At 35.4% G+C, this 72,089-nt stretch overlaps 3 protein-coding genes and 3 non-coding genes across 6 annotated transcripts; 4 read left to right on the forward strand and 2 right to left on the reverse strand.

The window, feature by feature from the left end:
* The first annotated feature begins 31,186 nt into the window (after positions 1-31,186).
* Positions 31,187-33,431, forward strand: LOC139892403 (vesicle transport v-SNARE 12-like). Its single transcript, XM_071875466.1, has 6 exons — positions 31,187-31,275; positions 31,415-31,542; positions 31,910-31,968; positions 32,059-32,247; positions 32,506-32,676; positions 33,145-33,431. Exons 2-6 carry the CDS (start codon positions 31,449-31,451, stop codon positions 33,214-33,216), a joined length of 585 nt encoding a protein of 194 aa, XP_071731567.1. The 5' UTR covers positions 31,187-31,275; positions 31,415-31,448; the 3' UTR covers positions 33,217-33,431.
* Positions 33,205-35,243, reverse strand: LOC139892402 (pentatricopeptide repeat-containing protein At5g47360-like). The gene has a single exon (XM_071875465.1). The coding sequence runs from the start codon at positions 35,206-35,208 to the stop codon at positions 33,751-33,753; it is 1,458 nt and encodes a 485-aa protein (XP_071731566.1). The 5' UTR covers positions 35,209-35,243; the 3' UTR covers positions 33,205-33,750.
* A 296-nt stretch (positions 35,244-35,539) lies between these two features.
* On the reverse strand, positions 35,540-50,830 carry LOC139892404 (protein NEN1-like). The gene is made up of 6 exons (XM_071875467.1): positions 50,526-50,830; positions 49,218-49,375; positions 49,061-49,107; positions 48,703-48,766; positions 36,305-36,990; positions 35,540-35,887 (listed from the first exon to the last, which is right to left on the reverse strand). The coding sequence occupies exons 1-6, from the start codon at positions 50,803-50,805 to the stop codon at positions 35,656-35,658; spliced, it is 1,467 nt and encodes a 488-aa protein (XP_071731568.1). The 5' UTR covers positions 50,806-50,830; the 3' UTR covers positions 35,540-35,655.
* TRNAT-AGU (transfer RNA threonine (anticodon AGU)) lies at positions 45,969-46,042 on the forward strand. The gene has a single exon. It is a non-coding gene; the product is annotated as a tRNA-Thr (tRNA).
* TRNAT-AGU (transfer RNA threonine (anticodon AGU)) lies at positions 47,668-47,741 on the forward strand. The gene has a single exon. It is a non-coding gene; the product is annotated as a tRNA-Thr (tRNA).
* Positions 48,039-48,112, forward strand: TRNAT-AGU (transfer RNA threonine (anticodon AGU)). The gene has a single exon. It is a non-coding gene; the product is annotated as a tRNA-Thr (tRNA).
* Positions 50,831-72,089: the final 21,259 nt, after the last annotated feature.

Here is a 72,089-nt window from a genome sequence, read left to right on the forward strand (position 1 = left end):
TAATAATCCCCCCGACTTATATCCACACCGAGATATTCAGCAATCAAAGTAATAAATATACCACCTCCTATTATGCTATGCGGTCTCATCCCCCTAACCATAGCTGATAAATAATAACCCACACAATAAGGTATACTTACAGCGCTTTGTGGATCTCGAATACACATGTGGTAAAACAAATCCTGTTCATTTACCTTTTCCTTATTCTTACCTCGTTGTGTAATCGAATTGGCTAAAAACCTATGAATTACTCTTAACTCTGCTCTATCTATATCCAAATAAGAGTAATTTCCCCCTTTAAATCGGTGATGGCTAGTCATTTGACTCCATACACCATGCGTATCAAAATTTTCATCAATTTTCCTACCGTTCAATATCAACCCTCTACAATCGGCAGATGCTAACTCCTCAGACGTATATATACGTAAGGCCTGAGCCATGTCTAGTAGAGACATGTGGCGCATCGAACCTCCTAACAAAAATCTAATAAAAGATCGATCGGTTAAACTAGCTACCCGATCATTTATTTCTATACTACACAATAATTCTTCACACCATACTTTATATACAGGTCTACGCATGTTGAATAAACGTACCCAATCGTTAAAAGTAGAATTACCATACCTCTGTGTAAGTAATTCCCTAATTGGCCCGGCTAATTCTACCGCTTCTAACGGTGCCCATTCTATTACCCTAGGTACTTCAACAGCTTTAGAATGAAGAGTATGCAAGCCCCTTTGGTATTTTGGATAATCTATCCAACGTCTGTCAAATCTCAAGTTCGGGTGCAAATATTCCAAGTGCATATCTGAAAATGTCATAACTGGATGAGGTATATCTTGTTTATAATAGCTATCAACATCCTGTTGTTCCGCATTCTCAGGAGGAGCATTGCGAGCTTGGGATGAAGATTCACCCCTTTCAGTAGTTTTTCTTGAGTAATTCCTTGATAGCATCCTTCTCAACATGATTTTAGTAAGAGATTTGATGAAAAACGGTCAAAAATTGCGAATTTGGTGTGTGTTTTTTGGTATTTTCGGGTGTATTTTCGCAGTTTGGAGTGTGGTTGTGGGTGGATTGATCTGTTTCTTTACGTTTTATTTTTTTTCTGGGTTTTTGGTCCTCTGCGAGTCGCGGCATTTGGACCTTACAAACTCCACAACTCGCGGCGTTTGGTTTTTTTTTTTTTTTTTATTTATAAAATCTTATACTTTATAAAACTTATAATTAATTAAATTTTAAAAATTTGTTTTTCCTTTAGGAGCGAGGGTGTTTCGGATCGATGTCCTAGTCTGTCCCTCGACAAAATTTTAAAATTTGTCAATTCAAAGCGCGGTTTTAAAAGTAAAGATTTTTGGGTTTTTTAATGTTTTTGGCATACTTTAGTTTAATAAGATTAAAAATAATGATAATAAAAGTTCTCGTCCCTCCCTCGGGTAAAGCAATTTCGGTTCAAAGACCTAGTCTTCAACTTACGACGAATTTTAAAAATCATATTTTTAACTTAACGAAATAAAGTAAAATTTTGTTTTTAAATTCACACCAAACTTAAATTTAAAATGCATAAAATTAAATATTCACACCAAACTTAATTAAAAATTCATATTATAAATTCACACCAAACTTATATTTAATTTTGTTGTTATACGTACAAACTTATATTAAAAATATTAAAATTTTTCAAATATTGACAAACTTAAATATATTGATCTTACAAAGTTCACAATATTAATTTAAGATTTATATATTAATTTTAAAAACATGGTAAAAATAAAATTAAAAATCTTTTTGGCTTTTATCCCACTTTAATCAATCAAATATTATCAAAAATATGCGCCCCTCTTTTCGGTAAAGTAATATCGGTTCCATGACCTAATTTAACTCATGACGAATTTTTGAAATATTTTGGGTTGATTGATTAAAGATATTTATACCTTAAGAATAAACGTTAAATTTCGCAGTGATGTAATAAATTTTTGTATGATATCAATAATTTCGGTCGCCAAACTTAATTTTATTCAATACCAATTTAATACTTTATAGCGAACAATTTAGCGTTTATTATCAAAAGGTTAAAAATGAAAATAAAAAAAAAATAAAAACTGTACAGACTTACCTGTGAGATAGTATTCTTAGTGATATGATCTATCCCACTCATAAGATAGTCGGTTTAATTGGTTTTTGATAATGCTAAAAACGAACATATATTTCATAGCATTATTCCTTAAGAAAGACAAGCTTTTAGTTGCAATTATTCTATTTACAAGTGATATTCGTTTAAATAATAAAAGGTGAAGACAAAAGACAGATTCGACGAATTGAAGACGCAAATGACCAAAAAGCTCAAAAGTACAAAAGACAATCAAAGAGGTTCCAATTATTGATAAGAAACGTCTCGAAATTACAAGAGTACAAGATTCAAAACGCAAAGTACAAAATATAAAATTGTACGCAAGGACGTTCGAAAATTCGGAACCGGGACCGGAGTCAACTCTCAACGCTCGACGCAACGGACTAAAAATTACAAGTCAACTATGCACATAAATATAATATAATATTTAAATAATTCTTATAATTATTTAATATATTATATTATTTATAAAACCGTCGGCAGAAGAAAACAACCAAAATGAGCCTCCCCAGCTGGCCATGCGATCGCATGGCCTGGAAGGCATAAATCCATGCGATCGCATGAGCCCCAGTTCCAGCCCACATGCCTATAAAAATCGAGCTTTGGTGAACCAAAAACATATCCATCTTTCTCTCTTCTCTCATATATACGATATATTTATATTTATAATTTATATTTTAATTTTAATTTTAATTATAATTCTAATAATAAGGGTATGTTAGCGAATATTGTAAGGGTGTAAGTCGAAATTCTGTCCGTGTAACGCTACGCTATTTTTAATCATTGTAAGTTATGTTCAACCTTTTTATATTAATGTCTCGTAGCTAAGTTATTATTATGCTTATTTAATCCGAAGTAATCATGATGTTGGGCTAATTACTAAAATTGGGTAATTGGGCTTTGTACCATAATTGGGGTTTGAACAAAAGAACGACACTTGTGGAAATTAGACTATGAGCTATTAATGGGCTTTATATTTGTTTAACTAAATGATAGTTTGTTAATGTTAATATAAAGATTTACAATTGGGCGTCCCTATAAATTACCATATACACTCGATCGAACACGATGGGCGGGGTATTTATATGTACGAATAATCGTTCATTTTACCGGACACGGGAATAGATTAATAGCCACTAGAATAATTAAAACAGGGGTGAAATTATGTAAAAGGACACTTGGTATAATTGATAACAAAATATTAAAACCTTGGGTTACACTCAGTCGACATCCTGGTGTAATTATTAAACAAAGTATTAAAATCTTGTTACAGTTTAAGTCCTCAATTAGTTGGAATATTTAACTTCGGGTATAAGGATAATTTGACGAGGACACTCGCACTTTATATTTATGACTGATGGACTGTTATGGACAAAAACCAGACGGACATATTAAATAATCCAGGACAAAGGACAATTAACCCATGGGCATAAAACTAAAATCAATACGTCAAACATCATGATTACGAAAGTTTAAATAAGCATAATTCTTTTATTTCATATTTAATTTCTTTTATTTTATATTTAATTGCACTTCTAATTATCGCATTTTTATTGTTATTTTATTTAATTGCACTTTTAATTATCGTACTCTTTAATTATCGCAAGTTTATTTTATCGCACTTTTATTATTCGTAATTTCATTATCGTTATTTACTTTACGCTTTAATTTAAGTCTTGTATTTATTTTACATTTGGTTTTAACTGCGACTAAAGTTTTAAAATCGACAAACCGGTCATTAAACGGTAAAAACCCCCCTTTATAATAATAATATTACTTATATATATATATATATTTGTATTTTTATAAAAGTAAACTAATATAGCGTTAAGCTTTGTTTAAAGATTTCCCTGTGGAACGAACCGGACTTACTAAAAACTACACTACTTTACGATTAGGTACACTGCCTATAAGTGTTGTAGCAAGGTTTAAGTATATCCATTCTATAAATAAATAAATATCTTGTGTAAAATTGTATCGTATTTAATAGTATTTCCGGCTAAAATTAATAACTATTTTGTATACACCCCCTACGACATCAAGTATTTTTGGCGCCGCTGCCGGGGAAACGAATTAAAAGCCGGAAGCGCAACGCTAATATAAAAAAAAAAAGATTTTTAGTTTACTTTTATTCATTTTTATAAAAAAAATACGTTTTAAATATTCAAAAAAAAAAGAAAAAACAAAAATATAAATATTTTTTAGGAGTTTGATAAATATTTAAGTTTTATAAAGTTTCTTTATTTCCATTTTTTTTTAGTTTGTAAAAATATAAGTTTTATTTAATTAATAAATATATTTTATACAGCAAAAACAGGAAAAAAAAAATATAATTAATTCGGCCTGTACTGTAGCAGCCCACTCTATGGCCCGAAACCCTAGCCCATGCAATCGCATGGCTGGGCAAATGAGGACTCATGCGATCGCATGAGCCCATCTGACACGCCAGGTTTGACTCTGCAACTGCATTAATTACGGAGTATATTTTAATTATTATTATTAAAACCCTAATTAGGGTTTATTAGTTAATTAATATTAATTAGTTTAGTTTTATTTATTTAATTTGTATTTTTAAGTTTAATTAGTTTTATAAATTATAAAATTAATACATTTATAAAAATAAATAATATAAAAATAATATTTTTATAAAAATTGTACTTTTTACAACTTTTTGTATATTTTTATATTTTGTCCCTTTTTAATCGTTTTAGCGTAACTTTTGTATTTTTCGCTCCTATTTAGTTTTAATTCATAGTTTTTGCCATAGTTATTTTTACTTCTAGATTTTTAGGCTTTGCCGTAGAATTCCTTAAGTGCTTTTTCTTTAGACTAAGATTTAGGTACTTTAGAATTTTGCGACGCCTTTTTAAGTCTTTAGTTTCTTTTTAAGTTATTTCCATTTGGGATTTAGTTTTTCTTGTAAGCTTTAATATTTTTAGACGACTTTTACCTATGTATCAATTATCATTCCAATTAGTAATTTCAATTTGCGATTATAATTTTAAGTTAGTTGTAGTAATAAGGTTAGGTTAGTCAAGTATTTTTAAGTTTTATAAGTTTCTTTTATTTTTCCGTCACCTTTTATTTTTTCAACCATTTTTCTTTTTCTACCTTTTTCGACGAACTCTTTTTCTTTCTTATTTCTCGCTATTCTAGTTTTAGGACATAGATTTTTATTCTACTACTTATCTAAATTTCTTAAAATTACGAAAATTTATTTTGAGTGGTTAAATTGATAGACATCAAAATTTTCTGGTTCGTAGTAATAGTTGGATTTGTACGTGGACCGGGTTATTGGAGCCAAACAGTCCTCAATTATATTGAGACCAAACGAATCCTGCCCCTCTGCTGCATCTTTTAGCTATTCGAAACGTGGGCAAAATCAGAAAAGTCTATTGATTGGATAACTTATTATAATTTTTCTTTCCTTTTTAAAACTAATAGGATATTCAGTGAATGCACCGAGCAAGACGTTCACCACCTTTTGTACGTTCACCACCTGTAACTAGATCAAGACATTTAGCAAATATAACCGCCGTTGATTTTTCTTTGGAATCGTCATCCAGTCAACCAAGTACTTCAGTTCAAATTTCCGATAATCCATTTTTTGAACCCGACCTCACAATTGAGAATCCGGAGAATATTCAGGAACGGTTCGTAGATCCTGAACCACTAAATTTTCCTCCGGAACCACCAATCATTCAAACAGAGATTGTTGAGGAACGAACCATTAAATCAGAATCCTCTAGTGATTCCGATTCAACAAATTCAATTATGGAGAATCTGGAACCTTTAAGTATGGAAGACCGAATGAGAGCTAAACGCACTGGCCAAGGTCACGCAATTACTCATCCTGACATTAATGCGCCAGATTATGAAATCAAAAGACAAATTCTACACATGGTGACTAATCAATGCCAATTTAGTGGTGCGCCGAAGGAAGATCCTAATGAACATCTACGTACCTTTAATAGGATCTGCACACTATTTAAAATCCGAGAAGTGGAGGATGAACAGATATATCTCATGTTATTTCCCTGGACTTTAAAGGGAGAAGCCAAAGATTGGTTGGAATCGTTACCTGAAGGGGCGATTGATACATGGGATGTTTTAGTTGACAAATTTCTTAAACAATTCTTTCCGGCATCTAAAGCCGTAAGACTTCAAGCAGAAATTGTTACGTTTACACAGAAGCCAAATGAAACTCTATATGAGGCATGGACAAGATATGGAAAGTTGTTAAGAGGATGTCCGCAACATGGTTTAGACACCTGTCAAATAATACAAATATTCTACCAAGGATGCGACATCACTACAAGGAAAGACATAGATATAGCAGCTGGTGGTTCTATTATGAAGAAAACCGAAACTGATGCTTACAAAATTATTGATAACACTGCTTCCCACTCACATGAGTGGCACCAAGAAAAAGATATCATTAGATCATCTAAAGCAGCTAGAGCCGATTCTAGCCATGACTTAGATTCCATTTCCTCAAAGATAGATGCTGTGGAGAGACGAATGGAAAAGATGACTAAGGATATTCACTCAATACGAATTAGTTGTGAGCAGTGTGGAGGACCACATTTGACAAAAGATTGTCTCAGTATTGAATTAACAATGGAACAAAGAGAGAATATTTCATACATAAACCAAAGGCCTGGAAATAATTATCAGAATAATTATCAACCGCCAAGACCGATTTACAATCAAAACCAGAATTATAACCGAAATATTCCATATAACAACCAACAAGGTCCTAGCAATCAACAAGTATCCAATAATACTTACAATCAGCAAAGACCTAATTTTCAAAACAAACCACCACAACAAACCGATGATAAAAAGCCGAATTTAGAAGATATGATGACGAAGCTAGTTGAAACTCAAACGCAGTTTTTCACATCTCAAAAACAAACCAATGAACAAAATGCTCAAGCATTTAGAAATCAACAAGCTTCTATTTAAAATCTGGAACAAGAAGTGAGTAACCTAGCAAGGTTAATAAGTGAAAGAAAACCGGGAAGTCTACCTAGTGATACAAATGCTAACCCCCGGAATGAAACAGCTAAAGCCATTACCACAAGAAGTGGTACAACACTTAAACCACCTGAAATACCCGTAACTTCTGATGAAGCTATTCCTACTCCACAAGAACCACAACCTGATCAAGATAAGGAAAAAGAACCGGTAGTTGAAAAGGTTAATGAAGATAACACAGTTAAGGCTAAACCTTATGTTAAACCATACCAACCACCACTTCCTTACCCAAGTAAAATGAAGAAAGAGAAACTTGAAGCCGAGCAATCTAAATTCTTGGATATGTTTAAACAGATAAATGTAAATCTTCCTTTCATTGATGTGATTTCAGGAATGCCTAGATATGCTAAATTCTTGAAAGATCTAATCTCAAATAGAAAGAAAATGGAAGAACTCTCGGCTGTTACTATGAATGCTAATTGTTCAGCAGTGCTGTTGAATAAGATACCAGAAAAATTATCTGATCCAGGAAGTTTCACAATTCCATGTTTTCTGGGTAGTCTTAGTTCAATAGAAGCATTGGCAGACTTAGGTGCTAGTATAAATCTAATGCCGTATTCACTATACGCTAAACTAGACCTTGGAGAATTGAAACCAACCAGAATAAGCATACAACTAGCCGATAGATCAATAAAATATCCTAGAGGGATAATGGAGAACATGCTAGTTAAAGTTGGTACTTTAGTATTTCCAGTAGATTTTGTTGTTTTGGACATGGAAGAAGATTCTCAAGTTCCTCTCATATTAGGAAGACCATTTTTAAACACGGCTAAAGCAATGATAGACGTGTTCGGTAAGAAATTGACCCTAAGTATAGAAGATGAGAGTGTTACCTTTTCAGTTGATAGAGCAATGCAACAACCACAATCTGCAGATGATACATGTTATTATATTCAAACTATAGATGCACATGCAGAATTATTAGAAGAATTTCCAGAATTACAAGGAACAGGAGAATGTTCTTTAGGAGAAGGTAATGAACCAATTGATGAAGCTGAAATGTTAGCTACACTTATAGCTAATGGATATGAACCAACAACAGAAGAAATTCAAATGCTAAAAGAAGAAGACAGATATCGATACAAATCATCGATAGAAGAACCTCCGAAATTAGAGTTAAAGCCACTTCCAAACCATTTGGAATACGCTTATTTACATGGTGAATCTGAATTACCTGTAATAATATCGTCTTCTCTTACTGAAAATGAGAAATCACAACTCATTTCTGTGTTGAAAGCTCATAAACCAACCATTGCATGGAAGATTCATGATATTAAAGGAATAAGTCCTTCGTATTGCACATATAAAATCCTTATGGAAGAAGGTCATAAAACGTATGTGCAACGCCAACGAAGACTAAATCCTAATATGCAAGATGTAGTTAAGAAAGAGATTATTAAACTGCTAGATGCAGGTCTAATTTATCCAATCTCTGATAGTCCATGGGTAAGCCCAGTTCAATGCGTACCTAAGAAGGGTGGCATGACTGTCATTACAAATGAGAAAAATGAGCTTATTCCTACTAGGACTGTAACAGGATGGCGTGTATGTATTGATTATAGAAAATTAAATGACGCCACCAGAAAAGATCACTTTCCCTTACCTTTCATAGATCAAATGTTGGAAAGATTAGCCGGAAATAGTTACTATTGTTTTCTAGATGGATTTTCCGGATATTTTCAAATTCCAATAGCACCCGAAGATCAAGAGAAAACCACATTCACGTGCCCTTATGGTACTTTTGCTTACAAACGCATGCCATTTGGACTTTGCAACGCCCCTGCAACGCCCCTGCAACCAGGTGTATATAGGCGTAACCTCGAGCATTCAGTGTTTTTTCTTCTAAACATATGAACGGTCCGTCTCTGCATAAAGTAATAAATTCGGTGTTTGAATAAGTTTGATTATTTGAACATTTACCTCCATGTGACCATTTTCCGCATTTGTGACATCTTTCTAGGTGTCGTGCTCTTCTTTTCGCTGCGGATTTTGATTTTCCTTTACCAAATTGTAACTTATTATCTTCGCATCTGGATTCTTTTCTTACTCCGTCCAATCTTTCTCTGATTACTGATACTATTTCACTCGGAAGTGTGTCATTATTACGTTTAGTAATCAAAGCGTGTAGCATTAGACCATGGTTTAGTTCACAGGCAGTCTTCATTTCGTAAAAACCTAAAAAAAATAAAAATTCAGAATGGGGGGAGAAGACTAGTTCTTTAGGGTCTGCTAGGGAAAGACCATTCGGGTTCCATTTTCGAGAACTACACGAAAACAGAAAATCTAACTCTAACAGAAATACATATTATCCTTTAAAAGACTTGATTCTCCCCACACTTAGTTAGCTGTGGTATCGAAATTGTGATTAACTTCATTGTCAACTTCCATTGGACTACCTATGTAATGTTTAACTCTGTGACCATTAACCTTAAATTCAATCCCATTTGAATTTATTAATTCTATCGTTCCGTATGGGAAAACTCTTTTGACTATGAATGGTCCAGACCATCTTGATTTAAATTTTCCAGGAAATAGCTTGAATCGTGAATTGAAAAGAAGAACTCTGTCTCCTTCTTTAAATTCTTTTGAACTTCTGATTCTTTTATCATGCCATTTCTTCGTTCTTTCCTTATAGATTAACGAATTTTCGTATGCTTCATGTCTTAATTCTTCTAATTCGTTTAGTTAACTTAACCGTAGATGTCCAGCTTCATGTAAGTCGAGATTACATGTCTTCAAAGCCCAAAATGCTTTGTGTTCAATTTCTACTGAAAGATGACATGCTTTTCCATAAACGAGTCTAAAAGGTGTGGTTCCAATTGGAGTTTTGTAGGCTGTTCTAAAAGCCCAGAGTGCATCCTCCAATTTAATGGACCATTCCTTCGGATTTGATCCTACGGTTTTTTCTAGAATACGTTTTAAAGCTCGGTTGGTATTTTCAACTTGTCCACTTGTTTGTGGATGATATGCGGTGGAGATTTTATGAGTTACTCCATATCTTTTGAGAACTTTCTCAAGTTGATTATTACAGAAATGAGTACCCCGATCACTTATTAAAGCTTTCGGTGTTCCAAACCTTGCAAAAAGACGTTTTAAAAAGTTGACTACAACTCGTGCATCGTTAGTTGGAAGAGCTTGTGCTTCCGCCCATTTAGATACATAATCAATGGCTACGAGAATATAGAGATTATTATGAGATTTTGGAAATGGACCCATAAAGTCAATACCCCAAATGTCAAATACTTCACATACTTGAATGACATTTTGTGGCATTTCATCACGTTGACTTATTTTTTCGGCTCTTTGACATGCATCACAGGATTTGCAAAGAAGGTGTGCGTCTTTGTAAATTGTAGGCCAATAGAATCCAGCATCATAAACTTTTCTTGCTGTTAGTTGAGGCCCATAATGCCCTCCTGTTGGTCCTGTGTGACAATGGTTTAAAATTTTACTAGCTTCATCTCCGAATACACATCGGCGTATTATTTCATCTGGACAACTTTTAAACAGATGTGGATCTTCCCAGAAATAGTGTTTTATATCACTGAAGAATTTCTTTCGTTTTTGGTACGATAATCCTTTTTCAAGGAATCCACATACTAAATAGTTTGCATAGTCTGCAAACCATGGAATTTCATTATAATCTATCTTCAATAGATATTCATCAGGAAAGTTGTCTTGTATGGCCGATTCATTTAGAACTTCTAATTCGGGATTTTCAAGACGAGAAAGATGATCAGCGGCGAGATTTTCTGCTCCTCTTTTATCTCGGATTTCAATATCGAACTCTTGTAAGAGTAAGATCCAACGGATTAATCTTGGTTTGGCATCTTGTTTCGAAAATAGGTATCTAAGAGCAGAATGGTCGGTATAGACCACCGTTTTTGCTAGAACGAGATATGAACGAAATTTGTCAAAAGCAAAGACAATAGCAAGGAGTTCTTTTTCAGTAGTTGTATAGTTCGTTTGTGCTCCTTGTAACGTCTTACTAGCATAATATATAGGTTGAAATCGTTTTTCAATCCTTTGTCCTAAAATAGCTCCCATTGCAAAATCACTTGCATCGCACATTAGTTCAAACGGTAGATTCCAATTTGGTGTTATCATGATCGGTGCATTAGTAAGTTTCTCTTTAATAATATTAAAAGATTTGATACATTCATCTGAAAAGATGAATGGAGCATCCTTTTCTAGGAGTTTATTCATAGGAGTGGCAATTTTAGAAAAATCTTTTATGAAACGTCGGTAAAAACCGGCATGCCCTAGAAAACTCCTAACTCCTCTAACATTGGTGGGATGTGGAAGTTTAGCAATTACATCTACTTTAGCTCTATCCACTTCAATTCCTTCTTTTGAAATTTTATGTCCAAGAACGAGGCCTTCTTTAACCATGAAATGGCATTTCTCCCAATTAAGTACTAGATTTGATTGTTCGCATCTAATAAGCATTCGTTCCAGATTAACTAGACATGATTCAAATGTATCACCGAAGACTGAAAAGTCATCCATGAAAACTTCCATGCATTCTTCTATCATGTCGTGAAAAATCGCCATCATACACCTTTGAAAGGTTGCAGGGGCGTTACAAAGTCCAAATGGTATGCGTTTGTAAGCAAAAGTACCATAAGGGCACGTGAATGTGGTTTTCTCTTGATCTTCGGGTGCTATTGGAATTTGAAAATATCCGGAAAAACCATCTAGAAAAAAATAGTAACTATTTCCGGCTAGCCTTTCCAACATTTGATCAATGAAAGGTAAGGGAAAGTGATCTTTTCTGGTGGCGTCATTTAATTTTCTATAATCAATACATACACGCCATCCTGTTACAGTCCTAGTAGGAATAAGCTCATTTTTCTCATTTGTGATAACAGTCATGCCACCCTTCTTAGGCACGCATTGAACTGGGCTTACCCATGGACTATCAGAAATTGGATAAATTAGACCTGCATCTAGCAGTTTAATAATTTCTTTTTTAACAACATCTTGCATATTAGGATTTAGTCTTCGTTGGCGTTGCACATACGTTTTATGACCTTCTTCCATAAGGATTTTATGTGTGCAATACGAAGGACTTATTCCTTTAATATCATGAATCTTCCATGCAATGGCTGGTTTATGAGCTTTCAACACATAAATGAGTTGAGATTTTTCATTTTCAGTAAGAGAAGACGATATTATTACAGGTAATTCAGATTCACCATGTAAATAAGCGTATTCTAAATGGTTTGGAAGTGGCTTTAACTCTAATTTCGGTGGTTCTTCTATCGATGATTTATATCGATATCTGTCTTCTTCTTTTAGCATTTGAATTTCTTCTGTTGTTGGTTCATATCCATTAGCTATTAGTGTAGCTAACATTTCAGCTTCATCAATTGGTTCATTACCTTCTCCTAAAGAACATTCTCCTGTTCCTTGTAATTCTGGAAATTCTTCTAACAATTCTGCATGTGAATCTATAGTTTGAATATAATAACATGTATCATCTACAGATTGCGGTTGTTGCATTGCTCTATCAACTAAAAAGGTAACACTCTCGTCCTCTATACTTAGGGTCAATTTCTTACCGAACACGTCTATCATTGCTTTAGCCGTGTTTAAGAATGGTCTTCCTATTATGAGAGGAACTTGAGAATCTTCTTCCATGTCCAGAACAACAAAATCTACTGGAAATACTAAAGTACCAACTTTAACTAGCATGTTTTCCATTATCCCTCTAGGATATTTTATTGATCTATCGGCTAGTTGTATACTTATTCTTGTTGGTTTCAATTCTCTAAGGTCTAGTTTAGTGTATAGTGAATACGGCATTAAATTTATACTAGCACCTAAGTCTGCCAATGCTTCTATTGAACTAAGACTACCCAAAAAACATGGAATTGTGAAACTTCCTGGATCAGATAGTTTTTCTGGTATCTTATTCAACAGCACTGCTGAACAATTCGCAATCATAGTAACGGCCGAGAGTTCTTCCATTTTCTTTCTATTTAAGATTAGATCTTTCAAGAATTTAGCATATCTAGGCATTCCTGAAATCACATCAATGAAAGGAAGATTTACATTTATCTGTTTAAACATATCCAAGAATTTGGATTGCTCGGCTTCAAGTTTCTCTTTCTTCATTTTACTCGGGTAAAGAAGTGGTGGTTGGTATGGTTTAACATAAGGTTTATCCTTAGCTGTGTTATCTTCATTAACCTTTTCAACTATCGGTTCTTTTTCCTTATCTTGATCAGGTTGTGGTTCTTGTGGAGTAGGAATAGCTTCATCAGAAGTTACAGGTATTTCAGGTGGTTTAAGTGTTGTACCACTTCTTGTGGTAATGGCTTTAGCTGTTTCATTCCGAGGGTTAGCATTTGTATCACTAGGTAAACTTCCCGGTTTTCTTTCACCTATTAACCTTGCTAGGTTACTTACTTCTTGTTCCAAGTTTTGAATAGAAGCTTGTTGATTTCTAAATGCTTGAGCATTTTGTTCATTAGTTTATTTTTGAGATGTGAAAAACTGCGTTTGAGTTTCAACTAGCTTCGTCATCATATCTTCTAAATTCGGCTTTTTATCATCGGTTTGTGGTGGTTTGTTTTGAAAATTAGGTCTTTGCTGATTGTAAGTATTATTGGATACTTTTTGATTGCTAGGACCTTGTTGGTTGTTGTATGGAATATTTCGATTATAATTCTGGTTTTGATTGTATATCGGTCTTGGCGGTTGATAATTATTCTGATAATTATTTCCAGGCCTTTGGTTTATATATGAAACATTCTCTATTTGTTCCATTGTTAGTTCAATACTAAGACAATCTTTTGTCAAATGTGGTCCTCCACACTGCTCACAACTAATTCGTATTGAGTGAATATCCTTAGTCATCTTTTCCATTCGTCTCTCGACAGCATCTATCTTTGCGGAAATGGAATATAAGTCATGGCTAGAATCGGCTCTAGCTGCTTTAGATGATCTAACGATATCTTTTTCTTGGTGCCACTCATGTGAGTGGGAAGCAGTGTTATCAATAATTTTATAAGCATCAGTTTCGGTTTTCTTCATAATAGAACCACCAGCTGCTATATCTATGTCTTTTCTTGTAGTGATGTCGCATCCTTGGTAGAATATTTGTACTATTTGACAGGTGTCTAAACCATGTTGCGGACATCCTCTTAATAACTTTCCAAATCTTGTCCACGCCTCATATAGAGTTTCATTTGGCTTCTGTGTGAACGTAACAATTTCTCCTTGAAGTCTTACGGCTTTAGATGCCGGAAAGAATTGTTTAAGAAATTTTTCAACTAAAACGTCTCATGTATCAATCGCCCCTTCAGGTAACGATTCCAACCAATCTTTGGCTTCTCCCTTTAAAGTCCAGGGAAATAACATGAGATATATCTGTTCATCCTCAACTTCTCTTATTTTAAATAGAGTGCAGATCCTATTAAAGGTACGAAGATGTTCATTTGGATCTTCCTTCGGCGCACCACTAAATTGGCATTGATTAGTCACCATATGTAGAATTTGTCCTTTGATTTCATAATCTGGTGCATTAATGTCTGGATGAGTAATTGCGTGACCTTGGCCAGTGCGTTTAGCTCTCATTCGGTCTTCCATACTTAAAGGTTCAATTACTTCTATAATTGAATTTGTTGAATCGGAATCACTAGAGGATTCTGATTTAATGGTTCGTTCCTCAACAATCTCTGTTTGAATGATTGGTGGTTCCGAAGGAAAATTTAATGGTTCAGGATCTATGAATTGTCCCTGAATATTATCCGGATTCTCAATTGTGAGGTCGGGTTCAAAAAATAGATTATCGGAAATTTGAATTGGAGTACTTGGTTGACTGGATGACGATTCTAAAGAAAAATCAACGACGGTAATATTTGCTAAATGTCTTGATCTGGTTATAGGTGGTGAACGTACAAAAGGTGGTGAACGTCTTGCTCGGTGCATTCACTGAATATCCTATTAGTTTTTAAAAGGAAAGAAAAATTATATAAGTTATCCAATTAATAGACTTTTCTGATTTTGCCCACGTTTCGAATAGCCAAAAGATGCAGCAGAGGGGCAGGATTCGTTTGGTCTCAATATAATTGAGGACTGTTTGGCTCCAATAACCCGGTCCACGTACAAATCCAACTATTACTACGAACCAGAAAATTTTGATGTCTATCAATTTAACCACTTAAAATAAATTTTCGTAATTTTAAGAAATTTAGATAAGAAGTAGAAAAAAAAATCTATGTCCTAAAACTAGAATAGCGAGAAATAAGAAAGAAAAAGAGTGCGTCGAAAAAGGTCGAAAAATAAAAGGCGTCGAAAAATGCGAAAGAAAAAAAATGACTTTAAAACTTAAAAACACTCGACTAACCCAACCTTATTACTACCACTAACTTAAAATTATAATCGCAAATTGAGATTACTAATTGGAATGATAATTGATACATAGGTAAAAGGTGTCTAAAAATATTAAAGCTTACAAGTAAAACTATATCCCAAATGGCAATAACTTAAAAAAAAAAAAAACACTAAAATTTAAAAAGGCGTCGCAAAATTCTAAAGCACCTAGATCTTAGTCTAAAGAAAAAGCACTTAAGGGATTTTACGACAAAGCCTAAAAATCTATAAATAAAAATAACTATGGCAAAAATTAAGTTTAAAACTAAAAACTAGCGAAAAACACAAAAGTTACGCTAAAAACAAATAAAAAGGGACAAAATATAAAAATATACTAAAGGTTGTAAAAAAATACAATTTTTTATAAAAATATTATTTTTATATTATTTATTTTATAAAACTATTAATTTTTACATATTAATAAAACTAAATAAACTTAATATTACAAATTAAATAAATAAAACTAAATTAATTAAAATTAATTAACTAATCAAACCCTAATTAGGTTTTAAAATTAATAATAATAATAATTATCCCGTAATTGATGCTGTTAGGGTTCCTGTGTGGCCCGTGTCAGACGGCTCCGCGAGTCGCGGTTGGTCCGGTTTAATAACTCCGCGAGTCGCAGAGGGTTCAGGCTCAGACGAGATGCAGGTCAAAATTCAACAGGTCAGTTTTATTTATATTTTATTTATTTATTTTTTTGTTTTAAATAAAATATATTTATATAAATTTAATAAAACTTACATTTTAAAACCTAAAATAAAAATAGAAATATTTTATAATTTTATAAATAAAACTCTTAAAACTAGATTTATAAATGTTTTTTTTTCGGTTTTTGATTTTATGTTTTAAATAAAAACAAAATATTTAAATAAAACTTATATTTTTATAAAATAAAAATAAAGAAACTTTATAAAACTTAAATATTTAACAAATTCTTAAAAATATTTATATTTTTGTTTTTCTTTTTATATTTTCGAATATATAAAACGTATTTTTATAAAAACGTATTTTTATAGAAGTAAACTAAAAATAAAAATCTTTTTGTTTTTTTTATATATATTAGCGTTGCGCTTTCGGCGTTTAAGTTTCCCGGCAGCGGCGCCAAAAATACTTGATGTTTTCGCTAGGGGTATATAAAATAGCTTATATTTTACAAGGAAATACTATTAAATACGATACAATTTTACTCAAGATATTTATTTATTTATTGAATGGATATACTTAAACCTTGCTACTACACTTATAGGCAGTGTACCTAATCGTACAGTAGTGTAGTTTTAAGTAAGTCCGGTTCGGTCCACAGGGAAAATCTTTTAAACAAAGCTTAACGCTATATTAGTTTTATTTTATAAAAATACAAATATATATATAAGTAATATTATTATTATAAAGGGGGGTTTTTACCGTTTAATGACCGGTTTGTCGATTTTAAAACTTTAGTCGCAGTTAAAACAAAATGTAAAATATTAAATAAATAAAAGACTTAATTTAAAGCGTAAAGTAAATAACGATAATGAAATTGCGATAAATAAAAGTGCGATAAAATAAACTTGCGATAATTAAAAAGTACGATAATTAAAAGTGCAATTAAATACAATAACAATAAATAAAAGTGCTATAATTAGAAGTGCAATTAAATATAAAATAAAGGAAATTAAATATGAAATAAAAGAATTGTGCTTATTTAAACTTTCGTAATCATGATGTTTGACGTGTTGATTTTAGTTTTATGCCCATGGGTTAATTGTCCTTTGTCCTGGATTATTTAATATGTTCGTCTGGTTTTTGTCCATAACAGTCCATCAGTCATAAATATAAAGTGCGAGTGTCCTCGTCAAATTATCCTTATACCCGAAGTTAAATATTCCAACTAATTGGGGACTTAAACTGTAACAAGATTTTAATACTTTGTTTAATAATTACACCAGGTTATCGACTGCGTGTAACCCAAGGTTTTAATACTTTATTAACAATTATGCCAAGTGTCCTTGTACATAATTTCACCCCTGTTTTAATAATTCTAGTGGCTATTAATCCATTCCCGTGTCCGGTTAAATGAACGATTACTCGTACTTATAAATACCCCGCCCATCGTGTCCGATTGAGTGTATATGGTTATTTATAGGGACGTCCAATTGTAAATCTTTATATTAAAATTAACAAACTATCATTTAGTTAAACAAATATAAAGCCCATTAATAGCCCATAGTCTAATTTCCACAAGTGTCGTTCTTTTGTCCAAACCCCAATTATGGTACAAAGCCTAATTACCCAATTTTAGTAATTAGTCCAACATCATGATTACTTCGGATTAAATAAGCATAATAATAACTTAGCTACGAGACATTAATGTAAAAAGGTTGAACATAACTTACAATGATTAAAAATAGCGTAGCGTTACACGGACAGAATTTCGACTTACACCCTTACAACATTCGCTAACATACCCTTATTATTAGAATTATAATTAAAATTAAAATTAAAATATATATATATATTACGTTTACATATAGAGAAAGAGAGATTTTAGGATATATTTTTCGTTGAACTGCATTGGCTTTTATAGGAATTTGAGTCCAGGTGAACTCCGCGAGTCACGTAATTTTTTGCCTTCAAACTCCGCAACTCGCGGAGTTTGAAATTACAGCTCACCCAGCTTTGGCTCTTTATTTGCCGACGATTTATAAATATATTATAATATATATATATATTTTAAGAATTAATTATATATTATATTATATTTATATACATAGTTAACTTGTAATTTTTAGTCCGTTGCGTCGAGTGTTGAGAGTTGACTCTGGTCCCGGTTCCGGATTTTCGAACGTCCTTGCGTACAATTTAATATCTTGTACTTTGCGTTTTGAATCTTGTACTCTTGCAATTTTGAGACGTTTCTTATCAATAATTGGAACCTCTTTGATTGTATTTTGTACTTTTGAGCTTTTTGGTCGTTTGCGTCTTCAATTCGTCGAATCTGTCTTTTGTCTTCACCTTTTATTATTTAAACGAATATCACTTTTAAATAGAACAATTGCAACTAAAAGCTTGTCTTTCTTGAGGAATAATGCTATGAAATATATGTTCGTTTTTAGCATTATCAGTGCGCGCCACGCACCCTTGGGTGATCGCGCCGCGCACTAGCCCAGCGACAGAATCCTGTCTTTTTCTATTTTGAGTTTAACGAAGGGCATTTTGATGTTTTCACATGAGGCCAGATCTCAGGCCATATCAGCTGGTTTGGATTCACTTTTGGATCATATTTCACATCCACAAACACTCTCAAATACCTAGAGAGAGAGAGTTCTAGAGAGGGAATTGGGGTTTTGGTGAAGAAGAAGCTTGGTTTGATCAAAAGCTCAAGTGTTAAAGTTGTTCACCTCGTTCCTAGCTATGTTTTGGTTGTTGTGGTAAGTTCTAACTCCAAATTTCATTGTTTGATTTGATATTCAAAGTTAGGGTTTGAACTTAAATTGTTAAGAAACCCATTTAAAACTCTTGAAGTGAGTTTGTTGATGCTAGTAATCGGGTTTATTGTTATTGTTGGTGAATTTTGGGTTGGTGAACAAATTGGTCTTGTTTATGACTTGTAATTGGGTTTAATCACTAGGTTTAGTGATTATGGAAGTATTGGAACCCTTTTTGGTGTGTTTGAAAGACTAATTTTGGAATTGAGTCAAAATTAGGGTTTTTGGGTGATTTTGAGATTGATAAGTGTTAAACACTTAAGTTTGGGTTCATTCGGCTTATTAGGACCATTTCACTTGTGATTAGTGAATTAGTGGTTAGTTTGGACGCGTTTGGTGTTTGTAAGTGCAATTGGTCGAATTTGCACTAAGTGTCGATTTGAGTTGGTTTGTAAATTCACTCTAAGTGTGTTATTGTATTTTTGATGAATTGATTAGGTACTTTCCATTAACGTGTTGCGGATTACTTGAAAGCATTCATCAAGGCGACAAGGTGAGTGTTAATATCCTATGTGCATATGTATGTGTAGGATGGGTGCGGGTCGGGTGAAGTGGTTCTCGGTTATAGAGCTCACTTCACATATAGGTGGATTTGATGGACTTGCGTTTAGATCCAATTGGCACGGTTGTGCGTTTTGGTTGACCACCTTTGGCGAGGTACACGTTTTGTGTGTACACTATCACACGTGGTTGTGATGTGGATGATATAACCCCAATGGCGAAGGGTTTTGATGTTGAAAGTGAATCACGTGTGGTTTCGGGTTCACGATGACATGTGTAGTTCGGTCATCTTATTGAGGTAGTGATCTCGTGTAGTTCGGATTACTAAGGCTCGTGTAGTTCGGCCAACCTTGATGTTGTCTTGTTAAAGATAGTAATCTCGTGTGGTTTCGGATTACTAAGGCTCGTGTAGTTCGGCCAATCTTCATTGTGGTGTTGGTATTCGGTAATGGGTTAAGGGGTTAACCTTATTCGTTTATATATTGTTATATATATATTGTTGTATTTTCGTGATGTAGCTAACCCTCCTGGTGTAGCTTCTTGGCGTTGTTCGCATCGTCGTTGGTGAACTTATGTTTGTTGATGCATATTTAGCTTGTTGCTTAGTGCTCGTACGGTATGCTTAGATTAGCTTGCCTTTATGCTTGGATGCTCCGGTATGCGGTATTTGTTTATTTATGTGGCGTGCCCATTTTATGCATATATATGTATGTAGTATATTTTCACTCACTAAGCGTTAGCTTACCCTCTCGTTGTTTACATTTTTATAGATATGCATGGATACAGTGGCTCGGGTAAGCGTGGGACTAGTGGACTCGCGTAGTTGCTTTAGAAGGCTTGCTTTCGGTTTGATTAGGATTGGGTAGCGTATCCCCAATCGCCATGCTCGGCTTTATGTTGTATTAAAAGTCGTGTGGTCGAAGACTTGTATTTCGTACTAAAGGGTAATTTGGGCATATGTGGGCCCAGTGTCGTAAAACCCTTTTTATTAATGGAACGTGTTAATTTTAACTATTGTAACATGTTGTGAAAAGCATTTGGTGTAAATGTGTCGGGAAGTCGAAGATCTTTTCGCGTGAGTTGGAAAATCCGAACAGCGGGCTGCCAGGCCCTGTGCGCGCCGCGCACAGGTGGGTGTGCGCGTCGCGTACCGCATCTGGTCAGCCCAGTCAGTTTTAAATTTTTTTTATTCCTCGTTTTTGGTTGGTTAACGGGTTGGGATGTTACAAGTGGTATCAGAGCATGGTCTAAGGGATTTAGGTGACTTGAGATAGGTGCCTAGACTTAGACTTTTGTGTGTGCTTAATTTGTTACGGGACTTGTAGGATTACGGGTCGGAATGGGCTATAGTTAGTGCCTTGTTTGTAAGTGGACTAACGTTTATATTAGTAATGCGGATATTATTAATATATTATTGTGTTGTGATAATAATTCTCGCGTGTGTTGTTGTTGCGTGGAATTTGTTTTTGTTTGTTTATGATATCAAGCGAGGCGGTCGTTGTACTAACGAGTTGATGCGGCGTGTGTGCGTAATAAGGACTTGCAAACCTTATTACGGGTGCAAATCGTGTCTAACAAGTGATGTACGATGAGTGTTGAGCAAGATGGGGCGGTGTTATGCGTGTTGTTTTATACGTTCGTGGACTAATCGTTTTGCATTCTTTAGAATGACGACGCGAAACGAGATCGAGACGAATGACGAGGAGTTTAACTCTAGAGTTGCGGTCGCCGTTGCGGAGCAAATGAGTGCGTTTCGAGAAGAAATGGATAGAAAGTATTCCGAATTTCGGGGTAGTAGTGAAATGGAGCGTTGTCTTAAGAGCTTCATGAGGACTAAACCCCCAATGTATGACGGGGAACCGGATCCTTTGATAAGCACAACTTGGATCTCGGATGTCGAAGGGTGTTTTCGTACTATTGATTGCCCTCCCGAGAAAAAGACGAGACTCGCTACGAGTTTGTTGCGGGGTAGGGCAAAGGATTGGTTGGATGGTAAGATTGATCTTGTCGGTGGTGAACCGTTTATGGCATTATCATGGGACGAGTTTAAGAAGGAATTCTTCGAGGAGTTCCGAACTTCAGCCGATTTGTCAGAAATGCGTAATGAGTTGCGAAATTTACATCAGGGTTCTATGGATTTGAATACTCTCAAGACGACCTTTATGGCGAAGGCTCGTTTTTACCCGGAGTATTTGGGGAATGCTCATTTGTTGATGCAAGATTTCTATCGGACCTTGAATGATGACTTGAAGAGTAAAATTAGCCGGGGTCAAGCGAAATCGTTTGTGGAATTATTCGCCTTGGCTAGAGGTTTCGAGTCTTATTCACGATCCAAGAAGAGTGAACCTTCAAGTGAAAGAAGGGTTGTTTCGTATGGTGCTCCGAGTAAGAGGACTAAGGGTCCGAGCGTGAACACGGGTGGTGCACGGACGGGTATATCGGATGCTAGTGCGTCTAGGTGTTACAATTGTGGCTTGAGGGGTCACAAGTCTTGGGAATGTTCGGTACCAAAGGGTGATGGCATGGTGTGCTTCAATTGCCAAAAAGAAGGACATCATAAGTCGGAATGTCCCAAGTTGGCGGGGACGGGTGCGACAAGGAGACGTTAAGGTACGTTTCGTTTTAATAGATACGTCCTTTGATTATTTATTTTGTGCCGATGAGTTTGAGTTGTTAAATGACTTGTGTTGTGCATATTGTTGTTATGGGTGACGTTCCTAATGGAAGTACCCTATGGTGCCATTTGATTGTCGGGCGAAGGGCGTAAGACTTGGTGCAACCAAGCATTCCTTAGTATTTGGGAAATGTTTCTACCAAGCCATGGAAATGGGTTTTGGTGTTCAATTGTTAAGCGCGTGTTCGCTATAGTGTGAAAGTTGATGAACTATGAGGTTCGTCGGGTGGTTGGAACCCTTGAGATCGAGTGTTTTGGATCTCGATGTATGTTGGTAATGGAGTCTACGTGACGCGACATTAGGTGCCTTTTTTTATACCTACTAGCGTGGTGTTCGACTCCGATTGTGTTGCGGTTACTTGGTACTTAGGGTACCGAAGTGAAACCCTTAGGTACATGAGTGACCGGGTGAAATTTGACAAGCCATAGCAATGGGATGATTGCGAGAGTAGAGCTCGTGTAATTGGGGTACACTTTTCGTTCGAAGTGTTGAAGGATTGGTTGAAATTCTTCGTGTGCTCAAGGTTGGAGCAAGATATGGTGATGGGTCGTGTAAACCCAATTATTGGTAAAGTCTACCTTTGGTAGCATGGTACGGTTGTACAGGATGCGGTTATGGAATGTAGTTCCAAGTGGGGGAGTTACACTCCCGCACGAGGAGGTTTTAGTGTGAGATTTCGGATGACGCTTTTAGTAGGTCCGGAATTTGGGTCGGGACCTAGTTTTGGTCGACTTGTGGCAGAGTACAATTTCGGTTAAGTTGTACTTATGATTTTGGATTTGAAATATCACCGAGGTGGTAATGTGGTAAATCTCGTTGAGGGATGATGGACGTGTTTGACGAGCAAGGTGAAATCCCTCGGTTAAGGGATGTGCGTGTCGGGTTCTCTCTTGGGGAATTGTTGTTTTGTGCCTATGTGCGATATGGGCGGTTCTTGCTTGTTTGTGTTGGCGTTGTGTACGCGTACGTATGGTGATGGTTAGTGGTATCCGTTAGGATTCACTATAGTGTAGCAGTGCGTGATGTTGCACTACTCGTTGATCGAGGCCAAAAGAGCGTGTGTTGATGGTTAGTGTATTCCGTTAGGATGCACTATGGTGTAGCAGTGCGCGATGTTACACTACTCGTCGTGATGGAGGCCAAAGAGCGTGTGTGATGGGAGTAGTGTTATATCGGCATGGTATAACATTATCGGGAAATGCGAGTACCGGTGGGAAATGCGAGTACCATTCCTGTGTTGAGTTTTGGAGGTGGATCACTTGTAGTTCGGATTCACGATGACGCGTGTAGTTCGGTCATCTTATTGTGAAAGTGAGTTGCGTGTAGTTCGGATTCACAAATGACTCGTGTGGTTTCGGTCATTGTATTGAGGAGTGAGTCTCGTGTAGTTCGGATTCACAAATGACTCGTGTAGTTCGGTCATTCCTCCGGGATAGTGACTCTCGTGTAGTTCGGATTCACTAAGGCGCGTGTAGTTCGGCCAATCCCGATTGTTGTTGTGGTGAAGGTAGTGAGTCGCGTGTAGTTCGGATTCACTAAGGCGCGTGTGTTTTCGGCCAGCCTTCGTGTGGTGTGATCTATCGGTTGTTTTATACACCGATGGTGGGTTCGTAAGGACCGTGTGGTTTGATCTATTGGTTGTTTTATGCACCAATGGTGGGGTCGTAAGGACCGTGTTGTGGGAACTATTGGTTGTTTTATACGCCGATGGTGGGGTCGCGAGGACCATGTTGTATGATTTAGTGATGTGATAGCCGTGTTTCGCTCACATGTTGTTACGGGTGTGACGATAGTCGATTTTGTACACTTTTGGATTAGCGTTGCCATAGTCGTTTTGGGCGCTATCGGTTTTAGCCGTTTGTTATGATGTTACGGTAGTTGCGTATTGGTCGTATTGCGCACTACAAGGGATGTATAGTGATTGGTGTTATCCGTAAGGATTCCTTTGGTTCGGTCTTCATCGCTTCGGGTTGTTGACCATATATTGAGACTTGGTTACTTTTAGCGTTGTACTCGGTAAGGGTACGCTAATGGATTGATATCTCGGTACGAGATTGGTTGAGTTTTCCCGATGTTAGGGAATGATCGTGGTTTTAGTGCTCGGATTTTGGATTTGATAAATCACGGGTGACGATGTAGTTGTTAAAGGCGATTCATTGGGAAGAATTGCTTAGGAAAGTCGGATTGGGACTTATGCCTGAGGACCGTGGAGTGTGGTCCGTTTGGTTAAGTGACAAGGATCACGAGGACGTGATCGATTCTAAGTGGGGGAGAGTTGTAAGACCCTAATATTTAGTATACTTAGAGTATAAATGATGTGCGTATAATGGGTGAAGCGTGGTATAAATCAAAAGGCTCAGATTCTGCCCAGACCAGTGTGCGTGCCGCGCACCCTTGGGTGAGCGCGCCGCGCACTAGCCCAGCGACAGAATCCTGTCTTTTTCTATTTTGAGTTTAATGAAGGGCATTTTGGTCTTTTCACATGAGGCCGGATCTCAGGCCATATCAGCTGGTTTGGATTCACTTTTGGATCATATTTCACATCCACAAACACTCTCAAATATCTAGAGAAAGAGAGTTCTAGAGAGGGAATTGGGGTTTTGGTGAAGAAGAAGCTTGGTTTGATCAAAAGCTCAAGTGTTAAAGTTGTTCACCTCGTTCCTAGCTACGTTTTGGTTGTTGTGGTAAGTTCTAACTCCGAATTTCATTGTTTGATTTGATATTCAAAGTTAGGGTTTGAACTTAAATTGTTAAGAAACCCATTTAAAACTCTTGAAGTGAGTTTGTTGATGCTAGTAATCGGGTTTATTGTTATTGTTGGTGGATTTTAGGTTGGTGAACAAATTGGTCTTGTTTATGACTTGTAATTGGGTTTAATCACTAGGTTTAGTGATTATGGAAGTATTGGAACCCTTTTTGGTGTGTTTGAAAGACTAATTTTGGAATTGAGTCAAAATTAGGGTTTTTGGGTGATTTTGAGATTGATAAGTGTTAAACACTTAAGTTTGGGTTCATTCGGCTTATTAGGACCATTTCACTTGTGATTAGTGAATTAGTGGTTAGTTTGGACGCGTTTGGTGTTTGTAAGTGCAATTGGTCGAATTTGCACTAAGTGTCGATTTGAGTTGGTTTGTAAATTCACTCTAAGTGTGTTATTGTATTTTTGATGAATTGATTAGGTACTTTCCATTGACGTGTTGCGGATTACTTGAAAGCATTCATCAAGGCGACAAGGTGAGTGTTAATATCCTATGTGCATATGTATGTGTAGGATGGGTGCGGGTCGGGTGAAGTGGTTCTCGGTTATAGAGCTCACTTCACATATAGGTGGATTTGATGGACTTGCGTTTAGATCCAATTGGCACGGTTGTGCATTTTGGTTGACCACCTTTGGCGAGGTACACGTTTTGTGTGTACGCTATCACACGTGGTTGTGATGTGGATGATATAACCCCAATGGCGAAGGGTTTTGATGTTGAAAGTGAATCGCGTGTGGTTTCGGGTTCACGATGACATGTGTAGTTCGGTCATCTTATTGAGGTAGTGATCTCGTGTAGTTCGGATTACTAAGGCTCGTGTAGTTCGGCCAACCTCGATGTTGTCTTGTTAAAGATAGTAATCTCGTGTGGTTTTGGATTACTAAGGCTCGTGTAGTTCGGCCAATCTTCATTGTGGTGTTGGTATTCGGTAATGGGTTAAGGGGTTAACCTTATTCGTTTATATATTGTTATATATATATTGTTGTATTGTCGTGATGTAGCTAACCCTCCGGGTGTAGCTTCTTGGCATTGTTCGCATCGTCGTTGGTGAACTTATGTTTGTTGATGCATATTTAGCTTGTTGCTTAGTGATCGTACGGTATGCTTAGATTAGCTTGCCTTTATGCTTGGATGCTCTGGTATGCGGTATTTGTTTATTTATGTGGCGTGTCCATTTTATGCATATATATGTATGTAGTATATTTTCACTCACTAAGCGTTAGCTTACCCTCTCGTTGTTTACATTTTTATAGATATGCATGGATATGGTGGCTCGGGTAAGCGTGGGACTAGTGGACTCGCGTAGTTTCTTTAGAAGGCTTGCTTTCGGTTTGATTAGGATTGGGTTGCGTATCCCCAATCGCCATGCTCGGCTTTATTTTGTATTAAAATTCGTGTGGTCGAAGACTTGTATTTCGTACTAAAGGGTAATTTGGGCATATGTGGGCCCGGTGTCGTAAAACCCTTTTTATTAATGGAACGTGTTAATTTTAACTATTGTAACATGTTGTGAAAAGCATTTGGTCTAAATGTGTCGGGAAGTCGAAGATCTTTTCGCGTGAGTTGGAAAATCCGGACAGCGGGCTGCCAGGCCCTGTGCGCGCGCCGCGCACCCCATCTGGTCAGCCCAGTCAGTTTTAAAAATTTTTTTATTCCGCGTTTTTGGTTGGTTAACGGGTTGGGATGTTACATTTATTTATTCTTTTTAGCTCTTCCTATTAAGGTAGTCATTATTATTATTACTATTATGTTTATATTTATTATTATTGTTATTATTATTATTAATTATTGTTGTTATATGATTAATAATATTATCATTCATAATAAGTATTAGCATTAAGTATTATTATTATCACTATCATTAATATCATTATTATTATTAAGATATAAGTATTATTATTATTGTTAATATTATTGTTATTATTATTATGATTAGGATTATTAATATTATTATCATTATCAAACAATACAATATGTTATTATTTTTTATAAACGTTATTATTAGTATCATTGTTATAAATATAAGTAGTATTAGTATAATTATTACTAAAAGTATCATTACCTTAAATCTATATTTTTATAAAAACTATTATCAATACTATCATTATTATTATTAGTAGTATGAAAAATTATTATTATTATCATTATAATTATGCTAGTGCTATTATAACTAGTAATTTGTAAACAAAAGAGTAATTATATAAAAATATATTTAACACCCATAATCTAAATATATTAATACTTCTAGTTATCTAAAATATACAAGATGAATATATAATAAAATATATAAGTTATTAATATAAAAACTATCACTAATAACAATATAAATATATGTTCTGCTACGATTATATGTTTTAATATATGTATAAATGATATAGGTTCGTGAATCCGAGGTCAACCCTGCATTGTTCGGTATCGTCGTATGAATATTTTTACTACAAAATATTATATTGTGAGTTTCATTACTCCTTTTTTATATATATTTTTGGGACTGAGAATATATGCGCTGATTTTACTAATGTTTTACGAAATAGACACAAGTGATCAAAAACTACATTCTATGGTTGGATTATGAATACTGAATATCACCCCTTTTAGCTTGGTAACCTAATAATTAGGAAACGGGTATGGCTCCTAATTGACGCGAATCCTAAAGATAGATCTATGGACCACGACAAGTCCTATCCGGGGTACGGATGCTTTAGTACTTCGAGATTATTATTATTATACAGACGAGAGGTTTTGTTTGGGGATATTCTATGCATTAAAGTTAAGTCGGTTATCAAGCGTTCACCATATGAATGATTTTTTTTTAATTCGCGGGTTACACGTATTATTTTGTACTCGGGTTACGTGTACAATTAAATATATGAAATCTTGTGGTCTATTAAAATGATGAAAATGAATGTTTATGATAAACTAATGAACTCACTACCCTTTTGGTTGACACTTGAAATCATGTTTATTCTCAGGTTTGAAAGAAATCTTCCGCTGTACATTTGCTCATTTAGCGATATTACTTGGAGTCATTCATGACATATTTCAAAAGACGTTTCATTCGAGTCATTGAGTTCAACAAGATTACTAATAAGTCATTTATAGTTTGGATATATTATGAAAGGGTATGCATGCCTGTCAACTTTCGAAGATATGAAAGTTTTTTTTTTTTTTAAAACGAATGCATTGTTTGTAAAATGTATCATATAGAGGTCAAATACCTCGCAATGTAATCATATGTTATTGTATTCGTCCTTATGGATTAGGACGGGTCGTCTCATTTTATTTTAAAAGTGTAAATTAAAATATAAATTTAGAATTGGTTTCCTTCTGTCTAGTTTTTATACCTTCTCGTACTCAATTCAAAATTATTTAATTTTAATAATTAAAATAATTATTAATAAGATTTAATAAGAATAATTAATTAATAATATTTAATTTTAATTCAAAATTATTTAGATTAATAACATCACCCACCATGCTTAGATTTTTTTTCTTTTTATTTTTGATTTTTTCTTAACAAATGAATTAGTCTAATAATGACATCATCATTATAGCATTTTAATATTAACTACAGACTCTGACAATCTCACACTCTAAGCTTTTAGTACGGTAATTTGTATACAGTAATTTATAAGAATGAGAGTTTTTTGACATGCGAAGATGTGAAACAAAGCTTATAATTTTTATAATTCTTATTTATAGTTTTTATTAAAATCCTATAATAATGATGTCATTATTAGGCTAATTCCTTTGTTAAGAAAAAATCAAAAAAAAAAAAAAAATTCTAAGCCTTAAGGCTGATGTCATTAATCTAATTAATTACTAATTAAATTAAATCTACTTATTTATTTATTTCATGTTTTTCGGGGGAAAAAATCCACTCTCATTAATATTAATTATTACGAGTAATTGTTCACACATGCATTCAGCTAAATGAAAATATAGATCGATAATTAGAAATTTATTGAATTAAGAAGGTGTGTTTATGAACTAAATTAATATTTTAATCTGATGATTAAATGTATGGCCACAAATTTGTGTGTAAATTTGTATACCTTGGGGATCGGGGATTATTGATTTGTTGACTTGTGAAGTTGACCCATCCCAATGATCACCAATGATTATATATGTATAATATTTGAAGACTTAAGACTTATGTACAACCATATAATAAAACACTCACATGATCATATATACAAACTTTAAATAAAATTGTACAATATTTTACAAAACACTCCATGAACACATTTACAAACTTTGAAGCATATTGCACAACCTTCATATAATAATTGTATTTTAATTTTTGATAAAATTTCAAGAGACATTTGATATTACTAATAATTATTATTAAGATTAAAAATAATCAATTATTGAGCAAACTTTATTATTATTATTAATTATAATTATTATAGTTATAGTTATAATTATTATAACTATAATTATTATAGTTATAGTTATAATTTTAATTATTATTATTCAAATTCAAATATGAGTTCTCTTTACGAGATTAACTACATTATATTATATAAGTATGCGAAATACACGTCTCAATAAAAGGTTATAATGTAGGCTTTTATGACAAGAAAAATAGTAATTATGATGAAAATTGAAAGATGATAGTGAGATAATAAATGTAGTTCATTTATTCCGACCAAATTAGATACATCAATTTATTTGTAAAAACAACGAGAAGTTTCTTAGTCGAAATTTGTCGGGTCATTAAACTAAATGACTTTAACGTTTAAATTCACTTAATACCTAAAATATATCATTAAACTGTTTCGTTTAAACAAACTCGTACTTTCACGGGTCATTTCACTAGTTTTTTCATATAAAACAAAGTTTATAACTTAGAGTTTACTAAAATTAAAAGCTCAATCTATTAGAAAATTTATAAGTTTCAAGTAATACACAAAATATTTCAAAAAACATAAAAAATCGGGCAAATTGCCCAAAAAGGTAATATAAATGCCACTTTTTCCCAATAAAGGGTATATCCGTTTTTTTTTTCATAAAGGAGTATGATTTCAATTTAGTGCGTAAAAAGATGTGTGATTGAAAAATAGTTGCAATTGAGGTAATATCTGACACGTGTCATTGTATTATATTATTTTATGCTTACATGTATATTCGATGTCAATATATTCATGTCAATATAATACATGTATATTCCATGTATTATATTATTCCATGTCATCATAAACCGAAAACACGAACTGATTTGGTCTCGGAAACAATTTGGACTTGTTTTCGAAAATGTAAAAATGTAGAGTTACTCTAAATCATCTCACGCAGCTCTCTACGAAGTTTCAAAGCTTAATTTTCAGATTTGAGCTCTAATTTTCGGATCTAAGTTTTTGACTCAAAAAGTGAAAATCAAAATTAGATCGATTCAAGATGTTTCAGGCTATGATGATAATTTTCGAGTGTTCCTGGAGTGATTTCAAGCATATTTCATGTTTATATCATCACTTGAAGAAGATTAAATCGAAATATCTAAGTTCAAGTTCATCTTCTTCTTCATGAAGGTTTGCGCAACTGTTCATTCTTATTCTCTCAATTTGAAGATGTTTTGGACTCGATTCTGGTAAAAACTCACGTAATCGCTACTTTTGGATGTGAATGCAACTGATTATAAGTCTTGTGATCAATTAAATCATGAAATTCACTATGTGTGTTCTTCGCTTGGTTGTATCTGGGACCATCGATTCACATCATTCCGTTCCAAAAATTCTGCTGTTTGACCATCTAAGTCCATCGATTTTAACAGTTAAAAGATATAAATTAAAAAAAAAAATTTCAATAACTCAAACAAGGATGATAGATGTATAACATTGTGCGTGTTCTAAGGATGATAATCAAACAAGGGAGAGGGAGTGTTATGGAGATCCAATTAAAGAATCCTAGTCACTAAATTGTAAAAATTAAAAAAAAATGTTAAAATGTTAGTCATTAAATGAAATATGACATGTAAATACACAACATGAATCAAAATTATAAAAAAAATTCACGGTATCACATGTTACCCAATTGACACTATTTTTCAATCAGACACTATTTTACGCATTAAATTGTAATCACACTCCTTTGTGAGCAAAAAAAAATGAATATATCCTTTATCCAGAAAAAGTGGCTTTCATATTACTTTTTGGTCAATTTGACCTCAATAATCATACTCAGTAATTTTTTATACATTTTGGCGCTTCACGAAAATATTGAATTACGGTAATACTCTCCGTTCGCTCCTACAATCTCCGATCACCACTTTCTTTCTAAGATTCCTTCCGTCAATCAATAATCCGTCATACATCTAGGTTAACTAAGCAGATTATGCATTATATTCCGTCATTAGTTAGTTAATTGTTTTATTACTTTAATCGAAATTTATTTTTAGGTTTTTTTTAGTTATCATTAGTGCGAACTGATGTATGATTTCGTTTGATTCAATTGAAGGTGATTCAGATTCTGATGATCAGAAATAGAGACAATGAGTGAAGTTTTTGAAGAATTTAATCGCCAATTTCACGAACTTTTAGCAGATTTAAAGCTGAAATGTATGTCTGCTAGAGTTCTACTTGAAGGTGAATTATGAACTTTGTTGATCTACTTTTTTTTGCTATTTATATATGATTCATGGCAGCAGTTATACGGTTGATCATACAGTGTTGTAACATGTAACAATATACTCGATTGTGTACATTTGCTGCTAAAAAAATTAGGGTATTTTTTGACAATTAACTGAACTAAATCATCTGGTAAACAAACAAAACCCTAATTTGTATGCTAATCTCTAATTGACCAAATCTGAGTTGAAAATCATCCTCGTTGACTATTTATTACTATAGTTTAGATGGATAATGTTGAAATAATCATGTATTATACGATTTCAAGTAGCTTTAGGATGTATGCAGTGATATATGATTAAGATATTATTTAAATGCATTTCAGATCAGAAGAAACAGGAAGTTACTGAAATTGCAGAAAAAATTAAAGAGGCCGAATCTCTGGTAATGCACAAATCGCGGTTATTGCGTATCTTTTCATATGTTTTGGTTATTGGTTATATGGTTCTATTAGACTGTGATTTGCTCCTGTAGATGCGTAAGATGGATCTTGAGGCTAGGAGTGTGGGATCTTCAGAGAAAGCAACGTTGCTTGTAAAGATGCGCGAGTACAGAAATGACATTAACAGTCTAAAAACTGAACTGAAAAGACTTGGCTCAACAAAGGTTTATCAGGCCACCCGACCTGAATTAACGGGATCGGTAGGCTCAAACAATGTGCAGGTATTATTATTTTATTTTGCACACCAACATATTAGCTGCAAACTGTAATATTTTGAACAAGTTTGTTAGGATATTACAGTAGTTCTTTCTTCAAGATATATTATATACAGCAAAAATAGAACAAAGTTACTTTATCTTCTTCATACACAAAGCATTTTTATTCAGAATTAAGGAAGTTATTTTCTTAGTAATCTATGGTGCTTTATAAGTATGCTTCTTACCCTGTGGATACATGTTAACGGGATCATGATGGAACAGGGATCTGCTGCTCTAAGAGGAAACGCAGCAATTGTAATAGGGAAGCTGAAAAAGCCCAATGGCAGAATGAATGAAAATAGAAGAATTGTCCAGGAAATGAAAGAAACTCGTTCTTCGATCCTGCAAGTTTTGCAGCAGCAGCGTGACACTATGCAGCAGGCAACCACCACCGTATGTTTCTTCTTTTGTAAATTGGTTTTTGTGCAGATGACACAAAGAGGTACCCAAATTTTATCGTTTTGGGTACATAACATAGAGCATTTATGTTTTTTTACCGCCAAAAGGGACCATATTTCATCTTGAATATACAACTTAGTTTTTTTTATGTCGGTAAAAGGCAATTTTGGTGTCTCTATACTTTGTTAAAGCAAATATTGGTGATTGAAAGACTTAGATACCTTAATTTACATGAAGATTTTGGTAAGGCTCCTTTACCTTTTTTGCCATCTACACTTTTTTCATTCAACTTTTCTAAATGGATTTTTGGGCACAAGTTATCTTGAATAATTACTGAGTTAATATTGTAATACTTTTTGTCAGGTTTGTTTATATGTAACCTAACCTTGTTTATTCTTTGGGTTTTTTGTGTATTATATCCTCCGAACAAAAGTAATAAACACATCAATGTATGTTTTGCAGGTCCATGGAGTGAAAGATAATGCTGATAGCAGTAAGAAGGCTTTAAGGGGGATGTCGAACAGGATGAACTGATCATTGGCTACATCAAATACAACGATATTAAGAGAGGGATAAATATTAAAAGTAAATCATGTTCATAGTTTTAGAATCTTATACCAAATGCTGATCTAGTTAATCTGTTTTTCTTCAATACATTCTGCATAGTTATCAGTAAAATCCTAAGAGAAATACATAAAAATGCTCAAAAGGATAGCCAGACTGCTTATTAGTTAGTCTTTGACCAAGAAATGATGCATCAAACTTGAAATTCAACTATCATGCAAATATGACCTGTTGGTTTTACTTTTACAGGTCCCTTTATTTTAACCCTTACAAAATGTTCCTTTTTATCTGAACCCATATTGACTGGTTACCGACCCGCCCATTTTTCAGTTCTTACAAGTAATCGCCTTAAATTCCGAAAATGTAGAAGGACAAGCATCGTCAAGTTAACAGTTTTGCACAAGTTATCCTTGAATCTGAGCATTCAGATTAGACTTCACAACAGCTTAATGATCTAACGGCAACGCACACCTCTCAAAATTCATCTCACAAGTGAACAATTTCTCAGTCACCATTCACCTTATATACACGTGATACGAGTTCCATTTCTCCAGCATTAGTTAGATACTTAACTACACTCTTTACATAAGGAGCTCTAAGTAAAATGCTTTTATCAACCATCAACTTAGCAAGAATCGAAGCTTCCAACAAATGGCTTTTAGCACAAAGCCCGTCCATCATAATAGAATAAATCTCCGAATCAATAGAAGTTGCAAACCCTAACTTCTCAATTTCACAAAATAACACAAAAGCATCCAACATTCGTTGTTCCTTTAAGCACAACCTCTTAAATAACTCGCTACAAGCCACCCCATCCGGCTTCAAACCACTAACCAACATCTTCCTAAATACTTTCTCAGCCTCTTCAAACCTATCAACTCTCAATAACGTCGCAACAAGAGAGCTATAGCATTCACTTTTAGAAACACTCCCTTTAATAAACAATCGATCAATCAACTTATAAGCTTCATCCAATTTTTCCTCTTTACAAAGACCGTTAATTAAAGTACTAATTGTAACCCTATTCGGTGCACAACCACACGCTTCCATTCGATCCAAAATAGTCAATGCCTCAATCGACCTACCCTTTTCACAAAAACTTTGAATCATAGTTGTATACGTAACAACAGTCGGTGCACAAACACCACCTTCGTTTTCCATTTCTTCCAATAACTCCAACCCTTTTTCTAAATTCCCAACTCGACAGACCCCATCAAGAAGAGCCGAATACGCAACAACGTTTACTAAACATCCTTGTCGATTTTCAACCTTAAACAACCTAGTAGCATCTTCTATCCTACCCAAATCACAAAAACCTTCAACCATTGAAACCAATGTCACCATATCAGGATAAACATCAACCGAACCCATTTCCTTCATCAACTTCAACGCGTCATCCATCCGACCCTTTTTGCACAGCAACTTAATCACGACATTATAAGTTGTCGTATCGGGTCTACAACCAAAATCATTCATCTTCTTCAACACCCATAACCCCTCATTTTCTAACCTAGCTTCCTTACATAAATTCAGAACAATTTTAAAGCTTTTCACATCTACAACACAATTATTATCACCATACGCCTCAATAACTTCCTTAATCACATTAGGGTTTTGACTAATTCTAAATAGCTTACAGGCAATGTTATACATATAAGAGCTATGTCTATACTGACGTTGAATCCCAGCCCATATAAAGAATCTAAGACCTAATACAGACCGTTGATCATTAGAATTAGAACTAGAACTAGAACTGCACCTTTTTATTACCTCCTTTACTGATGATGTATCTAATTTAGCCCCAATTCTTGTTAGGGTTTTTTCGATGTTTGGATCTTTATTCTGTATATGCATCCAATATCTCTCTACTGGGTTTGTAATTGCAATCGTCGTGAATGAAAAATTAGGGTTCTTGATTCGAGTTGAAGATGAAATCAATCGAGATTGTAAAATTTTTGACATTGAGTTAAATGAAGATTAAAAAAAGGGATTTTTCGGCAACAGGGAACCCTTGATTTACACAGGGAATAGGAACGTTGATGAGTTACATGTTGTAATTTGTAGTTAGGACTAGAAGGACCCTCAAATTTGAAAATATTTCAACTTATTCCCCTGTGGTTATTTGAGTCTTTAGTGTTGAACTGTTGAACGTTAATAGTTTCCTTACAAGAGTTCAAGGGTCAGGTTAACTAAGAATATAGAGTTATTAAATGTTAACGACCGTCATTAAAGTTTTATTCCTTATGGTTAATTTGGTATCAAGTATCTTGTTAACAACATAACTGATATGCAGATGACCAATTAAAAATCAAATAAAAAAGAATTCAAATACTAATAAACGATTGCGAGGTTAGTTTAACATCTTGACAAATATTAAACACAAAACGCCTTTTAAATATAACATAACAATCATCTATGAACAATCAACTTCTTGGCGACTAATCGAATTCCAGCATTCTGTTGATAATTGTAAGGATCCAAAGACAAGTAAGCATCCACCAACAAACCTGGGCCAATCAACGATTCGAGTTCCGCCACATCATAGCTACTGGAAACAAATGACAAAACGGACGACGATGGTGATTCCTTGACGTATATCTCAGTGATCAATCTAGTAGTATCTTCTGCCACAGTAGGCAAGCTGTAAATAGTACATATTAAAAAGTAAGTAGTAAGTATTTGAATAGTCAAGACGAGGAGAGGGAGTGGCCCGCACATTGTTGCGGGAAATGATTTTACACTATACCTTAAACTCAAAATAAGTATGTTTAAAAACAATTAAATAATGACGTCACGCTGACTCCATGCTGACATTAGAATCCACCAATAAAGGAAAAAGAATGAAAAAACACCAAAATACCCCCGGTAACAAACAGTACCGAACGGCATTGTTCAGTAGGTAAAACGACATAGATGTTGGCAGCAATTAGCATGTTTATATAATAATATAATATAATATAACGGCATAGATGTTGGCAGCAATTAGTATGTTTATAAATATAAATATAAATATAAATATAAATATAAATATAAATTAGCCTGTTTAACCCAAACTTACTGTAATCTAATAGTGGGTGAGTTGTAAAACCCGGGCTTTCTGCACACAACGGGCCTCCACTCTGAATTGCTATCGGAATCCATGAATCTTTTAGCGATGCTATCATAGGCATCAAGTACGCCACATAAATTTTCATTGTTTGCATCAACCACAAAACTTAGTCGTGGTCTTCCGACATGGTCAACAAATTGTGTGCTTAATCCAAACCGTATTCTCATACCATCACAACGAATCTGCAACGGGATATCACGGTGTAGTATCTGTATTCTGTGGGACCCATGAACAAAGGGAGCAATGGTGACAGTAATGGAAGCCATGGAAACATCATCAGGCAATATGAAGTCACTGTGGTTGGTGAAAGCGTTCGATAAAGTGGTGGTTGAAGATTCTTCCACCATGGCTTCGTTAGATTGCGGGGACTCGGTCTCCATTTTGTCTATGTTATATGGGCCCACGTGAGACGGGTTGGGTTGAGCAATAGCTGAGTCAACTGTATTTGGATGTTTATTCTCTTCTGCTATAGGAGTTGGAGGAAACGTAGGGTTTTCGAGGTTTCTGTTATACGAAAATGGGCTGGTGTTCGAGCCTGTTCCCTCTAGACTGGTTTTACCGTTACAGCGAAACCCAGTAGTAACATTCGGAGAAACCCTGTTAGTTTCATTGTATATATCACGTTGGCTTGATTCCTGCAAGAGCAATATACTTTAGTCTGTTTGCAGAATGATAATTCAGAAGTGCAAACTCGACAGTAGTGAAAAAAAATGTTATTTTACAAAAAAATTGTGGCAAACTCAGCCCTTTCGGGAATTATAGTTACATAATGTTAGATAAAAGTAAAGAAGCTGGTTACAGTAAAAGTAGGTTGGACCGGTCAATTTGTCAAATGGGTCAAAAGCAACCCAAAATGTCAATTTGGATGAAATGTCAAGGTGTGAAACTGTTATTCATTTAAGGTACAATTTGCAGCCAAGTAGTCTGTATAGAAACATTGCACCCTTATCCTATTATTTGTGGTGGGAAATGATAGTTTTTATAAAATGAGAAGAGAATGTAGGGATACATATCAGGTAGCTTTCATAGCTCAGTTGGTTAGAGCACCCGTTTACTAAGGTCTTGAGTTCGACTCTCAATGAAAGCATTTTTTATGTTACTCCCTATTTTTTTAAATTTCAGGGACCAAAACTTTTAATATTCATTTAGTAGTGTCATATTTTCTGCACATACTTTGTGTCAGATAGAATTTTATAAACTTGGGCTTCATCATCATACATAAATGTTATCAAACCATAGCTAGAAACTATAAGACCACCCCCTATGGTTAGTTACCCGCTCATTACCCGCTCATTACCCGTAACTAACCATAGGCACCACTTAGTTACCCGCATTAGTTACCCGCTTTCACCATAGATTTAACGGAAGAGTTATAGGAATTGCGGGTCCCAGTGCTTTTTATTGTTGGACTTGATGCTTTATTGCTTGTACGTTGTATATTAAGAGGAGTATTGTTTTAGCCATGATAGGGAGTGTTCAGTTATGAGTTAGTTATAGGATATTGGTGTTGATGTGGCGCTGATGTGGAAGGTTAAGAGGATGAATAGTTTAGTTACGATAGGGAGTGGCCTAATCTGTCTTCTTAGACCACTCCCTATGGTTAGTTACCCGCTCATTACCCGCTCATTACCCGTAATTATCCGTAATGAACCATAGGCACGGCTTAGTTACCCGCATTAGTTACCCGCACTCACCATGGATTTAATGGAAGAGTTTTGGTTAGTTATAGGAATTGTAGGTCCTAGTGGCTTTTTATTGTTGGACTTAGTGCTTTATTGTTTGTACGTTGTATATTAAGAGGAGTATTGTTTTAGCCACGATAGGGAGTGTTTAGTTATGATTTAGTTATAGGATATTGGTGTTGATGTGGCGCTGATGTGGAAGGTTAAGAGGATGAATAGTTTAGTTACGAATAGCAGCATTCTTATTTATTTGTTACTTTTAGCTCATTGACAGCATCTGTTTATATTCAGTCTACTGTCCTTTTTGCGACCCATTCTTAAACGGTAAGCGGATAAGGTTTACCATGTCCAGGCTCTACCCGGGGAGGCCAGGTATTTTAATCAGATGCAGGTGCCCTAACCGGGTTATTGTGTGACCATTTCTAACCTGAGACTGAGACCTCCTGTGCGACCCATTCTTATAAATGTCAACATGCATTTAAACTAGCAGTACCAAGTTACCAAAGAGCTAGGATGTGTGAGCTATTAGACCATCCAAAAAAAACTATCTATAAATCTTTATGAGAATAAAATAGTCTTCCAATTTATATTTGTAACATCAGTTACTTGTGAGTATCAAAACTATAGGAGACTATGCAACTACATTGTCCCAAACCAACCCGACCCGTTCTAACGTCACCCGTTTTGAACTGTTGCCAGGCCTACGTAACAAGCCCATTCAGTCACCTCTACCTATATTTTCTCAGATACTTAATCCACTAAAGGAAAAATTCCCTATGGCTCTGCAAATCTATGCATACTGTTATATAACTGGTCTGAAAAAATTGCAGACATTCTAAATTAGTTTATTACAATTTATTTGTTAATAGTTTGTTGGAAATTTAGTGTAATTTTGGGTTTTAATCTACACTTGTAAATGGGTTTGGAGGTACGGAGTGTACACCCATTAAGTGATAGATTACCCGGACCCAAAAGTGGTTTTCCATTATTTACTATCATGACTTGGTCTACCTGAAATTTGACTAAGTGTTTTCAGTACTAAGTTTTCTTAGTAAGCTGAAATTTGGCTAAGTGTTTTGTGCTGGTTGTTCTGCATTGCTGGTCCTTGTGCTGGTTGTTCTGCGCAGCTGGTCCCTGTGCTGGTTGTTCTGCGCAGCTGGTCCCTGTGCTGGTTGTTCTGCGCAGCTGGTCCCTGTGCTGGTTGTTCTGCGCAGCTGGTCCTGTTTGCTGGTTCCTCTGCGCTGCTGGTCCTGTTTGCTGGTTCCTCTGCGCTGCTGGTCCTGTATGCTGACTTTTGCGCTGCTGGTCCTGTATGCTGACTTTTGCGCTGCTGGTCCTGTTTGCTGATTTTTGCGCTGCTGGTCCTTTTGCAGTGCTGGTTCTTAAGAGACAGCAGTAAGAAAACACTTAACACAATTTTGAGTGATTACGGAAGAATTATTCTTGCACCCACTTTTACTTTAGTGGTTGAAGGAATAATACTTGTTTATTATAAAGTGATCACTCATGCTTTGATAGTTGTAAAATATAATATTTGTTTATTTAAAAAGTAACAACTTTTACTTTAATGATGGAAGTGATAATATTTGTTTATAGAAATATTCTTCCTGTAACCACTTTTGAATATTATAGAAGATACTTTTATTAATCAATCGGCCAATTGATTTTAATAAAAGACTCTTTCATGATAAGGGTGTATATAAATATATTAACCAATATGCATGAGAAGATACACAAGTTACGAACACCAAAATATTCTTCTGCAAAAGGAATTCTTGTTTATGCCAAAACAAGAATTTAATCTCTGTCTTATCCCAAAGTGATATTCGTGTAACCCAGGCTATAAGGGTCGAATAATTACTTTCGGAAAGTGATACCACGATTCAGTGATTTATCCGGCTATCGATTATTTTACCCTACACGAAAGAAATTAATAAAACCTCCAACAATCGAAAGTAATTATTCGTTATAATCGATGGCGGCTACGATGAAACACATGACGGCGAATTTCTCCAAACTTGATAAGTTTGAGGGAATTGATTTTAGGAGATGGCAAAAGAAGATGCACTTCTTTCTGAGCAGCATGAGTGTGGTGTACGTACTCAGCACACCAATTCCTGAAGATCATGGTGATGATGCCACTATTGAACAAATTCGGAAAAGGTGCAAGTGGGAGAACGATGACTACATCGCTAGAGGTTTAATCCTCAATGGTATGGCTGATTCCCTTTTTGATATTTACCTAAATGTTGAATCTTCTAAAGAACTATGGGACTGTTTAGAAACCAAGTATATGTCTGAGGATGCTTCTAGTAAAAAGTTCCTCGTGAGTAATTTTAATAATTACAAGATGGTCGATTCTAGACCGGTCTTGGAACAATACAATGAGCTCATTCGTATACTTGGTCAATTCACACAACATAAGATGAACATGGATGAGTCTATTCAAGTCTCAAGCATAATTGATAAACTACCTCCATCTTGGAAAGAATTTAAACATTCTTTGAAACATAAGAAGGAGGAGTTAACTCTTGTTGAGTTGGGTAGTCATCTGCGTATTGAGGAATCCCTCAGGTTGCAGGATAATGACAAGCCAAAGAGCAACGAAGTTGCTGGTACGTCTGTTGTCAATATGGTGGAACATAAAAAGTTCACTAGTAATAATGACAAAAAGGGCAAACGTAAACATCAAGGTTATAACAAGGCTAATCCGAACAAGAAGTCTAAATTGACTTGTTGGAAGTGTGGTAAAACTGGACACATGAAAAAGGATTGCAAGGTTATTTTTGGTAATAATAATGCCAAAGGATCTAGCACAAGCGGTTCGGGAAATGGTTTAGACAACCACAACTCGAAAGGTCAGAATATATTTAATAATTCAAATGAGAATTATTATGTTTCATATATATCTGAGGCTTATTTTGTGCAGGATGATGATGTCGCGTGGTGGGTTGACTCGGGAGCCACCACCCATGTATGCAAGGATAGATTTTGGTTCAAGACTTACGAGTCCGTGACTGATGGATCAATTCTTCATATGGGAAATGAGTCAACAGCCTCTGTTCATGGACGTGGAATTGTGGATTTGTGTTTTAGTTCTGGAAAAACTATTTGTTTGTTTGATGTTTTGCATGTACCACAAATAAGGAAAAATTTGGTTTCCAGTAGTGTGTTAAATTGTTGTGGTTATAAACAAGTGATTGAATCTGATAAGTTTGTTTTGTCAAAACATGGTATGTTTGTTGGTTTTGGTTATTTATGCAATAGAATGTTTAGACTTAACATTAATCACTTGAATGTTAATTTTGCTTTTATATCTACTTCTAGCATAAATAATTCTACACTTTGGCATGCTAGACTAGGACATATACACTTTAAAAGAATGCAAGATATGTCTAAAGATGGATTAATACCGGCTTTTGACATGAACAATGAAAAGTGTAAAACGTGTATGTTAACAAAGATCACTAAGAAACCATTTCAAAATGTACATCGTGATACTGAAATTTTGGAATTAATACATAGTGATTTATGTGATTTGCATGCTACTCCTACTTTAGGGAACAAGAAATATTTTGTGACTTTTATTGATGACGCTTCTAGATTTTGCTATGTTTATTTGTTACATACTAAGGATGAAGCATTAGATAAATTTAAAATATTTAAAACTGAAGTAGAATTACAACAAAAGGCTTTGATTAAAAGACTTAGAACAGATAGGGGAGGTGAATACATTAACCAATCGTATTTCCAATCCGTTGGTATTATCCATGAGACCACAGCTCCTTATACTCCACAACAAAATGGTATATCTGAAAGGAAGAATAGGGTCCTTAAGGAAATGGTTAATTCCATGTTATCCTATTCGGGTTTAAGTGAAGGATTTTGGGGGGAAGCTATGTTAACAGCTTGTTATTTGCTTAATAGAGTTCCTAACAAAAGAAACAAGATTACACCTTATGAACTTTGGAATAAAAGGAAACCTAACTTGAATTATCTTCGGGTATGGGGCTGTAGGGCGGTTGTAAGACTACCTGATCCCAAGAAGAAAAGTTTAGGTGAAAGAGGTATAGATTGCATATTTGTTGGATATGTTGAACATTCCAAGGCATATAGGTTCTATGTAATAGAGCCTAATGAGTTTGTCTCAATCAATTCTGTGATTGATTCAAGGGATGCAATCTTTGATGAAAATCGATTTTCATCTATACCTAGACCAAAGGATATGATTCCAAGTAACAATGGAATCAATAAGGATTGTAATGATGAAGTCTCTGAAAAGGCTGTTGATCAGTCACTTGAGCTTCGGAAAAGCAAAAGAAAAAGGAAACCTAAATCATTTGGACCAGATTTTCAACTATACTTAGTTGAAGGTTCTAGGGATGATGTTTCTACCCAATATTCGTATTGTTTCAATGTTGATGATGATCCTAAAACATATGATGAAGCAATGAGGTCTCAGGATGTTGCATTCTGGAAAGAGGCAATTAATGATGAGATAGATTCTATCATGGGCAATAACACTTGGGTGTTAGCTGATCTACCTCCTGGTTGCAAACCTTTGGGTTGCAAATGGATTTTCAAAAAGAAGATGAAGGTGGATGGAACTATTGAAAAGTTCAAGGCAAGGTTAGTCATTCAAGGCTTTAGACAAAAGTCTGGAATTGACTATTTTGATACTTATGCTCCCGTGGCACGTATCACTACCATTAGACTGCTGATTGCTTTGGCTACGATTCACAATCTAGTTATTCACCAGATGGATGTGAAGACAGCATTCTTGAATGGTGAATTGGATGAGGAGGTTTATATGAACCAACCTCAGGGCTTTGTCATGCCAGGAAATGAAGGCAAGGTGTGCAAACTTGTGAAATCCTTATATGGTTTGAAACAAGCACCTAAGCAATGGCATCAAAAGTTTGATGAAGTGATTTTATCTAGTGGTTTTAAATTAAACCAAGCAGATAAATGTGTATATAGTAAATTTGATGATTCTGGTAAAGGAGTTATAATTTGTCTATATGTTGATGACATGTTAATCTTTGGGACTGACCAAAGTCAGGTTGATTTAACAAAAGAATTTTTGTCATCAAAATTCTCCATGAAAGATATGGGGGAGGCTGACGTTATCCTTGGCATTAGGATCAAACGTGAAAGCAAAGGAATTTCGATTTGTCAATCTCATTATATTGAGAAGGTGTTGAAAAAGTTCAATTGCTTTGAATGTAATCCTGTGAGTACCCCTGTTGATCCAAGTGAGAAGCTTATGCCTAATCAAGGTGAAGCTGTATCACAACTTGAGTATTCTCAGGTGATTGGCTGTTTGATGTACGCCATGACTTGTACAAGGCCGGATATTGCTTTTGCTGTGGGAAAACTGAGTAGATATACTAGTAATCCTAGTACTCATCACTGGCAAGCAATTAGGCGGGTACTGAAGTACTTGAAGAAAACTATGGACTATAGTTTATCTTATAATGGGTTTCCTTCGGTAATAGAAGGATATTCTGATGCGAGCTGGATAACCAATATTGAAGATCATTCTTCAACGAGTGGTTGGGTGTTCTTGCTTGGGGGAGGTGCTATTTCATGGGCTTCTAAGAAGCAGACATGTATTACCAACTCAACGATGGAATCTGAGTTTGTTGCTTTAGCTGCTGCTGGTAAAGAAGCAGAATGGCTTAGAAACTTGATCCATGAGATACCATTATGGCCTAAACCTATAGCACCCATGTCTATCCATTGTGATAGTGCTGCGACATTGGCAAAGGCTTATAGCCAGATGTACAATGGAAAGTCTAGACACTTAGGTGTCAGACATAGCATGATTCGTGAACTCATCATGAATGGGGTGATTTCTATAGTGTTCGTGAGGTCACAACAGAATTTAGCTGATCACTTGACGAAGGGATTGGCAAGAGACTTGGTGAACAAGTCTGCTGTGGGGATGGGTTTAAAGTCCACATAAATTTCTAATTATAAGATACCCAATTCCCTTCTGATGAAAATTAGAAGTTGAATTCAATGTGGAAGGCTTATACTTAGAAATTTGGAGTACAAAATTTTGTATCATCCCAAGGTAAGGTATGTACTCGGACCTGTTGAAGGTGAGGATGAAGTTTAGCTTCTTAATGGTTTATTTGAAAAAGTGCAATAGCAGGTGCATGACTGAAATGAACTACCTATGTGAATGTGAAGTTTTGCCGCTTCAACAAAGCTTGGACTTTTGCTTTAGATACATTCACGAATGGATATGGACACATGGCTTGTAAAGTGTCAGGATAGCTTTAGAGTATTTGAAAACTTATGTGTATGTTATTTTCAGTTATTCAAATGGGTTGAAGGGTTCAATTCTTAGAACACCCCGATTCTCGAATATTTGGAATGTGTAATGTACTAAGGTGAAAATTCAATCTTCAAGATATTTTCATTTATGCATGAGTTTTGTTTTAATTTGTTTAATTCTCATGAAACGAATTGCACTAAATTGGGGAGGATTGTTGGAAATTTAGTGTAATTTTGGGTTTTAATCTACACTTGTAAATGGGTTTGGAGGTACGGAGTGTACACCCATTAAGTGATAGATTACCCGGACCCAAAAGTGGTTTTCCATTATTTACTATCATGACTTGGTCTACCTGAAATTTGACTAAGTGTTTTCAGTACTAAGTTTTCTTAGTAAGCTGAAATTTGGCTAAGTGTTTTGTGCTGGTTGTTCTGCATTGCTGGTCCTTGTGCTGGTTGTTCTGCGCAGCTGGTCCCTGTGCTGGTTGTTCTGCGCAGCTGGTCCCTGTGCTGGTTGTTCTGCGCAGCTGGTCCCTGTGCTGGTTGTTCTGCGCAGCTGGTCCTGTTTGCTGGTTCCTCTGCGCTGCTGGTCCTGTTTGCTGGTTCCTCTGCGCTGCTGGTCCTGTATGCTGACTTTTGCGCTGCTGGTCCTGTATGCTGACTTTTGCGCTGCTGGTCCTGTTTGCTGATTTTTGCGCTGCTGGTCCTTTTGCAGTGCTGGTTCTTAAGAGACAGCAGTAAGAAAACACTTAACACAATTTTGAGTGATTACGGAAGAATTATTCTTGCACCCACTTTTACTTTAGTGGTTGAAGGAATAATACTTGTTTATTATAAAGTGATCACTCATGCTTTGATAGTTGTAAAATATAATATTTGTTTATTTAAAAAGTAACAACTTTTACTTTAATGATGGAAGTGATAATATTTGTTTATAGAAATATTCTTCCTGTAACCACTTTTGAATATTATAGAAGATACTTTTATTAATCAATCGGCCAATTGATTTTAATAAAAGACTCTTTCATGATAAGGGTGTATATAAATATATTAACCAATATGCATGAGAAGATACACAAGTTACGAACACCAAAATATTCTTCTGCAAAAGGAATTCTTGTTTCTGCCAAAACAAGAATTTAATCTCTGTCTTATCCCAAAGTGATATTCGTGTAACCCAGGCTATAAGGGTCGAATAATTACTTTCGGAAAGTGATACCACGATTCAGTGATTTATCCGGCTATCGATTATTTTACCCTACACGAAAGAAATTAATAAAACCTCCAACATAGTTTACTAGTTGGGTCAATATATGTCTGTTATTTATCTGTGACTTGAGAGTTTCTGTTTAGCATTCGACATAGTTAAGTTGTTCGAATATACTAAATCCTATTATCTATCTTTTTCTCATGCAATTATCAATTCCTTATTAAATTTACCTGAAGTTTTGAACACACATATAATACATGCATATCTAGATGAAACAACCTATCACAGTAAAATATTATAAACTTTAAGTTCTTAAATTCGTATACATATGTGGTTTTGGAAACCATATCTAGAATATAGCCTTATCCTAATATTTTGTGGTGGGAAATGATAGTTTGATAAAATGAGAAGAAAATTTAAAAATGTATGTCAGGTGGCTTTCATAGCTCAGTTGGTTAGAGCACCCGTTTAGTAAGCGGGAGGTCTTGAGTTCAACTCTCAATGAAAGCAAACAAAAATTTTGTGTAGTTTTATAGTATCTGGGACTATAACAGTTAAAACTCATTCTAGTCTCTTTTTGTATACTTTAACATTACCCTAGTTACCTGAAATTGCCAAACTTAAAATTTATGTTGTTTGTTATTTGGACTAGCAGTACCAAGGTGGCTCACCAAAAAGACACAGATGTGAGAGTCAGTTGCCGTTTAAGAAAAAAATAGTATACATCATTATTGTAATAATATTGTCTTATTAAACAAATCCATGCATACCGTTAAATAACTGTTCTAAGAAATGCATACATACTAAATTAGTTTAACTAACATTATTTGTTGATTAGATTAGATTACTGATTTGGGAAACAGTGATTAAGATTTACTCCAGTTCCACAAAATCATAATGTGGTCCAAATCATAAAATTCAAAGGTGAGTCAACTTTATTTGCTGCAGTTTCATAGACCATACTTGCAATGATTATGTCATTCAAAGAAATTTTTTTTGAAATAGTAATATTTTTTAATATGTTTACAAAACTAGAAATTTGGAAAAAATCTTTACAAAACTAGTAAAACCGGAGTTTCAAACTCCGGTTTGGGCCAAACCGGTGTTCCAAAGTCCGGTTTCTATCTACTTTGTCCACATGGCAGAGTGACATGGCAAACCGGACTTTGAAACACCGGTTTGCCACGTGGCATTTTTTTTTTTTTTTTAGGATTCTGGGATGAGCTTGTTTATTTGTTTTAAAAAAAATTTAATTGTTAATAATTGATATTCATTCCTTAAAAGAATTAGCTTATTAATTACGGAGTAATAACTATCTGAACTTTCACTTCTCAAACTACATTAAAAGAAGTTTCAAATTAGCTTATTGATAATTAATATTCATCCCTTAAATCTAGCAAAAATAATTAAAAATTTTTTCTAAACAAATAAACGAGCTCATCCCATAATCCTAAAAAAAAAAAAAAAAAAAAAAAATGCCACGTGGCAAACCGGTGTTTCAAAGTCCGGTTTGCCATGTCACTCTGCCATGTGGACAAAGTAGATAGAAACCGGACTTTGGAACACCGATTTGGCCAAACCGGAGTTTGAAACTCCGGTTTTACTAGTTTTGTAAAGTTTTTTTCAAAATTTCTAGTTTTGTAAACATATTAAAAAATATTACTATTTCAAAAAAAAATTCGTCATTCAAACTTAATTAAGTATGGGATTATCTGAAGGAGGACTATGGAGACACAAGAGTTCGAGGCACACAGGTTCTAAACTTAATTAAGTATCTTGAAAATACAATCATTGAATACTGAATACTAAGACAGACATTTGGATATTAGACGAAGTACGATTGTTCAACTCTCAGTTTATAGATTCATAAACTGTTGAAAAGTATAACCAAATTGAAGAACATAAAGAGACCTCTAAAAACTACCTACACATAATTTCTACATGTATTAAATGCTTAAGAGCAACGTAGGCTTATGGGACATGAACATGTCATTAAAGAAGCTCTAACAGTCAAGCACCACGAAGATTGAGAGAGTTCGAAAGAAAAGTTTAGTGAACTGCAATTGGAAGGTTATGTCAACGATGAATGAAAGTTTGATTAAATGAAGAAAATGTGTAGAGATGTATATCAAGTTGCTTTCATAGCTCAGTTGGTTAGAGCACCTGTTTAGTAAGCGGGAGGTCTTGAGTTCGACTCTCAATGAAAGCATTTTTTTATGTTATTTTCTATCACAGGGACTGATACTATTAATATCCATTACTCTTCTCTTATTTGCTTCACATAGTTTTAAACACATATATGTTACATGCATATCTGGATATAAAACAACATATTACATGTGGTTATGGGACATGTAAGCACTATATATAAAGCTATATCTGGTGCAATTTGCAGCTAAGTAGTGGAGTATAACAGTATAGCAACATTGTAACCTTATCCTTACTTTGTGATGTAAAATGATAGTTTGATAAAATGAGAACATAATGTAGGAGAATATCTCAGATTGCTTTCATAGCTCAGTTGGTTAGAGCACCCGTTTAGTAAGCGGGAGGTCTTGAGTTCAACTCTCAATGAAAGCAATATTTATTTTTGTAGTTTTATTATATATTTATTTATTTTTTTGATAAAGGGAAAAAAAATATTTTAATAAGAAACCAATACATGAGCAGGATATACCCAAAACTCAAACAACAAACCAAGACCCGGAAAGGATTAACACTGTTACATCCATAAACCACAGGCCAAACAAAACAAGAAAACACAATCGAATAACCGAAGCTGTCGTCCCAACTTTCATAACGCGCTAAGGCTAAACGAAACACCCACAATCAATCTAAAACTAATTTCATATTGTAGTTTTATTATACCAGGGACTGATAACGTTAGTGCCTTTTGCCTACTTTAACATTATCCTAGTTACCTGAAATTACCAAAGTTTTCCTTAAGCGGTTCTAAAGTCGCATGATTTGACCCATTTCTCAACCCAAGTAACCAACCTATTTAGCCACCACTACTATATTATCTCGAATTTTTCTTCTGCTAGAGTAAATGTTCATCACATTAGAGATGAAAACTCAAAACAAGTTCATACATAAAAAATGTGATATAATCTTATAATAAAGCACACGGACTTAAAGAAAATAAACAGAAAGCTTGAAAGATAAATTACCAAGAAAAGGACCGCTGCACAGCGCTTGACAACTTCCAAATTCATTCGAACATCACCTAAACTCCTGAAACAAAACATTGAAGCAAGAGACGTCGGATTAAATTAGCGTGGATTGATTTAGTGAACAAGGTTCTCTTTGTTGCAAACATGACATATCGTGCACTTATTTTATTCTTAAAATAAAATCAGAGCAAATGTTTATTCAGCCTTAATCCCAAACCTTAAGAAGAACCCCAAAACCACACAAGATGAAATAACCATATAAAATTTACAGGTAATACACATGAAATTTTTTCGTATGAATATTATTCAAATTCAAATTTTAAGATCTAAAACGTCAATAGATGCAGCAAATTACCTGTGACTTTGCTTTCCAAGCCCAAAATAAGCAGCAAGACTCTCCATCTAAGCCACAAAATAAAGAGAAAATCAATAAAGGACGGGTTTATAAAACTGTTTATTACGCGATCAACTACATATATTTTACGATTGTTAATTAGTAACTAGTCATATACCTTCATGTTAATAGCTCGTCTTCCAAAGCTTTGTGTCAACAAAACCAATGTATCAATGGTTCCTTTGGGTTGTGGTGGCGGCCTATTTATACGTGCATACGCCTCCCTCAACCTCACACAGTCAAACCGCAATATGTTGTGACCCGCCCAAACTCTTCCTGTATACAATTCAACCCATCAAAGACTAACAAGTCAACTCAAAAATCAGTATATATTCATCATGATCCATGGCATTTACACAAGAGCAAATGTTATAAAGTACACAGAAATGCAACCCATCTTAATTAATATTTATACTTATATTAAGTCCAAGTACCATTGATTCACCTTTTTTGCATTTCCGGAAATTGTACAAATTTATAGTCAATATTACAATTGTAATTTAGCAGATGACTTAACAAACGTCACCAATGTTGCCAAATAAGAAACAAACCGAAATAATAACAACTGACAACAACCCAATCCTGCATGTTTGGGATATAGATAGGCGTGATGTAGACAGTCATTTCTTCACCGAGAGAGAGATAGATAGAGAGAGAGAGAGAGAGAGAGATGTGTTTCTCTCCCTAGGCAAAGAAAGTCATCAATCGGTCTAAGGTACAATGTCATCCCGACAAAAGTCATCCCTCGGCTCGAAGGTAAAAAGTCATCCCTCGGCTCGAAGGTAAAAAGTCATCCCTAAACAAACCATAACCAGTTACTCACTCCGTCCTAAAATTATTGTCTTTAAATATTTTATTTGTGTTATATAATATTTGATGAAAATTATGTGAATGAATTGAGTTTCAAATATGTTTTCATTGTTATAACCTTTTTTGAAAAGACAAACTTTAATTAAATATTACTCTCTCCGGTAAGTATTCTATTTTGATATGTTTTATAAATAGATAAAAAAAAAATAAGGTACCTTTACTATATGCAGGTAAGACAAAAAGATAGATAAAAAGCAAGAGTAAAATTGTAAAGTAAACAAAAATAATGACATTTCTTTTTTTTGTCTACTTTTTTTTTTAATAGCAATTCGGAATCACCAAAGAGAACTAAACCACCCACGCGTTCATCTCCCGCAGTTGCATAACCCGCCCCTAACTGCTGACCAGGAAGAAACCCGGTCCAATCCCCCCCCCACCCCCCACAGCAACCATGTGCGGAAGGCACCCTTGGCCCTTGGGACGGAGGGAGTATGTAGCATAAACAAAAATATTGAAATCAAAGTTGAAAAAAAAAATCTATAAAAGCGAAAACAATACAATAATATTGGGATACAGGTAATAGTAATTATCAATGAAAAAAAGATATATAAATTACCATGCAAGATGTTATAAACTCTATCCGCTATCTCCGTAAAGTACGGGGCAGAATCCACGTCAGCAGGAGTGATACCGTTGCAGAGAATGGACTTATCGGTGATAAGATTAACATCATGCGGTTTAACAAGTGTTTCATAGCTGTCTAACTCGTTAAGCTTTTGGGGACAAACTAATATCGAACCAAATTCAAGTATTGCATAGGACTGATCAATTCGATTCGGAATAGTTGTTTCAAGGTCAAAGAAAACGATCTCTGATCGATCAACACCGGACCCCATATCGGAATTGTGACAACTGTCAATGGAAGATGAATGAAATGAATGTGTAAAGGCGGGATGATACGGCACTTCGATGAATATATAGAGGAAAAGAATTGGTAACTGAATTATGTATTTTACGTTTTTACCCCTAGGCTATTTTTTAACAAGATTTTGATATCTTTTCAACATCATCTAAAAGATTTTCTTTAAAATCTATCTTAAATAAATATTTAATTTAATATTTACGGAGTAATATTTATTGAAAAGTAATAATGACTATAAGAGTGTGTTTTCAATATTATGAAATGCATTTGTTTCTAACATCCGAATGATATATGATGTTAAATAATTTAATATTCAGTGATCAATAATTCAGAACTGAAATACATTCTTTTAATCATTAAGCATACAAATTTTATGTCATATCATTCTCAAATTATACTCAGAACACATAACAAACAAGTATATTGAATTATTTTTTTTCAAGTAACATGTTAATAAGGTAATTTTAGCCAATTCATATTTTTCATTTCAAAATGATTATCAAACAATTTAATTTCATTCAGAATCAAGTTTATTCGGAGACTTTAAATCATTCAAATTATAAATCATTCAGCGCTAAATCATTCAATTTTACTAAAACGTCACCTAAGAGTAATAAGAATGGAGCGCTGGTGTTTTTATCCGAGAGATCATAAATTGTTGATTTTGTCACTCCTTGTTGTTATAGAACTAAAGTGGAGGTAGCGACGCCGAGTTTAAATTTCGTTGTTAATTTTTTAAAAATATATATATGTGTTAAAATGGATGTATTTGGATACGATTGTGTTGTTTGAAAGAAAGTGTTGTATTGTAGATTGTATTGTTTGAAATAATATAAGTTTGATGTGTATATAGTGTATATAGAATAGATAGATTAAATAAAAAAGAAAAAAAAATTGACGGTCGGATATATGACTGTTGCAACTATCCTCCAAAATGCGTGAGAATGAAAGAAAACAGGACGAGTGGCCAGGGTGGGAGGCAGAGCGGCTTGGTGCCATCAGCCCCTGCAGGGCGGTGGTCAGGGTGGTACCGTTAAAAGAGCTCTAAATCTATGTATATTTATTAACCAATATGGTGGTGACATGTGTTAGTTTATATTATGTATTTGTATTTTTATTTAATACCCATTATTTTAATTTAATATTTAATTTATCATTTTATATGTATATTAGCGGATCCAGGAATCTATAATACCGGGTTCAAAGTAAAATAATCTAACATTTTAGACTTTGGACCGGGAGCAAAATAAAATAAACTAAAATTTAGACTTAAAATTTGCTGGTCCACAGTGACGCAGTGTCACTGACACTTGCCACCTCCTATCTGAAGCTAGTTTCGCCCCTGATTATTTACAAATTAGATTTTTTTTTTTATTTAAAAAATTGATTATAAAATTTGAGTTTGATATTTAAAAATATTTTAAATTCATTACAGAGGCATATATTAATAATTATATATACCTTTGTACCAAAGAGAGGCCCGGAGAGGAAACAAGGTGATCAACCGCTCAGGGTCCATAATTTTTAGGGGCCCAATTTTTTTATATATGCAGATACAATTAGAGATTTGAGAAACACGTGAAATATGAAAACATAATTGAAGCAGCAAATACGAAACATAATTAGCCCCAAAACAACAATCAAAGGCCTCATAAAAAAAAAATCAAAGTTCACTAGCACTCTAGCAAGCCTTGGAAGGTTTTTTTTATATTAAAAAAAAAAAAAAAAAAAAAAAAAAAAACTTGTATTACTACTTAGGGCCTAAGGGCCTTTTTTCCATCTTGCTCTAGGCCACTAAATTCTCGGGACCGGCTCTGCTCAAATCCGTCTACCAAGGACCTTTTTTTCCGACTCGCTCAGGGCCCTAAAAATGTCAAGACCGGCCCTTTTTGTACCTCCAACTAATTTTCCTCAAAATCACACGTCTATCAAAATACATAAACGTTTAAGCATACAGTATAATTAACGAATAAAAATACGTACAACTTTAGTGTTTGAAATACATAAACGATAAAGAACAAAGTATAGTTACACCACCGCAACTTTATGTATTTTGATAAAATGTTGGCAGTTATACTCGTTGTTTTTGCTTTTAGTACTCCGTACATGTTTTCTATTAAATGATGAGAATCTGATTTTGAGGAAAGGGAGTTTGCGAAGTTAAGTAAGAACAAAGTAAGGTGTAACGTACACAGAATATGCAATTGATATAATGTGCGTATATTCTTTACCTTACTTTCATCACACGATATTGGGTGTGCCGTATGCTTGATTTTTATTCATAGTATAACGATAGGGATCTTTTATCTTATTTGAAATTTACATATGGGGGTTAATATCATTGTACCAACTATAGCTTTTAACATCATCGAGCTCAATAATGCGATTTTTAATATTACGTTTAGCCAACCTATCTCTGATGTGTTGATATATCATATATGATAAATAAAAACCAGAAGCTATTTATTTTAACTGTTCAACAATAAGTTTGCAGTTATCATTTATCGTTTAACATTTTTTGTGTGGCTTTATATCCGGTTCATATTTTTTTGCGTTCATAGAACAAAGTGCTCTAACGACAATCACATTGAGTATCAAACATAACTTTATGAGTATCTTTATCAAACTTATACTTTATTGTCATGTTTAACCCATAAAATACTATTTCTTTTGGAATTTGTTAAGGAAAGACCCAAGGGCTTTTGTTAAGATGCATAAATAACTTGCACATAGTGATTACGTATGACTTTAATGTGGCGGTTTTGAATTGTACATGTTTTTTTATGCACCTTAACGATAGCCCTTAGGGTTGTTAACATTTTCGCTTTTTTTTTTTTTTGTAGGCATCTCTTATTTTTGGTTTATCAATCATATTAGTAACGAGTGTTAAGAGTTGAGGTTTAACTGAAATACACTTACGATACTGATTATGAGGTTATTAAATGATTTGTTATTTATTTATTTATAGGAGTTTCTTTTAAATTTTCTATCTCGATATTAAGTGTATTAATTTAATATTAATATAATATCCTATTCCTACTGTACTAGTTAAATACCCGCGACTTCGCGGGATTATTTAATGTTTTTTGATAAATAGAACTTGCTGACTTTATAAATATTGGTTTTGAGGGTTTATAGAATTATGATATTTTAAACACAAATAAACAATATAACATTCCAAAAGTTCAAATGTATAAAAATATAAATACAAAAATCTTGTTCAAAATAAAGTAAAGAACTCAAATTCTCATACCATCAATCAGTACCGCAAAAGGGCTCAAAATATGACTAAGTTGGGTTTCAGGACAATTGAGGTCTTCGCTTGCGTCCCTTTCGGTCGCCTCAGCTTAAAGTAGTAGTAATCGACATTAATTAGGGGGTGTGCATTCATAAGCTCTTTTTTCCAGAATTACCCATGTAGATACATTTTCAGTGTAATTTAGTTCTTATGTAACTCTGCTCCAGCTCTGAGTTATGAAAATACGATGGACTTGAAAGCTAGCTTCTTAGACTCTGACTTATACCGATTATCTTCGTATGTCCCTAGGAACACACCTACCATAATCCAGAAAACACTTGATCCATAAATACTCCAAAATATTAATGTAATAATTTTGAAGTTGTCATCATACTTGTTTTAACCCGTTAACCCAGCTGAAGGACCCACTTACTTTGTTACCCTAACAACATCGCATAAAATTAAGGCCTACACTATCAACCCATGATATTTACAGAGTTTAAATCCAATAATAGTGGTAAGTTATAAATTGAATAGTAATAGTAAGTTATAGTAGTAAGCATAACATATCGGAAGTAAATTATTGAGGCAGTGGTAAGTTATAATTCGGAGTCATGTCATCTTAAGAGGCAAGTGTAATGGCAACATTGTAAGCCCGAGAAGACTTGGTGTTATAAGAAGAAGTAGATGAACTGCTAGGTCCTTTTTCAAATCAAACTAAACTGACGTGTTTCGTTCTGACCCGAACTATTATGAACAAAATCAAGAATCATATTATTAAGGGGATTTAGAAATCTTTATTCCTTAATAATTTTCTCTTTTAATGTATAGGGAGGATTTGCCATTCCCATTGTACAACACTAAAACAGAACAAAGTTACAAACACTACAATTTTAAATAAACAATTAGAAAACAAACATGTTGGTTTAATTTTGAATACTCTTATTTTCATAATAAGTTAATTGGCTTAGGAAGTAGGTTGTGACAAGTTTTTGAATCAATAATGATCGGATCATCACCTTTTAGTTTAGCAAAGGTCCAGTCACATATGTAGTCTCAGAGTTTAATTACTCGGTCAACTTAACCTTTACCCAAGGTAAAAATATTTATCTTGAGCCAGCCCGATCCGGCATGGTTATATAAATGCATTCATCTTTATCCGAATCTGTTGTGATATATCCAAAGGCCACCCATTTTTCTACTTGGTTCGACAAAATTCAAAGACCAGTCACATATTACTCTCGAAGTAACTTTAAATTGCCCTTTCCGTTGAACAATCGGATGTTCATCCCCACTGAGTGTTTCATTAGTATAGTTAAATTTCAAAGGAACGTGGAGTTCATCTCTCACCTAACAAAATGATAAGACACAACGACAAGCTTTTTGTAAAGACACATCCTAATCCATCTGGACGAATACATTACATTTGATTACTTCGCGAGGTACTTGACCTCTATATGATACATTTTACAAACATTGCATTCGTTTTTAAAAGAAAAACTTTCATCACATCGAAAGTTGACGACATGCATACCATTTCATAATATATCCATCTATAATTGACCTAATAATAATCTTGATGAACTCAACGACTCGAATGCAACGTCTTTTGAAATATGTCATGAATGACTCCAAGTAATATCTCTAAAATGAGCAAATGCACAGCGAAAGATTTCTTTCATACCTGAGAATAAACATGCTTTAAAGTGTCAACCAAAAGGTGTCAAAACCCGTCCTTAACCATAAGAACGAGTTAGATAACGTATGATTTCATTGCGAGGTATTGACCTCTATATGCGACATTTTTAAAAGAACAACTGCATTTATTTTACATTACAAACCATAACTCTTATGTTTATACAAACTTTAGACAATATAAAGATGATTATCGTTTAGCGATAATCTTAGACTTACAAACTTTACATGTGATGATAACAATACGATTTCTAGCATATTTTACATTACAATTCCTCGGATATGCAGTTTTATTTTTGACACAAATTTGCATACTCAAGATCTTGCTTAAATTCAACATGTTGCAGCGGAAGCTTTTAGTTATCACCTGAGAATAGACATGTTTAAAACGTCAACATAAAGTTGGTGAGATATAGGTTTAATGCCGGCAGCGGTATAAATATAGACCACAAGATTTCATATGTAAACATTTTAATAAAAATATTCTAAGTGGTTGAGCACTTGGTAACCATACTTAACATTTAATCACGTCGCATATTCCCTTTATTATGAAATCTTACTACACCGTACCAAGTGTAGTCACGAAACGAAGTACTGTGCAACCGTTGAATACTGGTCGTCCAGTCCGGTTGGGGTTGTCAGGCCCGATAGATCTATCAACAGGATTCGCGTTTACAATACCGCTGTAAATAGTAGTTACCAAGCTACAGGGAAGTATGCCAGTGGTACAACTCAACGTAGAATATATTTTTCAGTTACTTGTGTCCATAACGTAAAACATAAAATACATGTATTCTCATCCCGAAATACTTAGAGTTTAAAAGTGGGACTATATACTCACTTTTGCCTTGAAGATATATATATTTTGACTTGGTCTCCGGTTGATATCACGAACCTATCCATATATAGTTTATCAATATATTTCCATTTTAAACAATCGTCACATATATATACTTATTATACTTTTAATAGTTTTAATAATTTCTTAGTCCGTAGTTAGCAGTCCGATGTTAGTAATTCAATTTTAATGGTTCATATTTAGGTGTTTAATAAATAAAACCCCCATCGAAATAAATAAAACCCCATCGTATTTGTATTGGTCGGGATTAATCTTGACCCACGGTACCGGTGTTGTCAAATGACGTGTTGCGTACATAAAGTACCGGTGTTGTCAAATGACGTGTTGCGTACAATCATGGGATCTTATGATTAATCTTCTCGTATTGTTTACGGGTGGTCCTGAAATATATAAAATTAAATTATGAGTACATATATATAAAATATCATGTTATTTTAGAAAGATGTGATTCATTTAATTTTTCTCCAATTATTTTCGTGGCTAAACTAGTTTTGGATATCCGATCTTGTTTTGGTCATAGTTTCTTCGTTACAACTCCGTTTTCGTTGGTTCAACTTGCCACTTCCTTGGATCGAGTCCCTCTTTAAGAATATGAACTGTAAATACCTTAGTTTGTATTCGAAATCACAGGTCATAGGTCAAACTTTGGTGAAACTTATGAAGTTAATCATTTTCCATCATATAAACAATATTAAATGATTATTTTTCTAAAAATACTTATACTTTGAGTTAAATCATGAAATTTTTATGTGTTATCATATTCATAGTAAATATCATTTTTCCAGAAAATAAACCTCCAATTCAAGGTTCAAAATAGTTTTTAATTATCCAACCCAAAACCGCCCCCGGTTGCACTCCGACGTCGTAAAAACAGTTTTTAAGGTGTTCTTTGAAAAACCAAGTTATACCTTGTTAAATTAGCATATATTTATGATATATTACATGTCTTAAAGTATTTTAAAAGTTAAGTTAGAAGGATCTATTTAGTTTGCAAACAAGTTTGAAAACATTCAAACTATGTTCTTGTTGTTAAAATTTTATACCATAAAATAAGATAGCTATATATATATGAATTGAATAAGGTTATGAACAAAGTTACTACCTTAAGTTACTTGGACAAGATTTCTGTAAAAGAGGAGTAAAAACCTAGAACCAAAAGAGTGATGGAATTGGATGAAAGATTGGAAGTAAACTTGTGTTCTTGGAAGGATTCTTGAAGTGTTTTTGTAAGGGTTTTCTTATGATGATTAAGTGATGTTTTTGGAACTAGATCTTCATGGTTGTGAGCTGAGATGGTTAAGGGGTTTAAGGCTCATAAGTGTGTGTGTTTTTAGCTAGAGAATTGAAGTAAAAATGAATCAAAATGATGATCCCCCATGGCTCTTAAAAAACGTGAATGGGGGGAACCAAGACAAAATTTTAGTTTGTAATTTTATGTATTTAGTCAAGCAATCATACAAAAGTAATTACCTTATACATAAGGCATGAACAAGGGCTGGTTGGTGGTGATTTGATGTGTATTTACCAATAGTAAATACGTATAGAAGCTAGGTATGATACGAGTACATATACTCTAGATATACGTATAGAAATCTTGTGAAAACGGAATGAGAATTCAAATATAGCTATCTTTTGTGAATATACTTATATGGTTTTATGTATTTAAGTCCTTAAAAAGTGATTAAATACATTATATATACGATATATGTATAAACATTATAGGTCATAAGTATTTATGTCAAATAACGTTACGTATGGTTATCGTTTTGAAAACTTAAGTTAGTAGTTTCAAAATATACTTATAACTTATTGTTATTAATACAAAATGAGATATTAAAACATCCATAAATCATGTTAAATATGTATATATACATATATATACACAAACGTATAATTATCATATATTATATAGTTCGTGATATCATCGGTCAAACTAGACGGTCAAACGTTGTGTAAAACTCTTTTCGAAAACATAAGTTTCAATAATTTGGATTGCTTATCATGTTGGTAAGGTTTAATTTATGTAAATATTAATCTTATAAGTATAAATTGATCGAAAAAGTCCGGGTCATTACAGTACCTACCCGTTAAATAAATTTCGTCCCGAAATTTTAAAATTTTACCTATTTTGCGTCATCGGGAAACAAATGTGGATATTTTTGTTTCATCTGATCCTCCCGTTCCCATGTAAACTCGGGACCCCTTCGAGCATTCCAACGAACCTTAACAATCGGTATATTGCTCTGCTTGAGCCGTTTAATTTCACGATCCATGATTTCGATTGGTTCTTCGATAAATTGTAGTTTCTCGTCGACATGGATTTCTTCAAGAGGAATGGTGAGATCTTCCTTTGCAAGACACTTCTTAAGGTTTGAGACGTGAAATGTATTATGTACTCCGGCGAGTTGTTGCGGTAACTCGAGTCGATAAGCTACCGGTCCAATGCGTTCGATGATATTGAACGGGCCTACGTACCTTGGGTTCAGTTTACCCCTTTTGCCGAAACGTATTACACCTTTCCATGGTGATACCTTTAACATAACCATGTCACCGATCTGAAACTCTAATGGTTTCCTTTGAACATCAGCGTAGCTCTTTTGGCGACTACGGGCTGTTTTCAATCTCTCCTTAATTTGTACTATCTTTTCAGTAGTTTCATGTATGATCTCGGGACCAGTTAATTGTCGATCTCCTACTTCATTCCAACAAATAGGAGATCTACACTTCCTTCCATACAGTGCTTCGAATGGTGCAGCTTTAATGCTCGCATGATAACTATTATTATACGAGAATTCTGCTAACGGTAAATACTTATCCCATCCGTTTCCAAAATCGATCACACATGCCCTGAGCATGTCTTCAAGAGTCTGAATTGTTCTTTCACTCTGCCTGTCAGTTTGCGGATGATATGCGGTACTCATATCCAAACGAGTTCCTAGTGCCTCCTGTAGTGATTGCCAGAACTTTGAGGTAAATCTACTATCACGATCGGATATAATGGAAATAGGTATTCCATGCCTTGAAACAATTTCCTTTATATATAATCGTAATAATTTCTCCATTCTATCTGTTTCCTTTATAGGCAAGAAATGTGCGGATTTGGTAAGACGATCAACAATCACCCAAATGGTGTCGTATCCCCAGGCAGTCTTTGGTAACTTCGTGATGAAATCCATGGTAATACCATCCCATTTCCATTCTGGGATTTCTGGTTGTTGAAGTAACCCTGACGGCTTCTGGTGTTCTGCTTTGACCTTGGAACAAGTTAAGCACTCCCCAACATATGTTGCAACGTCTGTCTTTAAATTAGGCCACCAATAATGTGTCTTAAGATCTTGGTACATCTTTCCAACTCTGTAGCGACCCGACCAAATCATGTTTGACGGCGCCGTCTACTTAGGTCCCGTTACGTGGTCATAAGTCTTTAAGACAAAGTTTGACCAAAATATGTCGCCTTCATTTCAAAATAAGGATTGTTCCCAAAGTTTACAAGAATTGTTCAACCAATAGTTAAGTTACAACGTTATAATACGAATGAAATCTAGGCGACACGGTATAAAGTAAAGTCAAAAGACGCTCCATGAAATGCACATATACTCGACATCCAATGCAAGTATCAAATAATGAGCGGAAGCATGTATCATGTATCGTTCAAGGACCTGAGAAAAACATAGAAATCTGTCAACGAAAACGTTGGTGAAATCATAGGTTTAAGTAAGTAAGTACAAGTGAACCACAAGATTTGCATCAATGAATTAATAGTAATACATTCCAAAAGTTTGTTTCACGAGTACCCAATTATCAATGCTTAACATTTCCTTCCATTGAACCCCATCACTTAGTGCTAGAACATACACTGTTTCTCGAAAATATATTTCATTCGTAAACGGTAGCGAACCGTATGAATGAGGGTTTGTCAAACCCATATGGATCCATACAACATAAGTTCTCGCTTACACCCGGCAAGTGTAACTAATGATAATCGAATTGAGGATTTTGTTCTAAACTCGTATGTAGAATGTTTGTTTTCCTGTACTTGTGTTCACTTAGTAAAGAAATGTTTATGTTTTCTCATCCCATATGTAAGTTAAAAAAAAAGAGTAAAAGTGGGACTATGATCTCACCTTGAGTGCAAGAGTTAATAAAGTACTTCAACAAGTAGACGCGTGCAAAGACAAAGCTAGTCTTGACCTAATCATATAGGTTGTATCAATAACGGTAAACACAAACGGTCAAAGATGTTCAATTAGTCCTATGGCTCGTTACGACTCGATTATGTAGCATGTGAATCAATTAGTCAAGTTTCATGCACGATACAAGTAACTAAGCATGTTAGAACGATCGTATAATTGTTTGGTTAAGTTTGACTAAAAGTCAAACTTGGTCAAAGTCAAAGTCAACGGGGTCGGATCGGGTGTCCGACAATTTTCTCATGATGAGAAATCATTTATGAGCAGAATGGCCAAGTTTCATGTTAATCGGAGTTACGGTTAAGCGGGAAACATTTTGTGAAAGGAAAAATAAAAACTAAAATGAGCTGGGCATATGCGCGGCGCGCAAAGGGTTGCGCGGCGCGCACCCAAGTGTAAATCCTGGTCAGAACTTAACCACGAAGGCAAACATCTGGGATTTCTAATTCTGCGCGGTGCGCAGGTATGTGCGCGGCGCGCACTACCTGGGAAACATGTTGTTTGCAGAAAATTGGTCTAAGTCACGACCCAAAACACAATTTAACACATTTCATGCACCGAAAACATTTAAAACGCATATCATATATCATTAGAAAGGTAATTTGACGAGGAATACAACTAAGCACTTATGGTCCAACAATAACATCATTTACAATAGCCGAAATCTCATCAAGCGAACAATAAAAGTCCATTTCCTAAGTTTCAAGTTCATCAATTGCATTTTGAGTTTCGGGAAACCAATTCACACATATGATATGCCGTTTTGAAGGTAATGAAGCATACATTACTATTAAATACTAACAATTAGCATTCCATGACATTCAAGCATCCAAAAATTCATGTCAAGAACTATCAAACCCTAGTCAAACATCTCAAAATCAATAATCATGTTTTTGAAGTTTTCTTAATCAACCTACACATCAATTTGAAGCTAATGATGCTAGTAACACTTTTAAAACATGCACTTTAACAATCTAACAACATTTGATCATTCAAAATCAAAGATTTAGCAAGCAAATTTCCATAATGAACTAGTTACACCAAAAACAACGAATCGAGCATACAAATTACATACACGACATCACGATGAGCCATAGACACTAATTAACAACTTTATAAGTCAAGAACACGAATTTAAAGAAATCTAGAGTTTTAGAAATGTTACCCAAACTTGATGATATTGGTATCAAAATGTAGAGGATGAAGAGAGGATCACAAATATGTAGTTTATTTTGTTGTAAGCCTCCTAGATCGAATTTAGATGATGATTGAATGAATTTGGAAATTGGGTGTGTGTTCTTGCTAGAGAGAAAGAGAGAGATGGGGATGAAAGTGAATGGGTGAAAGGGGTTTGACCCTTTGACCTAGTCAAGGGTTTGATCCCTTGTCAAGTTTAGTCCCTCAACTTTCGTTCGGGTGCGGGAATTACCTAAACGAGATAATTTAAAACGCGTATCAACGGGAGATGTTATAAACATATAACGGACTTTATATTAGTATAACGGAAAAGTAAATGGAAAAAGGCGGGATGTTACATTACCTACTCCTTAAAAGAAATTTCGTCCCGAAATTTAAGTAGGCGTAGTAGTCGTTGTTTCTTCCTCGAGATCTTGCGTTTCCGAATTCACGAATAGATGAGGATACTTCCTTTGTATTTGATCTTGTCTTTCCCAAGTAAACTCGGGTCCTCTTTTGGCATTCCAACGAACCTTGACAATCGGGATTCGGCTTTGTTTCAATGTCTTGACGGAGGTGTCCACAATTTCAACCGGTTCCTCCACAAAATGAAGTTTGTCATCAATGGTAAGCTCCTCGAGAGGAATGACGATATCGGGTTCGGCAAGACACTTTTTCAAGTTGGATACATGGAAAGTAGGATGAACGGAGCTCACTTGAGGCGGAAGATCTAAACGATAAGCAACGGTTCCAATACGCTCCAAGATTTCGAAAGGACCAATATACCGCGGATTTAGCTTTCCGCGTTTCCCAAAACGGATTACACCCTTCCAAGGTGCGACTTTTAACATTACTCGGTCACCGACTTGAAATTCAAGATCGTTGCGTCGTTTGTCGGTATAGCTCTTTTGACGACTTCGGGCCGTCCTAAGCCTATCTCGGATTTGAACGATTTTCTCGGTGGTTTCGTGAATGAGTTCGGGTCCGGTGATTTGCACGTCGCCTACCTCGGCCCAACAAAGAGGTGAACGACATTTGCGGCCATATAGCGCTTCAAAAGGTGCGGCTTTAATACTTGCGTGATAACTATTGTTGTAAGAGAACTCGGCGAGAGGTAAGTGCTTGTCCCAAGCTTTTCCGAAATCAACCACGCAAGCTCGTAACATGTCCTCTAAGGTTTGAATTGTACGTTCGCTTTGTCCATCGGTTTGAGGATGATATGCGGTGCTCATGTCTAAACGCGTTCCCAACGCTTCTTGCAATGTACGCCAAAATCTAGAAACGAAACGGCCATCTCGGTCGGAGATAATCGATAAAGGTACACCGTGTCGGGCTACAATCTCCTTAATGTAAAGTTGTGCAAGTTTCTCCATTTTGTCCGTTTCTTTCATGGCAAGGAAGTGTGCGGATTTGGTGAGACGGTCAACAATAACCCAAATGGTATCATAACCGCCCGTCGTTTTTGGTAGCTTGGTGATAAAATCCATCGTTATCCTTTCCCACTTCCATTGCGGGATCTCGGGTTGTTGAAGTAGTCCGGACGGTCTTTGGTGTTCGGCTTTGACTTTGGAACATGTCAAACACTTGGAAACATAAGTAGCTACGTCCCTTTTGATGTTCGGCCACCAATATAGTTGTTTAAGGTCGTGGTACATCTTATTGGCACCGGGGTGAATCGAGTATCGTGACTTATGGGCTTCATCTAAAATAAGGCTTCGTAGATCCCCATAACTAGGCACCCAAATTCTTCCGGCGAAATATCGGAGTCCGGTTTCTTTAACTTCGAATCGGGAGGTGAGGACGTTCAAGTGTTCGAGAGAGATGTTTTCATCCTTGAGAGCCTCATCTTGGGCTACCCGAATTTGGCTATTAAGGTTGGTGTGAATGGTGATGTTTAAAGCTCGGACACGGAGAGGCACCGCTCTTTCTTTTCGACTTAAGGCATCGGCTACTACATTTGCCTTCCCGGGATGGTAACGAAGCTCGCAGTCGTAATCGTTTAAGGTTTCAATCCACCTTCGTTGTCTCATGTTTAGTTGCTTTTGATCGAAGATGTGTTGAAGGCTTTTGTGGTCGGTAAAGATAGTACTCTTGGTTCCATAAAGATAGTGTCTCCACATTTTAAGTGCAAAGACGACGGCTCCGAGTTCGAGATCATGTGTCGTATAGTTTCGTTCATGAATTTTGAGTTGTCGAGAAGCATAAGCAATGACTTTCGTTCGTTGCATCAATACACACCCAAAACCATGTTTTGAGGCATCGCAATATACAACAAAGTCATCATTGCCTTCGGGAAGTGACAAGATAGGAGCGGTGGTTAGCTTCGTTTTCAAGATTTGGAATGCGGATTCATGTTCGGTCGCCCAAATGAATTTCTTTCCCTTGTGAGTCAATGCGGTTAGAGGACGTGCAACCAAAGAGAAGTTTTCGATGAATCTACGATAGTACCCGGCGAGACCCAAGAATTGACGAATGTGAGTAGGAGTAGTAGGAGTCTCCCATTTACTAATGGCTTCGATTTTCGTGGGATCGACTTTAATACCTTGATCACTTACAACATGACCAAGAAATTGAACTTCCTTCAACCAAAATTTACACTTGGAGAATTTGGCATAAAGTCGTTCTTGTCTTAGAAGTTCAAGCACAAGTCGGAGGTGTTCCTCGTGTTCTTTTTCGCTTTTTGAATAGACTAAAATATCATCGATGAACACGATAACGAATTTGTCAAGATACGGTTTGCACACGCGGTTCATAAGATCCATGAACACCGCCGGTGCGTTAGTGAGACCAAATGGCATGACAAGGAATTCATAACTACCGTAACGAGTCCGGAAAGCGGTTTTGGAGATATCTTCCCCCTTAACCCTTAATTGATGATAACCCGAGCGGAGATCGATTTTCGAATATACACAAGACCCTTGTAGTTGATCAAAGAGGTCATCGATGCGAGGAAGAGGATATCGGTTCTTAACCGTCAATTTATTTAGTTCACGATAATCAATGCACATTCGTAGGGATCCGTCTTTCTTTTTAACAAACAAAATCGGAGCGCCCCAAGGTGAATGGCTAGGTTGGATAAAACCACGATCAAGTAGTTCTTGGATTTGACTTTGCAATTCTTGCATTTCAGATGGAGCGAGTCTATATGGTGCACGTGCTACGGGTGCGGCTCCCGGAATAAGATCGATTTGGAATTCAACCGGTCGATGAGGCGGAAGACCCGGCAATTCGTCGGGAAATACATCAGAATAGTCACTAACAATTGGCACATCATCGATGTGCTTCTCATCGGACTCGACTTTCTTAATGTGAGCAAGGATCGCAAAACAACCCTTACGGAGTAGTTTTCTAACTTTAATACACGAAACGAGGTTGAGTCCGGTGCAACTCTTATCGCCATAGACGATCAAAGGTTCACCATTCTCGATAGGAATTCGGATTGCGTTAAGATCACAAAGGATGTGAGATTTCGTTTTTACTAACCAATTCATACCGATTATTACATCAAAGCTTCCTAGTTCCATGGGTATCAAATCAATTTCAAATTCCTTACCCAAAATGTTTAACGTACACCCCCGGTAGTAAGTGTCGGCACTTAATAGTTTCCCGTTAGCCACTTCAATGGTGTAAGTGGTATCTAATGGAAGAGGTGGAGTGCTAAAAGAATGAGTCAAAGTCTTGGATACAAAGCATTTATCGGCACCTGAATCGAATAAGCATGAGACATAAGAATTGTTGAGAAGAAACGTACCCGTGACTAGTTCAGTGTCATCCCGGGCTTCCTCGGTGTTGATGTTGAAAGCTCGGCCGCGCGTGTTGGGGTTATCTTTCTTCTTTGGGCATGCATTTCTATAATGACCTGTTTGAACACATTCGTAACAAGTGCCCGTCTTTGGTGCATTGGGCCACTTTCGAGCAACGGGAGTGGCACTTTTACAATCGTTGGCCTTATGACCAACTCCTTGGCACCGGTGGCAAATTAACTTGCCACATTCACCAAAGTGATGTTTGTTGCATTTGTTGCAAAGAGGTAGGTTCCCGGCATAACCCCTCTTGCCGTCGGAGGTGTAAGGCTTCTTAGCAAAGTTGTTGTTGCTTGATTGGGAGGGTTCCCACTTTCTTTTGTTACCGCCCGATTTATCCTCGGCCTTAGGTGCCAGAACTACGATTTCGTCAACCGTTTCAATTAGTTGGCGAGCCATGTTCATAGCGGCTTGATGAGTAGTGGGTTTGGATGACATCACCCCTTGTTTGATGCTTTTTGGAAGACCGAGCATGTAGAGCTCAATCCTTTGAGATTCGGGGTTAACAAGATTAGGACACATCAAGGATAGTTCGGCGAAGCGTTGATTATAAGCTTTAAGATCGTTTCCGACCGCTTTCAAAGCTCTTAGTTCTTCCTCAAGCTTTCGGGTTTCTTCGCGCGGAAAATATTCAACAATCATCTTTTCCTTTAGATCGACCCAAGAGAGGGCATGAGCTTCATCGGTACCCACCGATTGTACATAAGTATTCCACCATGTAAGAGCGACACCGGTGAAGGTGTGAGTGGAGTATTTGACCTTGTCTTGGTCCCGACAACCGCTTATGCTAAAGACGGCTTCCGTTTGCTCAAACCATCGGGTGAGCACGACCGGTCCCCCGGTTCCATCAAAAGTGTGAGGTTTGCACCCCATGAAAGCTTTATAGGAGCATCCCTCGTTTGAGTTTCCGGCTCCATTGTTGTTGTTGTTGTTGTGGTTGTTATTATTATTGTTGTTGGATGAGTGACCGGCCATGGCCGCATCTACGGCGGTGGCTATCATCCGTTCGAGAGCTTGTTCGGGAGTTTCATTTCGGCGTACACGACGAGGAGCCATTGTTCCTTCAAGACACAAGAATATCATTGATTAGTATTCTCAATAATACTAACCGTGATATAGAATAAAGATAAAGAGAAGTTTTTCCTCGACTCGCCTTAAATTCTTTATGTCATAATGTCGGAACGTTCATATGAGTCACCGTAATATAATCCCGGAAATTATATTACCCTGATTCATATGTGCATTCGACATCATTTCATATAGTCAAGGTGGCGCGTCAATCAAATTAAACAACGTGAGATTAAGATGAACTAAGAGTAGATATGAGTAGAAGCGTTCGAGTATAAATGCACAAGTAGTCAAGTAATTCCTACTTCAAGTCTATATGCCGGTTGTAGTCTAGACTCACCAATGTACCCTATGACTCGGGGTCGACACCAATGAACTCTAAATCCCTACAACCAACGCTCTGATACCATCTGTAGCGACCCGACCAAATCATGTTTGACGGCGCCGTCTACTTAGGTCCCGTTACGTGGTCATAAGTCTTTAAGACAAAGTTTGACCAAAATATGTCGCCTTCATTTCAAAATAAGGATTGTTCCCAAAGTTTACAAGAATTGTTCAACCAATAGTTAAGTTACAACGTTATAATACGAATGAAATCTAGGCGACACGGTATAAAGTAAAGTCAAAAGACGCTCCATGAAATGCACATATACTCGACATCCAATGCAAGTATCAAATAATGAGCGGAAGCATGTATCATGTATCGTTCAAGGACCTGAGAAAAACATAGAAATCTGTCAACGAAAACGTTGGTGAAATCATAGGTTTAAGTAAGTAAGTACAAGTGAACCACAAGATTTGCATCAATGAATTAATAGTAATACATTCCAAAAGTTTGTTTCACGAGCACCCAATTATCAATGCTTAACATTTCCTTCCATTGAACCCCATCACTTAGTGCTAGAACATACACTGTTTCTTGAAAATATATTTCATTCGTAAACGGTAGCGAACCGTTTGAATGAGGGTTTGTCAAACCCATATGGATCCATACAACATAAGTTCTCGCTTACACCCGGCAAGTGTAACTAATGATAATCGAATTGAGGATTTTGTTCTAAACTCGTATGTAGAATGTTTGTTTTCCTGTACTTGTGTTCACTTAGTAAAGAAATGTTTATGTTTTCTCATCCCATATGTAAGTTCAAAAAAAAGAGTAAAAGTGGGACTATGATCTCACCTTGAGTGCAAGAGTTAATAAAGTACTTCAACAAGTAGACGCGTGCAAAGACAAAGCTAGTCTTGACCTAATCATATAGGTTGTATCAATAACGGTAAACACAAACGGTCAAAGATGTTCAATTAGTCCTATGGCTCGTTACGACTCGATTATGTAGCATGTGAATCAATTAGTCAAGTTTCATGCACGATACAAGTAACTAAGCATGTTAGAACGATCGTATAATTGTTTGGTTAAGTTTGACTAAAAGTCAAACTTGGTCAAAGTCAAAGTCAACGGGGTCGGATCGGGTGTACGACAATTTTCTCATGATGAGAAATCATTTATGAGCAGAATGGCCAAGTTTCATGTTAATCGGAGTTACGGTTAAGCGGGAAACATTTTGTGAAAGGAAAAATAAAAACTAAAATGAGCTGGGCATATGCGCGGCGCGCAAAGGGTTGCGCGGCGCGCACCCAAGTGTAAATCCTGGTCAGAACTTAACCACGAAGGCAAACATCTGGGATTTCTAATTCTGCGCGGCGCGCAGGTATGTGCGCGGCGCGCACTACCTGGGAAACATGTTGTTTGCAGAAAATTGGTCTAAGTCACGACCCAAAACACAATTTAACACATTTCATGCACCGAAAACATTTAAAACGCATATCATATATCATTAGAAAGGTAATTTGACGAGGAATACAACTAAGCACTTATGGTCCAACAATAACATCATTTACAATAGCCGAAATCTCATCAAGCGAACAATAAAAGTCCATTTCCTAAGTTTCAAGTTCATCAATTGCATTTTGAGTTTCGGGAAACCAATTCACACATATGATATGCCGTTTTGAAGGTAATGAAGCATACATTACTATTAAATACTAACAATTAGCATTCCATGACATTCAAGCATCCAAAAATTCATGTCAAGAACTATCAAACCCTAGTCAAACATCTCAAAATCAATAATCATGTTTTTGAAGTTTTCTTAATCAACCTACACATCAATTTGAAGCTAATGATGCTAGTAACACTTTTAAAACATGCACTTTAACAATCTAACAACATTTGATCATTCAAAATCAAAGATTTAGCAAGCAAATTTCCATAATGAACTAGTTACACCAAAAACAACGAATCGAGCATACAAATTACATACACGACATCACGATGAGCCATAGACACTAATTAACAACTTTATAAGTCAAGAACACGAATTTAAAGAAATCTAGAGTTTTAGAAATGTTACCCAAACTTGATGATATTGGTATCAAAATGTAGAGGATGAAGAGAGGATCACAAATATGTAGTTTATTTTGTTGTAAGCCTCCTAGATCGAATTTAGATGATGATTGAATGAATTTGGAAATTGGGTGTGTGTTCTTGCTAGAGAGAAAGAGAGAGATGGGGATGAAAGTGAATGGGTGAAAGGGGTTTGACCCTTTGACCTAGTCAAGGGTTTGATCCCTTGTCAAGTTTAGTCCCTCAACTTTCGTTCGGGTGCGGGAATTACCTAAACAAGATAATTTAAAACGCGTATCAACGGGAGATGTTATAAACATATAACGGACTTTATATTAGTATAACGGAAAAGTAAATGGAAAAAGGCGGGATGTTACAAACTCCAGGATGTATCGAGTATCTTGTCTTATGTGCCTCATTCAATATCAACTTCCTTAATCCACCCAACTTCGGTACCCAAATACGGTTTGCAAAATATCGAATTCCGTCTTCCCGTATAACGAGTTGCTTCTCATACTTCTTCATTATTTCATTTCTTATGTTTTCTTTAGTAAGTGCTTCTCGTTGAACTTCTTTGATTTGTGAGTTGAGATTCATGCGAATTTTTATGTTCATTGCTCGTACTCGAATTGGTTCTCGTTCCTTTCTGCTTAGAGCATCGGCCACCACATTCGCCTTCCCGGGATGATAACGAATTTCACAATCATAGTCGTTTATCAGCTCGACCCACCTACGTTGCCTCATGTTCAGCTGTTTCTGATCAAAAATATGTTGAAGACTTTTATGATCAGTGAACACAGTGCATTTAACCCCATACAAGTAGTGTCTCCATATCTTCAATGCAAACACGACTGCTCCCATTTCTAAATCATGCGTCGTATAATTCCGCTCGTGAATCTTCAATTGTCGGGATGCATATGCAATAACTTTCTTCCGTTGCATAAGAACGCAACCAAAACCTTGTCGCGAAGCGTCACAATATATTTCAAAATCATCGTTCCCTTCTGGTAACGATAAAATAGGCGCCTTAGTTAACTTCTTCTTTAGTAATTGAAATGCACTCTCCTGCTCAGATGTCCATTCATATTTCTTCCCTTTTTGCGTTAACGCTGTCAACGGCTTAGCTATTCGGGAAAAATCTTGAATAAACCTTCTATAATAACCGGCTAAACCCAAAAATTGGCGTATCTGCGTTGGTGTCTTAGGAGTCTCCCATTTTTCAATGGCTTCAATTTTTGCTGGATCAACCTGAATTCCTTTGCTACTAACAACGTGGCCAAGAAATTGCACTTCTTTCAACCAGAAAGCACATTTAGAAAATTTAGCATATAGCTGTTCTTTTCTCAACAACTCTAATATCAACCTTAAATGCTGCTCATGCTCTTGCTCACTCTTGGAATAGATAAGAATATCATCAATGAAAACGATAACAAACTTATCTAAATATGGACTACAAACTCGATTCATGAGGTCCATGAATACAGCTGGCGCATTTGTCAACCCAAACGGCATGACCAAAAATTCGTAATGACCATAACGTGTCCGAAAAGCAGTTTTCGGTATATCTTCTTCTTTGACGCGTAATTGATGATAGCCCGATCTTAAGTCAATTTTCGAGTACACACATGATCCTTGGAGTTGATCAAATAAGTCATCAATTCTCGGTAGTGGATACCGATTCTTGATAGTTAACTTATTTAATTCACGATAATCTATACACATCCTAAAAGATCCATCTTTCTTTTTAACAAATAGAATCGGAGCTCCCCACGGTGAAGTACTTGGTCGTATGAATCCACGATCCAGTAATTCTTTTAACTGACTCTGAAGTTCTTTTAACTCGGACGGTGCAAGTCTATATGGAGCACGGGCAACTGGTGCAGCTCCTGGTACTAAATCTATTTGAAATTCTACAGATCTAAATGGAGGTAATCCCGGCAACTCTTCCGGAAAAACTTCAGGAAAATCTCTTGCCACAGGCACGTCGTTGATGCACTTCTCTTTTTCTTTCTTTTCGACTTTATTAACATGTGCTAGAATAGCATAACATCCCTTTTCTAAACACTTCTTGGCTTTCAAACAGCTAATGAGTTTTAGCTTTGAGTTACCCTTCTCTCCATAAATCATCACCGGCATTTTATCCTTACAAGGAATGCGAATTGCCTTCTTGGCACACACAACTTCAGCTCCTACTTTGGACATCCAGTCCATGCCGACTATTACATCAAAACTTCCTAATTCTACGGGTATTAAGTCAATTTTAAATATTTCTCCGGCTAAATTTATTTTACAATCACGACAAATTTTATCAGCTTTAATTAGTTTACCATTAGCTAACTCAATCATGTACTTAGCATCTAGAGGTAATGATGAACAATTCAATTTAGCGTAAAAGCCTCTACTCACGTAACTTCTATCGGCACCAGTATCAAATATAATAGATGCGGATAAGTTATTAATGGTAAACGTACCCGTAACAAGCTCCGGGTCTTCACACGCCTCTCTAGCATTAATAACAAATGCTCTTCCACGTGCAGATCCATTATTCTTCTCTGGATTCGGACACTGGCTCTTATAGTGACCTTGTTTTCCACACCCATAACAAGTAATGGTAGCCAAAGCAGTTCTATTTGCATTGGTGGCAGGAGTCTTGGTACCATTTGTATTTGTAACGAGAGCCCTACAATCTTCAGCAAGATGACCCTTTCGATTACATTTGTTGCATACCACATTACAGTAGCCAGAGTGATGTTTGTGGCATCGGTTACATAAAGGATTTTGTCCTTTGTAACCAAAGCTTAAAACACTACCCGCACCTTGCGTGA

Source organism: Rutidosis leptorrhynchoides, chromosome 2 (assembly GCF_046630445.1).
Source record: "Rutidosis leptorrhynchoides isolate AG116_Rl617_1_P2 chromosome 2, CSIRO_AGI_Rlap_v1, whole genome shotgun sequence".
Lineage (NCBI taxonomy): Eukaryota > Viridiplantae > Streptophyta > Magnoliopsida > Asterales > Asteraceae > Rutidosis > Rutidosis leptorrhynchoides.

What these genes read in the sequence shown, in the direction of transcription:
- LOC139892404 (XM_071875467.1), bottom strand. Translation starts at nt 50,805, where the DNA reads ATGGGGTCCGGTGTTGATCGATCAGAGATCGTTTTCTTTGACCTTGAA. An exon ending in GACGAGCTATTAACATGAAG is followed by an intron (nt 49,108 to 49,217) that starts GTATATGACTAG and finishes TTTGTGGCTTAG; the next exon opens with ATGGAGAGTCTTGCTGCTTA. An exon ending in TCACCCACTATTAGATTACA is followed by an intron (nt 35,888 to 36,304) that starts GTAAGTTTGGGT and finishes TACTATTTACAG; the next exon opens with CTTGCCTACTGTGGCAGAAG.
- LOC139892403 (XM_071875466.1), top strand. Translation starts at nt 31,449, where the DNA reads ATGAGTGAAGTTTTTGAAGAATTTAATCGCCAATTTCACGAACTTTTA. An exon ending in TAGGCTCAAACAATGTGCAG is followed by an intron (nt 32,248 to 32,505) that starts GTATTATTATTT and finishes ATGATGGAACAG; the next exon opens with GGATCTGCTGCTCTAAGAGG. An exon ending in TGCAGCAGGCAACCACCACC is followed by an intron (nt 32,677 to 33,144) that starts GTATGTTTCTTC and finishes TATGTTTTGCAG; the next exon opens with GTCCATGGAGTGAAAGATAA.
- LOC139892402 (XM_071875465.1), bottom strand. Translation starts at nt 35,208, where the DNA reads ATGTCAAAAATTTTACAATCTCGATTGATTTCATCTTCAACTCGAATC.